Source organism: Ipomoea nil, unplaced genomic scaffold (assembly GCF_001879475.1).
Source record: "Ipomoea nil cultivar Tokyo-kokei standard unplaced genomic scaffold, Asagao_1.1 scaffold1259, whole genome shotgun sequence".
In the NCBI taxonomy this organism is placed as follows: domain Eukaryota; kingdom Viridiplantae; phylum Streptophyta; class Magnoliopsida; order Solanales; family Convolvulaceae; genus Ipomoea; species Ipomoea nil.
In genome coordinates, this window is record NW_017617687.1 from 530,596 (window position 1) to 601,744 (window position 71,149).

The following is a 71,149-nucleotide window of genomic DNA, read 5'->3' on the forward strand; positions in this document are numbered from 1 at the left end:
TTGTATTTCACTTAGGGTCCGTTTGGAAAGCAGAAAATGACTTCTGGAAAATGTTTTATGGAAAATGAGTTATTTTCCAGAAAACATTTTCCTTTTCGGTGTTTGATTGCATTTTGAAAAACTGTCTTGGTGTGTTTGGTTCATTTTCTGGAAAATGAGTATAATTGTGTAAATAAACATTTTAATTATTATATTTAGAATATTAAAATATTAAAATATTTAGAATAATAATAAACTAATTTTAAATACAATCCTATAATTAAAAAATCAAGCTATATAATTAAAAAAAAAAAAAAGAATCTTTCATCGGTTTCCAGCGGAAACCATGGTTTCCGTGGTTTCTGCCGGAAACCAAATCTGGTTTCCGATCTGGTTTCCGCGCGGAAACAAGATTGGTTGTTTTCAGCCGGAAATATGGAGTTTCTGTATTTTTCCGACGGACCAAATTGCCAAAAGATGAAGAAGTTCTGTTGAGGATGAAGACGAAGCAGCCCAGATCTGATATGATACCAGATGGGTTGTTTTCCGCCGAAAATCTTGGATTTCCATCTCGTTTCCGGCGGACCAAAAGATTGTGCTGAAGATGAAGAAGTTCATGTTGAATATGAAGACTGAAATGTTGAAGCTCACTGTTCACTCGGAAAATGACTTCCCCTCAAAAAAAGGGAAGTTGTTTCCAAAAAATTAGGCTCATTTTCCTTTGACCAAGCCTTATTTTCCGTTGACTCAAGTTTTACTTTGCTTACCAAACACAAGAAACCCGGAAAATGATTTCCAGAAATCATTTTTCGGGTTTCCAAACACACCCTTAATTTTTCTAGGACTTCATCATGTGAAGAGATAAACTTGGATAACCACTTCATCAACTAAGAGTTGATGGCTCTTGTTATCAAGATGTAAACATGCAATATACATCTCACCCAAACCGAGTCCCAAAAGGCCGGCATCAACGGGGGAGCCACCGACGCAGCATCTCCTGCGTAAGTCTCTAGGAATCGGGCATAATCAGCATCCGACAGTTGTTCGGTGGACGACTCGGTAGGATCATACAATGGGATCGAAAAAGTCATCTCAAAGGACAGCTGTTCGGGAACAGCCACCTCCACAAAGGTCCCGTCCTCGGCAGTAACCCGAGCAGTGGTTGGACGGGTTGGGTCGGCCGGCCGAAAGGGGTTGACGCGGGGAGGTGGAGCCTCCTCCGTCATACGGACCCCGATGAAGTAGAACCCGAGGAATGCTTACGAGAAGCAGTTCTACGAGCCTTTTTCTTCCCTTTGTCTAGCCTCGACCGCTTGGTCGACGGAGGGGCGACCCGAAGTCAATTTTCTTCCCGCTGATGGGAGGACGACCCATGATAAGAGTAAAAGGAGAATGAGATGAAGATAAGAGAGTAAAAAGGGGGTCCATTTATAGGCTGGGAAGGTAATCAAGAATTAAAATGGAATCAAGAAGAATCACTGATGATTCGTCCATAAATGGGTCATTAAAGAAAGGGCGAGGATCGAGGAGTAACCGAAGCAATTTCGCATAAAGAAGGTGGATACTTTCCAATATTCGAGTAAGGGAGGCGGACCCTCTATGTAGTTGTCTATCTAGGGCGATCGATCTACATCTTTCCCCATAGCCCTGGTAATACTGGAAAGTGAGGACTAGTTGATGGGGGTACGGACCCAATAGGCCTAGGGCCCAAGAAGAGAGGAAGATGAAAGGAAAAAGAGATACGGCCCAAAAAGGAGAAAAGCCCAAAGATAGGCAAGGACGAGTCCAAGGAGTCGGCGCGAGTCGATGGTCGATGCGAGTACAGAGTCAACATGGGCAGGGGGGTCGGCATGACAAGATAGCCGTTGGCATTTAAGAGGCTCTTTGAAAGCCGGTCAAGCAGGCCGTTGGGAGGCCCAATAACGACAGCCCAACGGCCCCTAGAATTAATGAGCCAATTTATGGTCTTTTAATGTAAAGCATTCAAAATACCGAAGAGATGACCGACTATAAAATGGGCTCATCGAAAAGGTAGAGGGGCAGACCAACAAATATACAAGAGACTACCCAATTTTCTGAGAAGATTATTTTAACCCTATTTTAAAAGGTGAATTCACCAATCACGGTTGTGTTGGATCTCCTTGGGCCTAAGTACCCAAAAACCAACAATTAGTAATCTTAAAAATTTGAAAGTTTTTTTTTTTTTTTTGTTTTTGTAAAATAGAAATAATGATTATTAAAATGATGCCACAAAAAGAAAAAAAAAAAAAAAGGAGAAAAAAGAAATGGCTTGAAAAAGATTCTTTAAAGCAGACGGTGTAAAGAGAATCCAGATCTAGTGAAGTAGCGAGCGAGAGACGAGAGTCCACAAAAGATGAATAATCTCCTTTCCCCGCTCGCTCGCTCGCTCTCTCTCAGGTGAAAACAAAACACATTTCCCTCCTTCCCTCAATCCATCCTCATCAATGCCTCCACCCCTTCCCTGTCCGACTGTGCAAACTCCTCCTGATTGATTGATTTATGATTTTGGTTTCTTTTAGCCTTCCTTGTTATCAGCATCTCAATATATCCCTCCCCCACCCACCCCCACCACCTGTACCCTCCCTCCCCTCCTTATCCACCCACCCTCTCTCCCTCTCTGCAAAATTTCAGAAATCTGAATCTTCCCATTTTATATATTGCATGGTATGATGCAATGAGTGTGTATAGATCCACATTCTCTCTCTAAAGAATCCAGGTTCCTGAATTCTACACCAAAAAAAAAAAAAATAAGAAAAAGTTTTCATCTTTTGTTTCTTCCGTCATCATTCTTGCCTTTCTCAATTCTTCTTATCCTCTCCCTCTGTTTATATATAATACATTTTTACATGTACGTTTATGTATGGTTTAATCAAGATCTGGATTTTCCCTGCAGAATGAGAGAGAATTCGATTTTTTTCTTTAATTTCGGTGAAAAATATGGTTACCCTTTGATGGATGTGTAGCTTTTCAGACTTAAATCCTTGTTAAAGATCCAATCTTTACCACCCCATTTCTGGTTTTAATATAATGTGTACACTAGCATTCCCCGGGGCGATGGGATTTTAGTCTGGATCTCGAATTTGTAGACTAGGGTTTGATGAGAGCTAATTTGGTTTGTATTGTTGCATCTGTTACTATTTGAGGAGCCAAAGGAAAGAAAAAGGAAAGAGAAATGTGGAAAAATCTACTGAGTAAGCTACCCAAAAAATCCCTGAAATCTGATTCAGTGGATTCTCCTAGGAGCAATTCAGACTCGAATGCTGGTTCGGGGCGGGCAGCCGGGTCATGTAGCACTCCGAGGAGGACATCCTCGGCCGTGTTTCCGGCCAGTGTGATAGCAGGCATTGAACCCCTGGTGTCTTTCAAGGATGTCCCCAGCTCCGAAAAGCTGAATCTTTTCATCAGTAAGTTGAGCCTCTGCTGTGTAGTTTTCGATTTCACTGACCCGACTAAGAACACAGCTGAAAAGGAGCTAAAAAGGAACACAATGATTGAGCTTTTGGATTTTCTTTGTTCTAATCCACCTAAGTTCTCAGAGCCTGCTATTCATGCAATGTGTAAAACTTGTGCTGTTAACTTATTTCGTGTTTTTCCACCCAACTATCGGTCCAATAGTGCCCGTGGGAATGAAAATGATGACGATGAGCCAACATTTGACCCTGCCTGGCCTCACTTGCAAATTATGTATGATTTGTTGCTTAGGTTTGTTACTTCCCCTTCGCTAGAAGCAAAGGTTGCAAAGAAGTACATAAATCACTCTTTCATTCTCAGATTGATTGATTTGTTTGATTCCGAAGATCCAAGGGAAAGGGAGTGCTTGAAAGCTATTTTGCATAGAATTTATGGGAAGTTCATGGTCCACAGGCCCTTTATTAGAAAGAGCATAAGTAATGTGTTTTACCAATTTGTGTTTGAGACCGAGAAGCATAATGGAATTGCCGAATTGTTGGAAATTTTTGGCAGTGTCATTACTGGGTTCGCATTACCCTTGAAGGAGGAGCATAAGATCTTTCTGTGGAAGGCTCTAATTCCTATGCACAAGCCAAAATCTTTGGCCGTTTACTTTCAGCAGTTATCATACTGTGTTATTCAGTTCATAGAGAAGGATCCCAAGCTAGCAAGCACTGTGATTAGGGGTTTGTTGGACTACTGGCCAATCACAAATAGCCAGAAGGAGGTCATGTTCTTGGGTGAGCTCGAAGAAATTCTGGAAGTTATTACCATGGATGAGTTCCAAAAAGTTATGGTTCCATTATTCTGGCGGATTGGATGCTGTGTCAACAGTTACCATTTTCAGGTAATACGTGTATTACTAACTTCAAAATCTTCCTTCGGGGTCCTGTATATCCCATTCACTATTTTTTATTTGGGGCTAAATATTTTGCTGCATACAACTATTTCATGTTCTAGGTTCTAAAAATCAGGAACAAATTGAGGGTTTATTTTATTATTAGCTTTTTCTTTGGGGATTTTATCATAGAATCATAGTTCATAAGATTATATATCAGTGTTCCGAAACTAAGAACATAAGAACATATCTGAATGTGATAATGCAGTCTATATCCGATGTGCGGACAGGTCACCAAGTTACAGCTTCCATTTATCAAATATTGTTAATCGGAGTAAAACATGTTGTTAATTGCAGTTCTATATATTGGGTTTCCCCTCCCTTTCCATTACCTTATTTAATCGAACACTAGAGGCCTGTTTACTTCAAGAAACTGTTTTCTATTTTCGAAATTTTCAGTTTTCATTCTCTGTTTTCTGTTTAGAAAACTTGTTTACTAACGCCCATTTTTTGAAATTTATTATTTTAGACTAACGTTAAGTGTAATTTCAAGTGATTTTTAGACCTTATATGTAAAATTATCTTATTTAAGCAAACACTAGGGTGTTTGGTTCAGGTTATCTCACATTCTCACATAACTTCATGAATGTAAATATTGTTATATTACATTCCCTTGTTTGGTTCAAGGGATGTGAGGTTACTATAGAGAATGTCATATTTCCAAACATTGTTTTTAGTTAATTTTTGGTAACATTGATGGAAATTGCATTCCCACCCGTCATCTTTAGGGTATGTGAGATTCCTAGGAATGTTATATTTCCTAAAAAACTTCCCTAAACACCCCGTAAATGGTACCCCTCCCGGGCCACTTCTTTTATTCTCCAGTCCGATCAAGAGCAGGCGTTATGCCTCCATCTGGTGAGTGGTTCGATAATCACGCAACTTTTGCTGCCTGAATATCGAATTGTTCTTAAACAGGATTTGTTATGTCTCTAATTCTATATGCTTTTGGAATGAAGCCACTGAAGTGAGGTTCTTGATTCTTGATATCATGCAAATACAAAAGGCGAAGGTGTCAGACTTATGTTGTTAGTGTTACAAAAAACTTCTTATCCTTCTTTTCTCTTTACCCTTTTCCCATATTCTTTTCCTTCTTGGGATTCCTTTTTGTTAATGTGAAATGTTTGTACAAACAGCACTGCAGCCTCTAAGGTTTGAAAGAGGCTAGTCTTAACGGGCCAATTTTTGCAGGTATCCGAAAGGGCACTCTTCCTATGGAATAACGATCAAATTGTGAATCTAATTGCACATAACCGACATGCGATACTGCCCATCCTGTTCCCGGCTCTGGATAACAATTCTCATTCCCACTGGAACCAGGCGGTGCAGAGTTTGACTCTGAACGTAAGGAAGATGTTTGTGGAGATGGACGATGAGCTATTCCGGGTTTGCCAATCGCAGTACAAGGAAGAGCGGGAGAAGCTAGCCTTGGCAGCTACAAAGCGCAAGGAAGAATGGGAGCGCCTCGAGAATCTCGCCCAACTACTACCAATAGCCGGAAACACTGCTGTTTTGGTAACTCCTTTACCAACTAAAATGACTTGTTAAAGAACGCTTACCACTCGAGGGCCCCGCTCTCCCGTCCGTTTGCATACCCGCTCTATCTGTACGCTGCAGAACCAGATTGCATCAGGCGGAAAATGGCCGCCCGCTCATGTCTTCTGCATTACCCATCATTAGCCTTGCCCTTTTGTGTTGTAACTTACTGTCACCTTTTGTTGTTTCATCTACTCTGCCCCCCAAGAATCTGTATGGTAAGTAACTTGCAGTGGGTATGTAAAGTCATAAACTAACATCTTTCCTTAGTTTTTTTTTTTTTTTTTTTTTTTTTTTTTCCCTTTTTTAGAATTATTTTGCTGTTGGGTTTAGATGTTAAGGAGCATTTTTCTGTTGTTACTTGTCAATGTACTGATTAATATTATATTGTCCCTGGTGTAAGAGTACATGTCAATTTTGTCTAAATAGAAATCCAACTGTCTATTTTCTTTAGTCTTCCTTTTATGCTTCATACTCTATTTTAAACGCCATTTTTTGTGAACTATTGATATACCTGTATATTTTTAGTGTACTGTATAAAAAAAGAATTTTTAAGTACTTTCTGCATAAAGAGTCAATATTTATAACTACTTTCTCAACCTACTGAAGTACAAAGAGTCAATACCGTTGCGTTCAAACCCATGATCCCTTATTTAGAAAAGTCACTTCATGCCACTAGACCACGAGGTCATTGACAGTGGGTGGTCAAGATTATTATAATAGTATGTAGCTTATGTTTACTTGGCCTATACTATTTAAAGAAGAACTATATTAGTTTAGAAATTTATCTAGCCTCTTTCTTGTGTCTCATTATTACTTTGAGTATGATGTGTAAGTTCCAATCCCTATTCCGGGTGCACGGAGATGGGGATTGACGTGATGTGTTAACCAATCTTTGGAGACGAAGCCGTTGTTGTGAGTCTGCATCAGTAGTAGCGAATTCGGTTCTATGATAGTGGTTATACTACGACACAACATTCCTTAATTTTACATTATCGTCCTTTACTTAGACATTCTTGCAAGCAACCCCGAAGAAAATAAACATCTTCGACGACAAAAATGACTTCTCTAGTAAGGAAGACCTCAATTGCCCGGTTATCCACATTTCGAAGGGGGAAAATGCATGTAAGATTACGATTACTCTCGAAGAAAACCTTAATCTTGAAAGTTTAGGGTAGAACAATAAACTAGAATTACCTACTACGGCGTCTAAGAATGATATAGAAACCTAAAGCAATCAGGAAGTTGATTGCGGTCATGGTTGTAAAATCGTGCCTAGGCATCGACTGACCGTCAAGATTATCACCGTAATCGGTGTTCTAGGCGGCCTAAGTGCCGAACTAGGCGGCCTAGTCGGCTGATTAACTATTGTTTTTTTTTTTTTTTAAATGTGTTATTTAACTCAAGACGACGTCTTTTTGAGCGAAATAACCCTAAATCGTGTAATAGATCAATATGTTCTTTATACAATTTACAATTCTAGATGTTTTTCTAGGATAATATTTAATATTCTAGTATTAACCATTAAAGTATTAAATAGTTTATAATTATCAAGTCTTAAAATTTTTTTTGAGAAAATTACACTTTTGGTCCTATAACTATTGTGGTCTTGTTAATTTTAGTACTCAACATTAACAACTAACAATTTAGTCCGTAACTATGCATTTTTTAACACATTTGGTCCACTGGCCAAATGTCGCCGGAAAAAAGTAAATGTTTTCAAATTTTTTATTAATGGGGTCAAAACTGTCATTTTACATTTAAAAAAAAAAAAAAAAGAGAGAGAAAGTTATTTGCTTCCTTCTTCTTCTAGTACACAATTCATCTGGCTGCAGGAAGGGGAAAGCAGCGACTGTTTCGCCGGGAAAAAAAAATTGCTTCATCTTGCTGCCTGAAGGGGGAGGGGAAGAAGTGACGGTTTCGCTGGGAAGCCAAGCCCGCCTACGCAGTGCTTGAACGGTTTGAACTCTATTCTTTTTCATCTTTTTGAGTTTTCATTATTCTAGGCGTGCTGCAAGTCCAGCATCCTTTATTTGTTTTACGAATAAAAATTCGACTTTTGCACTCTGGAATCTCGATTTCTGCCTCTCTATGCTATGGACCTTATGAATGTATGCGCTTTTGATTAAGTGTTTAATTGTGTTATTATTCCAACCAACAGGAAGATTTTTGGATGATGATGAATTTGTTTACTTTTAGTTAGTTATATTTGCATAATCACGCTATTGAAAACTGTTTTGCGGAGAGGTCCCATATACATATATTTTCACCTGCACCATAACTGCTTCAAGTTAACTTCATGCATCATCATCCCATTCACATATATTTTAAGACCTTAAGAAAAGATCAGAGACAGTTAAAATTAAAGAAGAGTAGGTGTATTGTACGTGATGAAGCTAGCTAAGGAATGAAAGAAGTGTCATGCATGTTAAAACTTGGGAGGAGTCAAGAAGTGGGACGATTATGGTCGTATTGATCGAAGGAGGGTTGGGTTGAAGGATTCCACCATTGTTGCAGCAGCTTGCCAAAGATGAGAGGCGGGTTTTTGTTCGGCGGGCGGCGCCGCCTGAGGTAGAGGAGGAGAATCCTTGAGGAGAGAACCGCATTGTCTAGGTTGTGTTTGCTAGAAAACCTTTGACACCACAAGCTCGCCTTCTTTCTTATCCTCGTCGTCTCCGAGGTGGTACTGGTGCATCACCCAGTTGGTTTTCTCCGGTTTCCTTTGCTTCCCGTAGTTGGTGTACAGCACTAGTATTTTCTTGTACTCTTTCACCCTGCCTTTCGCCACCATCAGCCTCGTCTTCCCGGTGAAGCAAATTTTTTAATTTTCCCGGCGAAACAGTCGCTGTTTTTCCCTTCAGGCAGCGAGATAAACTGTGTACGCGAAGGAGAAGGAAGCAAATAGCCCAATAACTTTCACTTATATATATATATATATATATATATATATATATAATGACCGCTTTTCCCCTATGAATAAAAAATTTAAAAAGATTTACGTTTTTCTGACGACATTTGGCCGGTGATTTGGCTGAGTAGGCCAAATATGTTTAAAAAATTGCATAGTTATAAGACTAAATTGTTAATTTTTAAAATCAAGTACTTCTGATCTAACAATGGGAAATGCATATATCGTGTAATGTATGTGTATGACATTGTTATTACAGGTAGTGATCAAGATGGTGTATCTAAATTGAAAAAGTACCTCTTCAGTCAATTCCAAACCAAGGATTTGGGCAAGTGAAAGTATTTTCTTGGAATTGAAGTGACCCAGTCTAGCAGTGGTATAATCATCTCACAAAGAAAGTATGCCTTGGATATTTTAGAAGAAACTGATATGTTGGATTGTAAACTTGTGGATAATCCAATGGATTCGAATGTTAAACTTCTACCAGGACAAGGGAAGCCATTGCCTGACCAAGAACGATACAGGAGATTAATTGAAAAATTGAACTACCTTACAATCACATGATCAAATATCTCCTTTAGTCCTTTGTAGTGAGTGTATTAAGTTAGTTTCTTGAGAACCCTTGTGATACTTATTGGGGTGTTGTTGTTAAGGTTCTAAGGGATATCAAGAGAGCACCAGGGTAATGTTTTACTATATGAATATAGAGGACATGCTCAAGTTGTTGGGTATTCTTATGCAAATTGGGCCGATTGTTCGTTTGGCAGGTGCTCTACTTCAAGTTATTATGTACTCATTGGTGGTAATCTTATATGTTGAAAGAGTAAGAAGCATGACATGGTTGCCAGGTCTAGTGCTAAAGCTGAATATTAGGTTTTGGCCCTTGCCACGTTTGATCTCACGTGGTTGAAGCACTTACTTCAAGAGTTGTAGTGTGACGATGTTGCTCAAATGACAATAATATGTGACAACCAAGCAGTTCTACACATCGCTTCGCCTCAAATGCAATTTATCATGAGAGGACCATCACGTCGAGGTTGATTACCACTTCATCTAGGAGAAGATCGTGTCAGGGTGTATTAGAACCAGCTTTATCAATTCTACAAATCAATTAATTGATATCTTGACTAAATCCCTTAGAGCTCCTAAAATTGGTTGTATATATATATTTGTAACAAGCTTGGAGCATATGATTTATAATCTCCAACTTAAGGAAAGTGTTGAAACCCTAAGCCTTCCTTGTAGGAATGAGACAATTAGATTTACACTTGTATAAATAATATATCTCTATACAGTTCTATTTTGATAATACAATGAATCTCTTTTATTCTTTCACATCATTCAACACATAGGTCCTGACTGAAGATTCACACATGATGTTATAATCATGGACAAAAGTAGACATAACGTAAGCATATATTTTGATTTAATATCAAATACATTTTTGTTGAATAAAAAGATCACAGGATCAATCAAGTATATTGCAATAAAGAGATAAAAATCAGAGTTGGAACAGTTTTACACAAGGAGCTCATATAGCTCCTCCTTCAAGACCACAGTAACTAAGCTATCTGGTGCTGTTAAATTCCTGCTTTAACTACACAAGCCTCCTCCTAACTACAGTCCAACAACATTCTGTCAGACATAATTCAATCTGGTTTCCATGTTTCAGGAAACACTAATGTTGTACCACCAGAATTGTTTTAACAGAGGAAAATACAGTTGCTGTTGGAGTTTGGGGAATGAACAAATGAATGAGATCTGCTCTTCTAGATTGTAAGAGACAGTAATAGCATGAGTTCTGCTACTTCTGGAACAGAGATTCTACTGCTTTTGGTGAAGTTAGAGTTGCCACACACTTGAACTGTAGATTCAAGAAACAGTTTTTGATAAGACAAGACAATCCATACAAGGTTGTCTGAATTCCATTTTACTAAATAGATATAACAGTGTTATGGTATGTTGTTACCTTGGGCTGCTTATACTTTTCGCGAATGGCATTAAGGGGACACCCCTTAGTGTTGAGCTGTAAGTCTTGCAAAGCGGAAACTGTAGTTTCCAGATCCGATGCCTTGTACCTGGTGTAATGCTCCAATGTTGGATTCTGAAAAAACGACAATCATAGATCAAACGGTTGTTCTCAAAAGTACAAAAAAAAACAAAAAAAAAAACAAAAAAAAAAAACAAAGAGTCTAGGCGGAAAGTATGCGAACCCATGGATGTTTAGTTTGATCAAGCATCCATCTGGCGAGAAATACAGCAGATGCAGCCACAACAGATGGAAGTAACTTAAGGAAACTATATTCAGCAAGAGTCAACTCCGCCAAATAATTCGCCATGAATTCCAATTCAACCGAAGGAACCTGAAAATTCGAGCAATCCATCTCTTAGCTTCTTCTACAACATCATTCAGACAAGAAATGGATGCTAATTTTTTTATTTTTTATTTTTAAATGTTTATTATTTATTACCTCATAACAAGCTTGTGCTGCTTGAATGAATCTCCTAAGGAATTTCTTGGTGGTTGGAACACTAAGTCGGAAGCCCAAAACGTTGAGAACTTGACTTTCCATTTTTACAACCTGCCATGTAAATGAGCCTTTAGACACCCTTTTATCGATTATACCTTTCTAACTAAGAAATTAGCAAAGCAGACAAGAGAAGTAGTAATTAAAATAGATTTTATAGGAGTATACCTCTTCTTTCGAGTATGTATTGTCTGTAATAAAACAAAACTCTTCGACATGTGGAGCACAAATTTCCTCGTACTTGCTTCAAGAATAAATTTTTTAATGTAAGTACTATAGAAAAAGACTGTAAAGATAATGCGAGTGTGCAACACTACAACAGATTGTGAAGGTCATTATATTCTTGCATAATTAGCATTATGTAGTTGAATTCAGGAGGGTTTTACCAGGAAATAACCTTGTCCCTAAATATATTGATGGCCGCAAGCAAGAGAAAGAACTTACGAGGCGATTAGCATGCATGTGACGCCAAGCAGTTGCAGTTTTCGTTTCTCGATGTAGTTTTCTGAGAGGAATCGATCAATAAGATTCACTGTCAGATAAAGAGTGTCTGGAGCCAGCCTATATTCTTCGCAAACCTGAAAGAATTTACAAACTCACGTCAACATACATCATAAAACATTGATACCACAAATGATTACACCAATACTGACATCGATCATTTTCAAATCAAAAGACTATGACTTCACAAAGTAAACAACTAACAGTCTATAAATAATGAGAATATATTACTGTATCTATAAACAACTTACCTCCACAAGCCAATCAATCAGAATACCCCGCATACCCTCAGTAATGTCTCGCTGCAGCCTTTCCATGTAATCAGCAGACACCTTCTGGTCAAGCTGAAGCAAGGAGGCAGAGAGAGAGAGAGGGGAGATCAATAGAAATGCTAGAACTAAGTTAATATAGAAAGGATTCAATCCTTTTAACAGATAAAAGTAGTCTTTTGGTTTTACAGATAAAGAGGAAAGAAAATGACCACTGATCTTGCCTTGAAATATTAAATAGCAATGTGAGTAAATTTTATTGCAACATGAAGTATCCAAGAAATGGCAATATTTGAAGAACAATTCTGGTAAGAGTTTCAAAATATGAATGTGATACAGACCTCCTTAGCATGCAGGTTTGTATATATATCAGGAGCATACAAAGTGCACATTTGTGGATCGCTGTGCTTTGAATCAATATCTGTAACACCCAGACTCTCCAACTCATCTCTCTTTGGGCAAAGTTTGCCTTCATCTGCAATAAACAACTGGAACAGAATTAGCAATTGCACAAAAAGATATGGAATAAGAGAATTAATAAATGTCTTACCTCTTTGTGATGTATTGTGGTCAGGAACAGTCTTGAAGTTGCATTTTATCAATGGCAAAAGACCAAATACACTGCTTTGCTTTATGGTGCCACACTTAATTTGCTCTGCAAATATATTCTCTTTCGAGATACACTCTGATTCTTCAATCTTCACTTTGTTGACCTCTTCAGTTTTGTGTTCCTTCCTATCTTCCACATGATTCGGCTTTTTATGAACTAAAACACCAGGCATCACCTTTGCAATTTTCTTGTCAGTGAGTTTTTTATCCTATCACCATCACAACACACTTATTCACAATCACATACAAAAGAACTACTGATTATGGTTATTCTAATAGAGGTAGAAACTGCAAAAAACAACAGTACCTGAATTACTTTAGTTCCAGTCATACAGTTCAAGTATGAACTTTCACAGACAACATTAGTGACATTCCTAAGAACAGCTCTTTTCTTAGGTTGTACACAAGAAGAGGTCGATTTGTTCTCATCTGATGCTGCTCTTTTGGAACTTGCTCGTCGAACCTGCTTCCCGTCCTGTAGTGTAGCAGAAGGATGTAAAGGAGGTAGCCCCTGAGAAGAAGTTAAAGTTCTAGCTCGAGATCGCGTGATTCGCATTGAGTGTCCTTCCATATTTGAAGATACATTCTGCATATTTGCACGCCTCATTTCACTATGTTTCTTCTGTCAGATCTGCAATGGCATTACAACAAACCTTATAAACATAATTGAAAAGATTGGCAGGTGAAGAATATTTTTTTAAAAAATGACTGTATAAACTATAAAGATCCTATATATTTATAAGAAACCTACTAAGAATAGGACTAAGGTTTCTTATAACAAGAACTACATTAAAAAAGTCGAATCAATGGTGTCAAACCTTTGTAAAAACAAACACGTAGGAAAACAAAAACTCGTCTGTTTTTGGGTTTATAATATGAAACCAAAGCTTTGAATTAGAAGTAATATCCAAAGCCAAAACCAGATTTAAAGGCATACTCACTCGTATGTCTGAAAATCCATTAAAAATTATTCGAAGATAGTGAGAGACTGAGAGTGCAGCGCCGCCGCCACCGCCGCCGACAGATTTCGTTTAATCAAATATAAAATTAAAAAATAATAAATAAAATTACGTCATGAAAACATGTTCTTTTTTAATTCCAGACGAAAATTGTGAACCTAAACCCTGTCCTTGCGAATAAAGAATATCCCGACCATACACCTTATCCAGGCAAGAACAAATTAAAAAACAAAAAAAAAAAAAATCCAAAAAAGACACGAATTATCCGCAACAAAAATCATTACAATACAATCTTAAACAAATTACAGACACACAAAAAAAAAAAAAAAAAAAAAAAAATCTTTCCGAAATTTAATAAAGAAAAATATTAAAAATAATACTCCTATCAACTTAAACACCTACATATTTCAAAATAAAATTGCGAATTTTTGAATGAATAACTCCAAACAAATAGGAAATTCCAGAAAAAAGAGCCAATCACACAGATCCGAATGCAAAACATCGTGGATTTCAGGGGAGAAGCTCAAATTCTGAGCGCAGTTATACCAAATACGATAATGCATGTATGGACTAAAGCTAACCTTTGGGACTCATGTGTATACATACACATGATTTAGAACGGTATGTATATATATGAACAGAACTTACTCTGCGTTACAGGCTGGTGAGCTCCAAGAAATTTCAATGGCGGAGCTTAGAGCATCGTTCGGATCAAGCATAGAATGAGGTAGACGCGGACAGAGAGAGTGAGCAAGGGAGAATGTGATATCTGAAAGGAACACTGTACATATAGAGCTGCATATCGGGGTGGGGTGGGGTGGGTGGGTGTGGGAGGGGGTGGGGATGAGGAGGAGGGGAGCGTGAGAGCGGGATTGATGTATGGTTCAAAAACTTGTGGAAAAATCCTTAAGCATAATTTCACTCGGATCCTTATGTTTCTGATAATAGCATTTCTATCCTTGCAGTTTTCAAGTATTACAATTAAGCCCCTAAGTCCTTTTTTTTTTTTTAGATCACAAAATGTCCTGAGTATGCCATAATTATAGGAGACACCTCTAAACTTGTATCATACTCAAACTAATCTTTATTCGCATTAGGCTGACCTAATAAGAGACAAAGTGCCGACCAAATTGATTTTTCTATACGAGAGGGGATTCGAACACAATGAAATTAACTCAAATTAAAAGCTCAAATCCAATCAATGCTAAATTAATCAAATAATGGAAATTATGATCCAAATTAAAAAGACCAATTTGAGAAAATACATGAAAATTCAATCTAACCTTGTAGTGATTAGAGAGACACTTTGTAGTTTACCCTAACTTATAGTGATTAACCTCAATTGAAATTTATTAAGCTTAAAATTTAAAGAAAAATGTTACTGATTACAAAATTTGTATCACTAATTTGTTTATGCCATTATTTATATTTATTTACCATTTATAAATTGATCACTCTTTCAGTATCATAAAATGAAATTCAATCAAATGATACAAAAAAAAAAAATAAAAATAAAAATTAGCAACACTCATACTTTGCATTAGACAATAGAAATTCTAAGGAGTTACTAAGTCACAATGATTTAATTCCTCCACGTCCTTGAAGGATCGGAGTGTGGAGGCAGAGATTTCTCCTTTTGCACCCAAAACAATATAAATGCTTTTGAGAGTAACAAATACAACATAAATAAATATATCATTTCAGTTTCAAACAAATTTAATAAAATTGACTGTAAATATTCTATTTGGCATGCACAAAAGTTAATTATAAAGTTGAACTTTAGCTTTGAAAATAACTTGAATATCAACCAAACAAATAGGTATTAAACTCCAATTATTACTCCTTAATTATTGAATTAATTGAATCTTAGAATGGTTTTTCTCTTAATATAGGTGCATGATGATTATTGATGAATCATAAATGTTGGAATTCAATAATGGGCATTAATCAAATAATCTTTTTTTTTCTTGCCCAATAATCATTGGATATTCAAGTTTTCCCCTTTTTTGCTTTTTGTCCTGTTAGTTGGTATGTTTGTGTGTGTATATATATATATGTATACATGGACAGGGGGTGGGTGGGGAGACATTTCACATCCAAAAGTGATGTAACATCTCCATGATATGTGAAACCGTGTAAGAATTAGGCCATTTGGGCAAAACTTAAAAAGCATTCAAAATTCAAATGCAAATCTGAATTTTAGCACCATATTAGGATGTTTAGCATATTAGCATGCATGGAATGTTTAAAGTGGTGACAATAAATTTGAAATGCGAATATCAAGTCTAGTATATAATGGTTAATGATATTTATATTATAATATGAATTTTGTGAATAAAGTTTATTAATTTAAAAAAGTTGTACTCAAAAAAATTATAAAAAAGTTGTTTTGAATTTTGATTCACCGACTAATTTTCTTTTTAGTATAAATTTTAAGAGTTATAAGTCATCTGACATTATTTTTTAAAAAAAAAATGTTCAACAAGCTAAGGATCAATAACCTTTTAAGACTTTAATAAGAAAAGTTATGTTTTTACAAATAGAGGAGAGAACTCTCCGTAAGAGCACCCACATCAGGGAAGAAATGTCAAATGAGAGATAATGTCAGATCATTTAACTTGAGTAGAGTTATTAATAAGTGTGGAGAAAAATTAATTGGCAAAATATTTGGCCTGCAAAGGGTTGGGAGCATGTCAAAAAAAAAAAAAAAAGAGGGAAGGGACTGCGCGTTCGCGCACAGCCAATGACCACACGGGCGCGTGCACTACATGCAGCGCGCCTGACGCACTTTTTTTTTTTTTTTTAGTTTTTTAATTTTAGTTTTTAAAATTCAGTTTTCTCTCTTTTTTTTTTTTCTCCACCCTTCCACATTTTCTTTCATAACCACTCTTACAATAACCGTCATAATATCCCCAACTGATAATGATGCTCTAAAGAGATGATAATTTTTCTAGATTTCGTAAAATTAAATAAATAAAAAATAAGTTTTGTGTCAGGAGTGTTTTATAAAAATACATAGTACTTTTTAATTAAAATGTAATATTTTAACTGACTTATAAAAAAATATTATCTTTTATTTTAGTTAAATAGTATTATATATTTAATGCGGAGTATAAGAGAGTCTTACATAAGATTTATTCATAAATAATTATTAACATTTATTAGAGTGCTAATTCCATTGCTCCAAATACCTTGTTAAACTGGGAAATAACTATACGTGCTAAATTAAAATTTTAAAATTAAAAATTAAAGCTTTCTCATTATTTACTTGGGTTTAGAAAAAAAATAATAGTTGTGGATAATTGGGGAAGGTAAAGAGAATGAAAATTATATTTAAAATAAGTCAATCACAAGCCCACTAATGCATTAAGTCATCGTTGAATTATATGACAGAAAAGTTTTTTTTTTTTTTTTTATAATTTTTTTTAATTTTTTTTTTTAGAACCAATTGAATTGGTGCAAGTGACATATTGTGACATTTTAAAGTATTGTTTGACTGATTATATTTTTTAAAATTTTAACAAACAACATCCCAACATAAACAAAAAGGTCCAAAAAACATGCCAACTACTCTGTATTATTTATTACGCATCACACTTGCGTATCCTACGGTAAAATACAGTCAACTTCAAAATAACACAACATTTTACTGTGTAAGCTAGATGCCTACACATGAAGAATAACCATCAAATGCATATTTTTGAAACTCAGTGCATTGGGTATATATTATCACATTTCTTAGTTAGAGATTTATATAGTGATGTTTAAATAATATAATATTTAAGGTGTTGTAGTGTGGTAAATATTATTTTAAATTTTTTGGTAAAAATTTATTTATAGAGGTGTACTCAATCATGACATTTGAAAACTTTTAAAATGATCCGGAGTAGATTTTAATAAACTTTTATAGCACATTTGGTTTGCAGAATAGACCTGAAATGAAATGACATTCCAGAGAACAGACATATTCTATTGTTTGTTAATGCATTTTGTTCCCATTGAGCTATTCCCTTGCAAGGAGAATAGCTATTTTCAAGGACTCCTTTGGTATTAGGTTATTCCTAAGTTCTCAGAAATATCTATGACCTGTTTACTATCGGGAAATTTTCTCCAATTTTTTGAAAAATTAGAGAATTGAAGAACAAAAAAAGAAAACATGTTTACTAGCACAGTTTTCTATTTTGAAAACAATAAACTATTTTCCAGTTTTCTAAAAATTGGAAAACTATTAAAAGCTGTTTTCTAAATACAAAACAGAATCATCTATCAGCTATTATTTGACTATATGTCACTATGACCACATTTTCATCATTATCTACTTACATATTTATTCATTACTATGATTACATTTATTATCATCTTCTTTTACTTATCACCATCTTCTATCTATTATACTTGCATTACTTACTTAAACATGACTTATTTGCTTATACTTAAAGTTAGACGTTATTTACATTATCAAAATTAAAAATTGAACTCTATACTAAGTTTTATATTTTGATTGAACTCAATTGATTTCAGAAATTTTTAGTTATGTTATATCGTAACACATGTTTGGTCCGGATATTGGATATTGAAATTTCACATATATTACTATATTAGAATTCAAAATAAAAATTAAGGAGTATATATTTATATACATCTCATTCCAAATGAATATATCCAAAAATAATTTAAATTTTAACTCAAAAAATATTAATATTATCTAAACTAAATTTTAGGTGAACTTAATAAGTCATTGGTTCAGATATATTTGTAGTTATGTTATATACGAATATAAATTTGGTTCGGATATCAAATGTAAAAATCTAAATTACATATATTGGAGATAAAAGTAAAATTATATTTATTCTATTTAAACAAAATATACTTTAAAATATTTTAAATATAAGGTCTAAAAATCACTCAAAATTAAACTTGTGTTAATTTTATAACATTAATCTATAAAAAAAATTGAAAAAATAAATGTTAGTAAACAAGTTTTCTAAACAAAAAAGATATTAGTAAACAAGTTTTATAAACAGAACACAGAGAATGAAAATTAAAAATTAGAAAACAGAAAACAGTTTCCGTTAGTAAATGGGCCACTAACTTTTTATTTCCTACTTTACCCTTAATTCAACCTAAAAAAGTTAAGATTTTTTTTCTCCCTATCACAATTTTTATATATTTTTTCTATTTATTTGATTTTATGATGAATGTATCAGAGTGTTTATGTCTTTAAAAAATAGAATTAATTTGGTTTCACGACTTTTGAGATCTTATCACTTTTGATGCACAACTTTAAATTTTTTCAATTTTGGTGCCTAACTTTTTTATTATTATTATTATTATTATTATTATTATTATTATTATTATTATTATTATTATTATTATTATTATTATTATTATTATTATTATTATTATTATTATTATTATTATTATTATTATTATTATTATTATTATTATTATTATTATTATTATTATTATTATTATTATTTTATTATTTTATTATTATTATTATTATTATTATTATTATTATTATTTATTATTATTATTATTATTATTATTATTATTATTATTATTATTATTATTATTATTATTATTATTATTATTATTATTATTTATTATTATTATTATTATTATTATTATTATTATTATTATTATTATTATTATTATTATTATTATTATTATTATTATTATTATTATTATTATTATTATTATTATTATTATTTATTATTATTATTATTATTATTATTATTATTATTATTATTATTATTATTATTATTATTTATTATTATTATTATTATTATTATTATTATTATTATTATTATTATTTTATTATTATTATTATTATTATTATTATTATTATTATTATTATTATTATTATTATTATTATTATTATTATTATTATTATTATTATTATTATTATTATTATTATTATTATTATTATTATTATTATTATTATTATTATTATTATTATTATTATTATTATTATTATTATTATTATTATTATTATTATTATTTATTATTATTATTATTATTATTATTATTATTATTATTATTATTATTATTATTATTATTATTATTATTATTATTATTATTATTATTATTATTATTATTATTATTATTATTATTATTATTATTATTATTATTATTATTATTATTATTATTATTTATTATTATTATTATTATTATTATTATTATTATTATTATTATTATTATTATTATTATTATTATTATTATTATTATTATTATTATTATTATTATTATTATTATTATTATTATTATTATTATTATTATTATTATTATTATTTATTATTATTATTATTATTATTATTATTATTATTATTATTTTATTATTATTATTATTATTATTATTATTATTATTATTATTATTTATTATTATTATTATTATTATTATTATTATTATTATTATTATTATTATTATTATTTATTATTATTATTATTATTATTATTATTATTATTATTATTATTATTATTATTATTATTATTATTATTATTATTATTATTATTATTATTATTATTACTATTATTACTATTATTACTATTATTATTATTATTATTATCAATTTTGGTCCTTCCAGCCAAACTGATCGCGAAATGTTGCGGGATTTTATATTTTACGGGCAAAATTATCTCCCCAAAGAAATATCTTCAATATCTAAAGAAAAGGAAAATCATATTAAGAGAAAAAAAAAGAGTTTGCCAATCGTTGACGCTATAAATTCTATAAATTTGTGTCTAGTTTCTGTCCGTCTTCCCCATTATTCACATTGATCAAACACCTATAGATATGATTTTACATTGATTTTGTTTAGATATTGAAGATGTTTCCTTGGGATGAAGATTTTATCCCAAAAAAATATAAAATCCAGCAACATTTTACAGTCAATTTGGCCGAAAAGACTAAAACTGATAAAAAAAAAACAAAGTTAGGCACCAAAATTGAAAAAAAAAATTAAAGTTGTGTACCAAAAGTAATAGAACCACAAAAGTCGTGGGACCAAAAGTGAAATTAATTCTTTAAAAATATATTGCATTTTTATAATTTAAACCAACCAAACACTTGAATAACATTCATAGACATTTATTAACTTTTACGAACTTTTTTATTTTAAAAAGTCTATAAAAGTTATTACAATTCTAAATTAAATAAATCCTTACAAACTTTCAATGACTTTGATTCTTATTATTTATAATTTTCTAACAAAATAATGTTGTAATATATCATCAAAGTCTTCTTCTAATTCTTCCTCTACATGCATAAACATTCACAACTTCATGATTTGTATCTATAGTACGATGCGACATTATATGTTAATCACTTATATATATAGTATTAATTTAATATGTGTCGTCTAAACTCTAAACACAAGATGAGAAGTGTAATAATTGTATTAAATAAGATAATATCAAAGAGTACGGACAATGAGAATATATATAAGGAAGAGTTAGAGGATGACTGGGATACGGAGTTATAAACTGACTCAAATACATAGAGTCATAATACTCCCCCTCAAGCACATGGTATACTAGTAACATGTAGCTTGTCTCTAAGGAATGAAAATCTAGGGCCAGATAGAGCTTTCATAAATATATCTGCAAGTTGATCTTTGGTTGAGATGAAGTTGACTTGAATATCTCTAGAAGCCAATCTATCTCGTACAAAGTGATAATCGATTTCTACGTGCTTGGTGCGTGCATGAAAGATTGGATTGGCACACATATAGGTAGCACCTAGATTGTCACACCATAGCTTTGGAACAGAAATACCTGGCACCTTTATTTCGCGTAGCCACGAAATAATCCATAATACCTCTGCACAGACATCTGCTAGGGCTTTGTATTCTGCCTCAATGGAAGACCTATGAACAGTTCTTTGCTTCTTACGGACCCAGTGGCGGAGCCAGAAAATAATGTGAGTGGGGGCGTACTTAAACTTGAGATCTCACTTCTAAGAAAAAATTGCATCTTTCACAATTTTGTTTGAAGAATTTGCTTAAACAAGAAGCTAAAACATATAAAATGCTACAAGTGAATTTTGAACCTTGAACACTCCATCTTTATATTCAAGATTCAACCCATTAATCTACTAAACACTTTAGTGATTTTTCTATGTACTTATATATTAGTAGAGAGGGTTGAGGGGGGGCAGTGGGGGTGGCTCCGCCACTGTACGGACCCAAGATATAAAATTAGTCCCCAAAAAAATAACAAAATCACTAGTGGACTTACAATCTACGGGACAACCAGTCCAATCAGAATCAGGAAAAACATGAATTTTCTTTGACATTGATCTCCGTATACACAACCCAAAACCAATTGTTCCCTTAACATACATCAAGACAAAACTATTTCATATGAAAATTTATAACAATATTGAATTGAATAAAAATATTTATAGTACCAAAATTGTTCAAATAAAATATTTAAAAATATACTTATTAGTTGATAAGAATAAAAAAATTAAAAATTAAAAATTAAAAAGAAGAAGAGCAAAATTAAAAATAAATTGTAAGCGTACAAAGAATAAAACACAATGTACAAGTTATATATATTTTACTTGAGTAATGTTATATATCCCTCCTTATTTTTCCCTTCAATCCATCCGTCATGATGTGAAATCATTTTCCTTTTATTTATATTTAGTTAATATAATATTTATTATATTTTAAGAAAAGAAATGATATTTAAGAATGAGAGTAAAATAAACTAGAAAATCTTAATAATTCAGTACCTAATGAAGAAAAAAAGTAAATATTTTGAAGAGATACAATAAACCATAGTATACAAAATGAAAAAGGCTTTGAGTTTACAATAAATGTTAGGGATTATAATTCTACGAAAAAAAGATTATATCCGAATAACAAGCACAAAAAGTAAATATGATACCCACCACACTACTTCACTCAATACTGGAAATTATAAAATTCTCAACCACCTGAAAGTAATTTTAAATCAATTCGAAAGTAAAACGTGGTCGAAAATAGCAATAAAAGTTTTTCCGGATACCAAAAGTGGTCAGAACAAGGCTTTCGATTTGATTTAAGATCACTTTCAGGTGGTCGGAAATTCCATAATTTTCAGCAGTGACTATCCTTGAAATGCAAAAGAGAACCTTTATGCTATACAATTTGAATTATTTTTAAAAGGTTCTTGTATATATAGTGATGCAAATCATCTTCTTTTTTCGATGTGGGACAAGTGCTTTTTACAAGCATTTCACCTCTATTTTCCAATTCAAATGGATTTACTTTGATAATCAATTTCTCCTCACTCATTATCCGTTTTCAGCTACTATATATCGATCTCTTCTTCTCACTACAAATAACCCGAATTCGTGTTGACCCGACCCAAATCAAAAGTGTACCTACATATATTTGTACCATAAAATAGCTACTTACAGTGCTATATATTTTTGCTATTTTTCTAACAATAAATCTAAGCATAGAAAATCCTAATAATTCTAAAATGTCGAGCAACATGCTTATTGCATTCGATGTAACTCCAAAGTGAATAAGAAATATTTTGAGTTTGTTAAGATTACTATATGAATATTTCCAGCCAGAGACGGAGCCATTATGGGGGCAACTCCTCCCACCCCACCCCTTTATATATATATAAATGTATGTGTATATATATATATATATATATATATATATATATATATATATAGCATTAAATGTTATATAAAACTTATATTTATATTTAAATTGTTAATAGTTTAAGTAGCTTAGTTGGTTGAACTCCAAACTTAATGCTCTTTTATTCTACTTTTTATGAATTATTTAATTAATGTAATATACAAGTTTATATTATAATTCATTGTATTCGAATTAATTTAGAAAAACTTAAAATTGATCTAACTAAAAGAAGTTAAAATTAAAAAGTATTTATGAATATAGTGTAATTCAAATTATTTTGTCTAATTAATTATGTTTCAATTCATATTTTGTCATAAATATTTTGACATTTTCACCTACTCAAGTATATTTTTTGCTCCGACCTTAACTATTGGGTAATCTATCAAAAATATTCTATTTTAATTTATAATGTATTTTATATTTTAACCTTGTTATGATTGTTTGATATTTGTTAAGTCATTTAAATTTTGTCCCCACTCAAATGATTTTCTGAATCCGTCTCTGTTTCCACCACAAATCTAAAGCCTTCCACAACGTTTAAACTTGTACTCAAACACTCGGCAAGCGGCACCGTAAACCTTTACTTTTGCAGAGATACAATAAATTATAGTATCAAAAATGAAAAGAAAAAGGCAGAAAGGTTAGAAGAACAAACCATGAATACTGTTGTTAGTGAATTTGAAACTTTATGAGAGAACTTTGCTTGTTTGATAAGTCAACAATAAATAGCTGTCGTGCACCCTGACGGATCTAACATATTTGATCTCTCATTATTGTTATAAGTATATATGTTTGAAAACTTTTGGGCATCGCATGGCGGGTTGTTAATCTCTTGTACATTTGACAACTTTGAGAAATCAGATTCAAAATCATTCTTTTGTAACAGCAGATGACGGTCTTGTTTGTTCATTAGTTAGTGTTTGAAATTCTCATTTAAAACACTTTCTTATAAAGTATTAAATTTTATTATTTATTTAATTTAAATTGATATATTTTTACTTTGGGTGAAGTGTCAAATAGCACCCTGAACCAACAATAAAATGTCATCCCGCACCCTAATCTTATATAAGTGATTATTTGATTCATAAACCAAAAAAAATTGTTCGCCTAGCCTTTTTAACAGGTAACCTTCAAGTTAAAGGTTATAAGTTGGTGATGTGGCAATGACTTGGCTGCGACGTGTCATGTTTTGTAGATGTGGCATCCATTAACTATTTACTGTAATAACAACTTCGAAATCAACTCTAATTTCTGCGTATTTCAAATCAAATCCCTATCAAAGTTTGAAGAAACCTAAATCCCAAATCCCTATCGCGACTTGAAGAATCTCATTCCCAAATCCATAATCTCAAACCCATCCCTAATCTCTAGCTTAAGCCCTAAGCCCTAATCTGTAATTGTAGTTCGAAACCCTAAATCCCTAAACCGAAAAGACTGGAAAGAAGACTGGAAAGAAGGCTCAAACCTCAAACCGAGTAAGGTATGTAGAATAATATCTGAGTATCCTTGCGAATATATGCTTTTAATATGTAATTTTGTATCGATTGTGATGTAGTGGGGTCATGCTATATTGTCTATAAATTGAATATATGTTTAGCTTTTCGTAGTGGGGATTGAATATGTTTAAATCCTATATATGTTTAAATTGAATATACTGTCTTTAAATGTAGTGGGGACCTACTGCTTTAGCTTTTGTTTAATTTTGTATTGATTGTGATGCAGTGGGGTCCTGGGTTTAAGTTGTTTTTGTCTGTATATACTGTGGTCCTGCTCCAGTTAGGCTGTTTTTTTGGTCTTGCTGCTCTACTTTGTTAAGTGTAGAAATGTGCTTTATATATACTATATGATGTTGCTGCTCTAGTTTGCTGCTCTGTATAAACTGCATGATGTTGCTTTAATGTTAAAATGTGCATTGTATTTTTTTGTGTCAGGATGACTAATAGGGTGGATTTAATAATTCATCATGGTGGTAATTTTGTCAAATCCCCTGCGTTAAAATATTTGAATGGTGAAACAGAGGTACTGGATGTGGACCCTGACTTAATATGTTATCCCCACTTAATGAAATATATATCAGCCCAAAGATATGGGAAAATAGTTTCACTTACCTATAAGTTGACCTCTGAACCCTTTACAGCTTTAAAACTCTTACATAATGATGCTAGTAGTCTACATTTAGCTAAGATTGCTCGTGAAAATCAAAAGTGTGAGATATATGTTGAGCATGGGGTAGATGAGCCTGAGGTGGTTGGTTTATGTTTGCCTGGGCCTAAGGATGATGGGAATGAAGCTGGATTAGTGGGTGAGGAAGAGGTGGCAGAAGCTGATATATTGGGTGAGAGATTAGGGGTAGAAGATGAAGTATTGGGTGAGGAAGGGGGGGCAGAAACTTCAGAAGATGAGCATGGTGGCAGTGAGGGTGAGGAAGAAGGGAGTGAAGTAGATGCTGATTATAGTGGCAGTGAGCATATAAGTAGTGACAGTGAAGGTGAGGAGACTACAAATAGGACTAAGAGGAAAAGGAAAATAGGAGTACAAGCTGAACCTATACCACAATCTGTGCCCACATCTGAAAATCCTTTAGTAGATGAGGCAGATTCTGTGTACTATGATTCACAAAATCCACCAACTGTTGAAGAAGACTTGGAGAATGAGGATGGGAATGAGGTTCAATCAAGGTACAATGATAAGTACCCTAAATATAACTCTAAATCTGATCCACCCTTTCTTGAATTAGGCATGTATTTTGATGATAATGTGCAGTTCAAACTTGCCATGATAAGTTATGCTATACACACCAAGAGGGATTTATTTTGGAAGAAGAATGGTTTAAAGTATGTTAGAGTGGAATGTCTTGGAAAGGGGTGTGGATTTCATGTGAGTGCAGGGTGGGAGGAAAGAACAAAGTGTTTTCAATTGAAAGCTATTCATTTAGATCATAAATGCAACAGTCAATTCACCTTAGGCATTGTTAGTAAAAAATGGTTAGAATGGAAATATGAAGACAAGGTTAGGCAGAATCCAACTATTGGGTATTCTGAGTTGAGCAAAGATATAAAGTCTGAGTTGAACCTCAATGTCACTGTTAGTATGTGCAGAAGGGCAATTACTGGGATTCTGAAGAAGCTTGACATAGGGTATGAGAGCCAGTTCAAAAGGATTAGGGATTATGCACAAGAATGCTTGAATTCTAACCCAGGCTCTACTGTGAAGATTCACACAACTAGCACTGTTCCTAATTCACCCTTGGTATTTCAGAGGATATATGTGTGTTTTAATGCAATGAAGAAGGGTTTTCTAGGGGTTGTAGGAAGTTTATTGGTCTAGATGGCTGCTTTCTGAAAGGTAAATTGAAAGGTGAGATCCTCTCAGCTGTGGGCAGAGATGGGAACAATCAAATGTACCCAATTGCCTGGGCTGTGGTAGAGATTGAGAATAACTCGTCATGGAGCTGGTTTTTGAATCTTTTGAAGACTGACTTGGAGATTGAGGACAGCACTCAATGGACTTTAATGAGTGATCAACAGAAGGTAAATCTGTTTCTACATTCAATATGTTTCTGTTTCTGTTTTCTATAATCTGTTTGTGTTTCTGTTTACTATAATCTGTTTCTTGTTTCTACAGGGGTTATCTACTGTAATTCAGGAACTATTCCCTGGTGTTGAGCACAGAAATTGTGCTAGGCATGTCCATGCCAATTGGAGTAAGACTCACAGAGGGATGGTTCTAAAGGGACTGTTTTGGCAGATTGCAAAGACCCCTAATCAAGCACTACTTACAGATAAGGTAAAAGCTTTACAGAAGGTAGATGCTGCAGCTCTTCATGATCTCAATAAGTATCCTATGAAATTTTGGTGCAAAGCTTTTTTCAAAGAGGAAGTGCGATGTGACATGACAGACAATAATTTGAGTGAAGCATTCAATAAGACATTGTTGGATGCAAGGAGTAAGAATATCATTCCAATGCTAGAGGACATAAGAGTTGCAATGATGAAGAGGGTTGCAAAGAAGAAAGCACTTGGTGAAAGATGGAATGGGAATTATGGCACTATTATTATGAAGAAGTTGAATGAAAACATTATTGGGAGTAAAGATTGGGAGGTGGTTTTCAATGGAGTTGATGGATATGAGGTGAAAAAGGGAAGGTTTCAATTCAAGGTCAATTTAGATTTGAGGACTTGTTCTTGTAGAATGTGGCAATTAACTGGTTTGCCATGTCCTCATTCCATTTGTGCAATATTTCACAAGGGGGATCAGCCAGATCAGTACATACATATATGTTACAGTAAAGAGATGTACATGAAGACCTATGAGCATGTACTACAGCCCATAAATGGAGAACAATTTTGGCCAAGGGCTGAAGGTGGTGAGTTACATGCTCCAGTTCCAAGGAAGATGACCGGCAGACCCAAGAAAAAAAGAAAGCTTGAACATGATGAAAAGAACAAGGATAAAAACAAAATAAGTGAAGAGGTTAGAAAGTTGTCAAGGAAGGGAAGGGTAATGACCTGTCAGCTATGCAAGGGGAAGGGGCACAACAAAAGATATTGTCCTACCCAACAAGGACAAGCTGGTGATTGACTGTTTTGGCAGTGACTTTTGGCAACATAAACCTGAATGACTGTTATGACTGTTTTGGCTTATGTATTCTATGTAAATCTGACTTATTCACTTGTGTAATGTACAATGTAGTATGACTTATGTACATATGGCTTATTGCCTTAATGCTTAATGATTTTTGGCACTTGTTTGGCAGTAACTTTTGGCAACATAATGCTTATTCACTTGTTTATGGCTTACTGATGTTTTGTATTGGTTTACTGTATTAGCCAGAAAACTGAATTTTGTATTGGTTTACTGTATTTTTTTTTAAACATCAATCTCATCTGCATCAACCTGCAAGAAATGGCTTCATCTCTAAAGTTGTAGATCCACCAAACAAATATCTGCACAGCAGGTCAGCTCAATAGAGCCTCATCCCTGCTGCCAGTACCACAACAAGCTGTAGACCCTCAGAGATTGTCCAGCAAACAATCCATCATTGGGTATTCATTCATTTCTCAATTGGGCAGAACAAGTCTCAGCTAAATCGACTTCATGGACTAGTTCCCCCGAACTTATTTCATACTGGCAATAGGAACTCCTTTTATCACCCTCAGCATACTGGCCATATGCATCATGGGGTGATATAAGGTGTCTCTTAGCTTTAACCACCCTCAAGGTGCTTGCAGAGGACTAAGCAGACTGGGGTGATATAAGGTGTCTCTTAGCTTTAACCACCCTCAAGGTGCTTGCAGAGGACTAAGCAGACAATTTGAATTAGTCTGCAATAATCAATTACTAAGCAGACAATTTGAATTAGTCTGCAATAATCAATTATTGCAGACTAGACTAAGTAGACTGCCAGGCAGATTAGAAGCTTACAGATTGTGTATTGCTTAGAAGCTTACAGATTGTGTATTGCTTAGAAGCTTAAAACTAGCAAGAAGCTACTAAATGGATATATAACACCTTCACTGAGGCTCGAACTCATAACTTTCCAAATGGAAGTCCAACTCGAGTACCATTAGACTACATAATCTTGATGGTATTTCATATCCACTTAGTAGCTTAAAATCATCACATTATTCTGCAAAATTGGGCAGAACTGGTCTCAGCAACAGCTTCCTAGACCAGTACTCCCATGATTGCTTTTAGAGCTTAAGACAGCTTCATCAGCTTGGTTACATGTATTGGTTTACTGTATTGGTTCCCCAATTTAGGTGGTTTGAGTTGCTTTAAGATTACAATTGGTTTACATGTTATGCACTACTGATTGTGGTCTGGAAATCAACAAGTTTGCCCAAGAATAGAATGGACTGGAATTCAGCAATTATGGCAACTATTCAAAATTGCAGAAATTTAAAATGGATTGGAAAATATGACAACAATTCAATGCAAGCTGGACTGGAATTCTGCAATTATGGCAGAAATAAAAAATTGCTTCATTGAACAATTATGGCAACAATGACAGTGCAGACTGGAATTCAATGCAAGCTGGAAATTGAAAGTGCAAACTGGATATTAAATTGCAAACTATCAATTTTTCATTACAATGCCAAACCATTACAATTTCTAACTACAAAGTTTTGCTAGAAGCACCACAATTACAATTAGGAGAACAACACACTTGATCCTCAACACTTCCTTTTCTTTTTTCATACCACAATACTCATTTACAATTAATTCTTTAACAACTTCGATTTCATTCCTCAAAGATACCACCATCTTCTTTAGATCTTCATGCTCACCTTCAATCCTCCTTGCACTATGATCATTCCAAAGGAAGAAGCCACAACCATTGCCATCCTATACATACAACTCAATTAACAAAATTACCCATAAAAAAAGTAAAAAATTACCACAATAAAAAAACCAATTAAAATGCCCCAAAAACGAACCCTAGCTTTAACTTTAATACAATTGAAAAATCAAAATTCATACAAAATTTCAATAAATACATACCTTCCATCTTTGACACCCAAAGAATTTCTTTCCCGATTCTCTACTTGTGCACATTGGAGCTTTCAATCCACAATTATAATAAACACTAGGCTCATACTCCATGTTTACTTTAACCCGTGATGAAGTTGAGGAAGATGACATCTTGGAGAGTGTGGCTTCGACGGAGGGAATGGAAACTGAAACTGAAATTGGGTCGTCGCCGACGGAGGAAACGGAAAACCCAGGCAGTCGTCTTCGTCTTCGTCTACAATACGTTTTTGAGATATGCAGAAAATGAATATTTTTTAAATAACCCAAATTCGTAGGAAACTGTTACATTTTAACGTCAAATAAGAGAATTTCGTACCTTTTATTTCCACGTCAGATTTTAACCGGAGCCACGTCATCTAAGCAACAGGGAAACCTGTTAAAAAGGCTAGGCGAACAATTTTTTTTGGTTTATGAATCAAATAATCACTTATATAAGATTAGGGTGCGGGATGACATTTCGTTGTTGGTTCAGGGTGCTATTTGACACTTCACCCTTTTACTTTTTACAACATTTATGAGAATGGTAGCAATTGAGTATATTGTTGAGTGCGTATTGAATTGGCCAATTGGTAATCGTCCTATCAAACAAAATATACACAAATTAAGAGACAATATATCGATTGAGGTTCAAATTTGCGACCTCCTATTGGGGAGAGTCACAGAAATAACATTGAACTACAAGCTACTTGACCACAAATTAAGTACATAATTAAACTAATTAAGTAAAACTTTTTAAACTTTTTCTAGTTTTCGTTTTTCAAATAGAAAACATTGTATTTTCTCTCTCTAAACCCTAGAGAGCCTTTTCCTCCCTAGGATTTTTGGGGCCTGTTTATTGTATTTGTGTTCTACGCTTTGCTCTCTGCTCAGTCTTAATCGTTCAGGATGGAGGACCTCACACAAATAGGCTACTATAACTTTGGAGAGTGAAGAAGAGGACATCTGCCCTTATGCCGAGGGAGTTGACTGCGGTCTTTGGGGCTCACCAACAAGCTTCACGGGTGATCGTGGACATATTTCTAACGGATAAGGCGATTAAATTTGATATCATGCGCAATGTTCTGGCTTTAGTTTTGCATCTGCTTATGGGGATCCAAGTTTCAAATGTGCAGAACAATCTTTTTCTGTTTGAATTTTTTGATAAGTCTAATGCTCAATGTACCTTGGACGAGGGACCTTGGGCTTTCAAGAATCGTTCTTTTGTGTCTAAACTTCTAGAGTTGAGCGATGTTTCAGATCTCATAGTGTTGAACTTATTGGATTATTGGTGTAAGTTTTTGATCTACCTCATGGGTATACGAATCGATTTCAAATGAAGGCACAAAGTGCTAATGTAGGATCGAAGGGGTAACCGTTTGGGGGAGGGGGGTCGATGCGAGCCGAATCGAGAAGGGGTGTGCGGGCAATAGGAGCACCATGGCTTGTTAAGGGGTTACATGCGAGGGGAATCAGACTGGCGAGTAAGGAGACATTCGATCGGGGGAAAGAGGACGTTATGTGAGGGGCGAGGATGGAGGCTATGGGGGTTTTAACATGCCCTAAACAAAGAAGCGAGGGGAGGGCAAAGGAAGGTGTGGAGATGGAGGAAGGGTAAAAAAACTTGATTTTGAAGGGTATTGGTTTCTAGAGTCGCCCATCCCAATGAGCGTTTTAAGTTAGAATTGTCATGGCTTGGATAATCCACATACAGTTTGTGAAGTACAGAGCTTGGTGTTTGCAAAGAAACCCGACATGATTATTTTGGAGACTAAAGTAGAGTGTGTTCATTCTAAAAAGCACTAGGTGAAGATGGGGTATGAGCGGGTTGTTTTACGTGAATGGCATCGGAATTGGGGGGTGCGGGGTATTGGCTTTTTGTGCTTCAGTAGGTTGTAAAAGTAGCTATGAACAGATACTACATTGTAACAGAGTCAGTAGTACTGAAAAAACGGATGATGTTGGTCTCGGTGGGGGTTAGAGTACAAGTTGGGGGGGGGGGGGGGGGGGGTTGAGTAGACTTGTTAAAATTTAAAAAATTGTTACGAATTGTTAAAGAACTCAAGAGGTAACTTTAACCTTTCGATGAGTATGCACAATAGAAATTATGTCAACCCCTTTTTAAAATTATTTGCACATAATTTGTTCTTGTGAAATGTTAGGTTTGTGATAATATGCAATGAAAGCAGTAAGTCAAGTAAAGAGAGAAGAGAGAACGATTTTATAGTTGTTCGGCCAACACAGCCTACTCCACTCTTCTCCTTGGAACTCATAGGAAGATTGCACTACCCCTTAGTACAATATTAGACGTTCAAGCCTTGAACACCAAGCTGGCCTTGAACTCCACCAGGTTTTCAACTCCTCACTGAGTTTACTCCGTCTCTTTCTACTTATACCGACTATCGAGTAGAGAATACAAATTTAAAGAAAATAATTCTTTCTCCAAACAATATGGAAGCAATTTCATCTTCTATCCTTGAAATCTTGCGCAGAGTAGCAACCAGATTGTCTTCAGTTGTAGCGACTACAGCTTGAAGAGGGGCAATTGAATTCTGAAGACTTGTAAGAGTAGACTGATAGTAATCAGCTTGTTGATAGAGAGAGACCAATTCTAGAGGATTGGATAGTCCTGATGCAAGTGCAGAGGCAGTGTCTACTGGAGCAGAGGAGGATCCTGAAGCAATTGGCTTTAGAGGAGGTACCGGAGTTGGTGGAGGTACTGACACCAGTAATGCTTTATCATCAAAGTGCTTGCCTAATATAGCTGAGAATCCATTGTGTATTTGCTTTGAATAGCATGAACAGGTTCATTCTCATAAGGTTAAAATCCATGGGCTTTTAACACCTCAAATATTAGACAAGGGAAGGGCAAGTGGATTTTGACATCCTTTTTGTTTGCGAAGCTCATGATGTGAGAGAAGATAATAGATCCTAGATCAAAATCCATTTGATGGCGTACTTTGTAGAGTATAGAAGCCATTTTCTTATAGACATAGTGCAAAGACACATTCGGTAGCCAGTTGCAAGAGGCCTGACGAAATAACATAACATAAACAGTTGTTAACAAATTGGAGGGAACATCATCCTTAGGCCAGACAGACAGCTGTGAGTGGGTCAGTGTTGATGCCAGCAAATCCAAAGCAAGATCAAAGGGTTCCTCAAGTGCTGTCCTGTGAAAATAGGAATTGATAATAAATGGACTGAAGTCATACCATTTATTCTAGACAAACACTTGGTGAAAATGAGGCGATGACTCCATGGTTGAATCAGTAATAAGGTTGGCATAGAATTCTGGAGTAAGCCACTCAGAATAGGAACCAACATCACGGACAGTTTGAAGAAGATTTTAATCCCAAAGAAGAGATACAACATTGCATTGAGCAACAAGATTATCCACGTCAATATCATTCTCCAATAACAGGTCGCGCTTTGAATGAATCTTCCATGTCTCCATAAGATTAAGGCTTTGTAAAATAGGTCTAAAAGGCTTGGTTTTTGAGGACTTTGGGGCAGACACTGGAGCAGGGGTAGGTGACTTTTTCGGCTGAACAACAGGTGATGATACACCAGTTCTGGAACGGGTTAGACAGACAGAATGAGTAGGGACAGATTTCTTTTGCTGTCTTGACTCAAAGAGAAAAATTACATCATCAAAATCATCAATGTTTCTCTTGGATGGAACAGAGGCAGGTTCTTCTAGAACATACATTTTTTCTTTTCCCTTTCGGGAAGACCTAGCATATGGAACCTGATAACAAGAACAGACTGACCAGAGTAAGGAACATTTGGCAATTTGGCTATAAGATCAGATAGTAGCTTTGCCTCAGATACTGGAATAGGCTGAATAAGGTAAAACAAAAAAATATGGGATGCAACTTGTCTTATAGAAAATCCAGTAGAGGATAAGCCAGAGACTGTAACTGGGGTAGAGGGTTCTGGACAAGTTCCAGACTGGGTGACAGACACTGATTTAGTTTGTGAAAGTTTTGATTTATCAGGCAGAGGACCAGAGTAAACGATAGTAGATAATGGAGATATGCAAACAACATCAGAATAACACATAGATGACATATTTAATGGAGCAAATAATGATCCCTTGAAGGGAATATGCGATTGAAGAAAAGAAGCATGCAAATTTATTGAGAAATTAGGGCTCCTAGACATGGATAGTGAGGTGTTGTTATCATTGCTCCAGAGGAGATTTTTGCAGCTTCAATTTTGGAATAAATTTGGGTTTCATCCTCTAATTCTGCGTCCATCACTGATAGTGGTTCGATTGTGATGTGCATCGCCATGATTAGGAGCTGTCGTGACTCCTTTGCCATAAGATCATCCATCAGAAAAGTGCTTTGCTTGAGAGTTGCTAGAGCCCCTTCCTCACTCGAATATATAAGAGGCGTTGTACCTTTAAGGATTTGACGGAATAACTCGATCCTCTCATCGGCGGTGACATAAAAGATGGAACGCAAAGAGAAAGCTACAAACAACACTTTTAGTGATGCTGAGCCTACTATAAAAAACTCTACTACGTTTAAGGAAACTAACGGCGGGTACTCAGGAAGTACAGAGACAAATCATAATAGAGGCAAAGAGACTTTTGAGGTGATACAGATAGGGGTAGAGAAATGGCAAGTAATGGAGGCATTTAATGCACAGCATGGGGGAAGTTATTATCCAATGGGCAATGCTCCATTACTCCTTAGAGGTGTGATTAGGAAAGAGAAAATGGGATGAAAGATGAAAAAACAAAACAATGCTGAAATTTTTAAAAAATCTGATTAGTGTGATTAACGCGCCCAGTTGGCGCATGCAGTGCACGTGCCAGGCTGGACGCGACTTTGGTCTTCACGCGGCATTGAATGCCCAGTCAATTAAAATGCTGGGACCCACAAAATTGCAAAAACCCAATGCCTTGCAGGATGTCTTTTTTTCTCTCTCCACATTCTCACTCTTCCACATCACATTACATTTCTTAAAAATCGTGTAAACACTTTGCAAAATCTACTAATCTAGATGCCTTTATTCCCTTGTCACGTACTTTGGAAATACAGGAGGTGCCCATAATTCAAAATTACAGCTCAATAACCAGACTTCAAAAGGGCTTGGGCAAAGTGAGGAAGACTTTGATGGGTCGGATCAGAAGAGAAAGAGAAAGGAGAGAAGTAATGTTGACCAGGCGCAATTGAGGGAAATGGAATATGAAGAGGATATCTCGGAGATTTCAAAAAACTTGCTAGCAGCGGGTAATGCGGCGTAGGCCCGCCTAACCCAATGAGTTTCATATCTTGGAACTGTCGGGGACTCAACAATCCCGCATTCAAGTCTTGGTAGATTCCACACTAAGAAGCCACTTTTTTTAATGGAAACTAAGCTTTGTTCAGACAGGTTGGAGGATATCAAAAAAAGATTGGGCTTGGATTTATTGTTCATAGTGGATAGCGTAGGATTCAGTGCTAGACTAACCCTCATTTGGAAAAGAGAGTTGGAGGTTAATATTATGGGCCACTCTACTAACCACATCGACACTATTGTAAAATAATCGGCGGAGTCCCCTACGTGGCACTTCACCAGCTTCTATGGTAATCCCGAAAGTCATCAACGGAGGGTGACCAGGGAGCTCCTAAAGGATCTATCTACCAACAATTCACTCCTTTAGATGCTGATGGGAGATTTCAATGATGTTCTTAGTTTGGAAGAGAAGCTCTGTGGTGCTCAACAACCCTTTTGGCTCATGCAAGGTTTCAAGGATGCGATCAAATTTAGTGGATTGAGGAATTTTGACTTCAAAGGGTACCAATACACTTGGGAACGAGGTAGAGGTATCGCTAATTGGATTAGAGATATACTTGACCGATTCTTATCAATGATGGTTGGCTGGATTGCTTTGTGGAAGCTTCTGTTGAATCTTTCGAGGCTCCCTTAAGCAACCATATTCCACTTGTTGTCTGGCCAGCACCTATACATCAGACTAGAAGAAGAAGAAAATTCATGTTTAAAAACTATAATATGGAAATGGGGCAAAGAAATTAATCGGAATTTACAACCACAAATTGCGGCACTCAAAAGACATATGGGCATCCTTCGTTGTAGAACAGACAGTCAAGGTGCGTGGGAATTCTCAAATGCTCATCAACAATTTCTCAATCTTTGGACAAGCAGAATATGTAATGGAAACAAAGGGCCAAGTTATTCTGGTTTCAAGGAGAAGACAACAACACCAAATTTTTCCACAATGCGATGAAGCAGAGGAGAAGAAATAATGACTTTCAAAAACTCAGAAATCACACAGGAAGTGGATCACTCAGGGACCAGAACTAAATTCATTGGTAAGGAATTACTTTACTATGATTTTCTCCAGTAATGCATGTGATTACAATCATGTCCTTAATTTTGTTAATCATAAGGCTTTAGCTAACAGGCTGAAACTCTTACTGAATGACAATGTCTCGGATAACCAAATTGGTTTTGTTCCGGGTAGGCTAATAACTGATAACATAATGATTGCATTTGAAATGTAACATTATTTGAAAAGAAAAACTCAAGGGAAGGAAGGCTATGCAACTCTCAAGTTGGATATTAGCAAAGCTTATGACATATTGGAGTGGTCCTTATTGCGCAACATCATGATCAAATGGGCTATAATATAATGAAAAATGTGTTGGTCTTGTGATGGAGTGTGTGTCTTTGGTGGAGTATTTTGTGTTAGACCAAGGGGAAGAAATTGGGCATATTAAACCGGAGAGGGGGCTGAGGCAAAGTGACCCAATTTCCTCATACTTGTTTATCATTGTGACAAAGGGGTTCAATGCGATGATAAGAGACTATGAGAGGAGTGGTAAACTTCATGGTATCTCAGTTGCAAGGAATGCCCAGTTGATTAGCCATCTTTTCTTCGCAGATGACATCTTTATTTTCTTCAAGGCTAATGTAGAGGAAGCAAAAGATTTGAGACACCTCCTCCAAGTGTATGAGAAGGCAACTGGACAGTGTATGAATATGGAAAAATCTACTCTTGCATCCAGTGGTAATACAACTTTGGATATGAGGAATAGGTTGGGGACTATACTGCGGATTCAACAAGGGAGTGGTATGGGTAATTATCTAGGTCTTCCCTTGATGGTTGGTCGAAACAAGAAAGAGACAGTAAGCTTCATAAAATAGTGGATAATCAACTGTATCAATAATTAGAACCACAAATTTATCTCTAAAGCAGGCAGGGAGATATTAATGAAAACTGTCCTCCAAGCACAACCCACGTATGCCAGAGGGGTTTTCTTAATGCCCAAAGTTCTTGTTAAGGAGGTAGAGAATGTTATGAATTCATATTGGTGGAAAGGTGGTGGAGGCAACAATAGAGGCATCAATCGGAAGCCAGGGAAACATTTATACATACCCAAAAAATGGGGAGGTCTTGGCGTTAGGAATCTCTATGAATTCAACCTCGCTCTTCTTTACAAACAGGCTTTGAGACTTTATCAGAATCCTGATTCTCTAGTTTCTAAAGCTAGGGGGTTGTTTACTAAAGTGGAAAATTGGAGAATTTTTCAGAAAAATAGAAAAATGGGGAAGTGGAAAAATGGAAAATGAAAAACTTGTTTACTAAATTTCTTTCTCCCATTTTGTTTTCTATCTCCAGTTCTTTCGTAAATGGAAATAGGTCGGTGAATAGTGTTATCTTTGTTTGAGGTCTCAAGGTCAAATCATGCAATCATTATTGTGTGGATCAAGGTCCACACAAATTGCGTGGACCATATTTTGTCTACTGTAAAATAATGTACATTCAATACAAAAATAATGTATATTCAGTACAAAAATAATGTACATTATATTCAGGGGATGTACATTATTTTTGTTCTGAGTGTACATTATATTATATAGTGTACATTCAGTACAAAAATAATGTATATTTAGTATATTAAAAATGTACCTTTTGTTATAGTTCACGTAACATTGTGTGGATCATGGTCCATACAATAATTTACCCAAATCATGTAGGTAATTTCTTCTTTCATTGTTGTTTGTTCCCCATTCTTCTCTCTCTCCTTTTTTTTTTTTTTTCCTTTTTTCCTTTTTTCCCCCTTATCTTTTGCTTATTATTATTACTAGTAGGTGCACCCGCGCGATGCGCGGCTATATATATAGTATGATATATATACAGTATAGAATATAGTTATTTGAACCTGTAAAAATGTGAAATGAAAAGTTGTGATTTTATTACACATTGATGAATATAGTAGTTTTATTATACATTAAGGGAAACTACCTATATAGTACATAGAATATTACGTATAATATAATAAGAATAAGAAACATAATAGGAAACGTATTATTTTGCACAAATCCTAAATTTTAAATAATAAATTCTTGAATGTTATTATACATTATTGAAGACTTCTTTGTACACAACATTTTTAGTCGTACTAAGACATGGTACACTTTCCCCGCAAATCAAAATTTTCAAACCCCTGGGGTTACTAACTCTTGAAACAGCTACGTATAGTTGTCCATGGTTAAAGACCGGTTTTTTCAACAACAACCCAACTTTAGCAAGCGTTTGTCCTTGACTTTTGTTGATTGTCATGGCATAAGATAGCATCAAAGGAAATTGCTTTCGTTGAAATTTGAAAGGCAATCTTGGATCTGACGGTGTAAGTGACATCCGAGGAATCAATACTTTGGTTCCTACATTTGTACCGCACATGATTTTGCCTTCCAACACATGGTCAGCCAACCTTGTAACAATCAACCTTGTACCGTTGCATAATCCTAATGTGTGATCAATATTTCGCAATAGCATAACAGGTGATCCAACTTTCAATGTCAATGCATGATTTGGTACTCCAGAACATCTCAAGGCATTCAAGAATTCGGGAGTGTGCAAATCCGCTAACATGTCAACATTGGCATCTGACTTACACACAGAATCACAACTCAAGGATTATGATCATTCATGTATTGGTTAACGGCATCTACCACATCCAATGTTGGAGCTAAAATTGCACTATGATTAAGATATGACAAATCGGCAATTCCCAGTCGGAAATTGGGGAAAGTGCTATCAACAATTGTAGCAATAGGGTCATCTTCGCACTTCAACAACAAATCTTCTGGAACAGTAATCTCTGACTCCCCCTCAAGTTGACACCCAATAATTCCATCACCTATATTAGCTATCCATTTTGCAAATTCCTCGATGTCCTTGCACTCGGTTTCGGATTGAAAACTCTTCAAACGTAGATTCTTAGTCAGCCTTAGTACTTTACAGGATTTCCATAGGTAGGATGAGCTAATGCTCGCTCTAACTATATCCGGTCTAGTACCCTTTGGAATGACTGGTAAAATTTGCCTGAAATCGCCCCCCAAAACAACTGTCTTACCACCGAATGTCATATCTGAACTCATTGGATTTATGAAGCGCATCAAATCCCGCATAGTTCGATCCAGGGCTTCAAAGCAGAATTTATGCATCATGGGGGCTTCGTCCCATATTATCAACTTTGTTTGCACAAGAAGTTCCGCCAGTTCACTGCCGGTACGTATGTTACATGTTGAATCTTCATTAACAGAAATCGGAATTGCAAACCGAGAATGTGCGGTCCTGCCACCGGGCAATAAAAGCGAAGCTATGCCACTCGAAGCTACATTTAACACTATTTGACTCTTAGACCTTAATGCGGAAGAAAGTGCTCGCCACAAGAAAGTCTTACCTGTCCCTCCATAACCATAAACGAAGAATAACCCCCCTTCCTGGCGATCCACGCCAGTTAACACTTCATTGTATATTGCGTTTTGTTCGTCTGTTAACTGTCTTACCAATTCTTGATTCCCTTTCTCCTGTTCGGCACAATCGTATGCTAATTCTTCTTGAATAAATCTGTTTGCAATAACATTTAAGGCACCAAAATTTGCAGTTGGCATCTCAGGATAGTCCTTCAAACTCTTACCATGATTAGATAATAGCTTCTCAATCTCTACTAAAGCAAAGTTCATTTTGTGCGAATCGGTCAACACAAAATCTGCATAAATATATATAAAAATTTGATGTTATAACATGAGTACGTTAAACTTGACTTAATATTTTTAATAAAATGTACGATTACCTTTGTTCTGCAGTTGTCTACGGACGTTGAATTGTGCATCGTCTGATAGATGTTGCCAAACGGCATGCCAAACTATTTCCGGTTTCCCCATGCAACTGCTCATTAGCAATGTCACAAACAATCTCCTCAATTGATCTGCTGACGCCCAATGACTGGCTTCATCTATTGCATCAACATATTCGTTGTCATCATCAACTAAACCCCTTGCATAACACGCATATCGGAATGAGTCATATTGCACCCCATTTACAGTCATAATATCTTCATAACTTTTCGGGCCGCGGACTTTGTTCAGCAAACACCTCAAATAGAAAATTTCACCAGTAGCTGGTGGGACATAGAATATACGTCCTATTGAGAACCCTTTCTTTCGTGGCTGCCATTTTCTAAGGTCTTTCTTCCAAACGAATCTTGTTGGCATCTCAACATAAGTAAGCTCTCTCGCCTCGGAGTATGTTTTATTAGCTTCGAACCATTCTAAAAACATGCTCTGTGCTATCGTAGGTCTATTCACAATGTTCTCAACAGCATCATCATATGCAAATATCACACTCTGTTGATTAGGAAGGTGAAAGCTTAACCTTTCCACCGAAGGCGCCCGAAGTTGTATATCAAAACCAAACAGACGCCAGACCGCTTCACACGGGGATATGTACCTACAGTCATAGTACATGTTTATCTCATCTATTGCTTTGCCATTCTCGTCATCATTGCCTGTTTTGTAAAACTCGGCGGTTACTCGATCATGACCCTTGTTAACATACTTGAAGAGGTACTTGATTGACCGTGACTGGTTGCACCACTCGACATTTATATGAGCCTTGTACTTGAGCAATAAATATCTATTGTGCGATACCACATACCTGTTGTCCAAGGCGATACCGTTCTTTGTAACTACACTGCCATTGTCTTTCCTTCTATATACCGGGTAACCATCATCATCAAATGTAGAACTACCAACAAATCTCTTAGGAAAATGTTTAGAGCATCGCCCATTTACAGTATAGAATATAGTTATTTGAACCTCACAAAATGTGAAATGAAAAACTTGTGATTTTATTACACATTGATGAATATAGTAATTTTATTAGACATTGTTGAAGACTTCATTGTTGAAACAATGTGATGCATGGCTACCTATATAGTACATAGAATATTACGTATAATATAATAATAATAAGAAACCTAGTATTTAAAAAAAATACTAAATTTTAAATAATAAATTCTGGAATGTTATTATACATTATTGAAGACTTCTTTGTACACAACATTTTTAGTCGTACTAAGACATGGTACACTTTCCCCGCAAATCAAAATTTTCAAACCCCTGGGGTTACTAACTCTTGAAACAGCTACGTACAGTTGTCCATGGTTAAAGACAGGTTTTTTCAACAACAACCCCACTTTAGCAAGCGTTTGTCCTTGACATTTGTTGATTGTCATGGCATAGGATAGCATCAAAGGAAATTGCTTTCGTTGAAATTTGAAAGGCAATCTTGGATCTGACGGTGTAAGTGACATCCTAGGAATCAATACTCTGGTTCCTGCATTTGTACCGCACATGATCTAGCCTTCCAACACATGGTCACGGATTTTATTCAGCAAACACCTCAAATAGAAAAGTTCTCCAGTAGCTGGCGGGACATAGAATATACGTCCGATTGAGAACCCTTTTTTCCGTGGCTACTATTTTCTAAGGTCTTTCTTCCAAACGAATCGTGTTGGCATCTAAACATAAGTAAGTTCTCTTGCATCGAGGTATGTTTTATTTGCCTCAAACCATTCCAAAAACATGTTCTGTGCTATAGTAGGTCTATTAACAATGTTCTCAACAGCATCATCATTTGCAAATATCACACTCTGTTGATTAGGAAGGTGAAAGCTTAACCTTTCCACTGAAGGCGCCTTAAGCTGTATATCAAAACCAAACAGACGCCAAACCGCTTCAGTATATTTTTACATCAAATTATTTCCATCTCCAATCCATTACACCAATGTTATTTTATAATTTTTACTAAACAAATATACTAAATATAATAAATTCTTGGGTCAAACTTTATTTCTTTCATTTTTTTCTTCTAAATAATCTGACCCAAAACTAATCCAATAATGTAGCACATAACCCGAACCCAATAAAACAATTAATAAAATGTTTTCTCCTAACCCTAAAACTATCTCTAGGCAAATTATTGTGTGAACCATGGTCCACATAGTGCTGTATGGACCATAAAAGAAAGTACATTTTTAATATATTAAAACGTACATTATTTTTGTACCGAATGTACATTATAAAAATAATATATTTGTAGTATTCAAATAATGTAATTTCTCTAAATACAAAGTACATTTTTAATATTCTAAAAGTACATTATTTTTGCACTAAGTATACATTATTTTATAACATACAAAATATGATCCACATAGCTTCTGTGGACCATAGTCCACACAATAACGATTGCCATCTCTAAGTCTCTTCACCAAATTTTACACCATAAGGAATATTCCTTGTATATTCTTATATCATTTTTTTTTCTATCTCCAACCCATTACACCAAATTTTATTTCTTTACTAAAACAATTTATTTTTTCATAAATTAAGACTTTGTATTAAAAGTACTTTTAATATTTTAATATAAAATATGATTATAATGTAAATACTATTTTACTCCACAACAATAAATCATAGAACATCCATTAAACCATTCAAGATTATTACCTCTTCGTTATTGTTAATCTATTAAGTTTAATTTAACAAATTGTCAAAAGTTATTCTTAAAACCAAGAGTTATTTTGGCTAAGCCTCCTCAGAATCTGCAACCAAGTGTGTGAATAGCATTTAATACGATTGTAATTGTCTTATGGCTCTAAACGGTAGCTTTTTATTTGGGGGGAAATTGATTTGCAAGAAGTTGTTGCTTTATTATAGAGCTAGTAGTTGCACCCGTGTGATGCACAGCTATATATATATATATATATATATATATATATATATATATATATATATATATATATATATATATATATATATATATATATATAGAATATTTCGTATAATATAATAAGATGAAAAAATATACAATTTTAAAACTAATAAATTTGAAATGATCAACTATGAAATTTTATTACACATTGTTAGAAAACTTCTTTTGGACATAACATTTTTTAGCGGTACTTAGACATGGTACATGTTCGCCACAAATCAAAAATTTTAAACTTATTGGATTACTAACACTTGAAACAGCTACGTACAATGTAGACTTTCTATTTAACAAAAGGGTTTAAATGATTATGTTCCTTAAATCATTATTTTACTATGCCTTTTGAATCACATTTTTTTTTCTATTTTTTAACTTTGGTGGTATGTACTTAGTATTTTGCTTTCTCATATGGAGCATAATTAGTATTTTTCTAGATATTGTCTTGTGCGATGCACGGGGTAAATACAATTTTAATAAAAATAAAGTGTTATTGTGCAAAAAAGTAAAAATATTATTGGCAGAAAAAATTAAATTACAAATTATAAAAATCCTCTTTATAAACTACATCAGTAAGTACAATTATTTTATGTTTCGCCACAAATTAATATCTTAAGACCGTCTGAGTTACTTAATCTGAATACAGCATCATATAACTGTCCATAAACAAATACGGGTTCATTTTCTACAAACACAATCAAATAAAATTTTTAAAAAATTGAAATAGTACAAACTATATATTATATAAAAATCTCTAATATAAACACTATCTATTAATTAATCTCTATAATTTTTTTATATATTTCTATATACAAATATATATATATATATATATATATATATATATATATATGTGTGTGTGTGTGTGTGTGTGTGTGTGTGTGTGTGTGTGTGTGTGTGTGTGTAATATATAATATAGATTATATATATAAATAATATATGCATTACACCTCAAATGTCAAATTTATTATGCAGGTTACACGTGCACACACATCATTTCAATATATATATATATATATATATATATATATATATATATATTATATATATATATATATATATATATATATATAAAACAAAAATGAAGGGTCAGGAAGCTTTGTGTTCATTTCTTACCCGGAATATCTCACACAGACATTTCTCTTCCTCACCATCGCTCTCTCTCTCTGCATCTATCTATCTATTACCTCTATGTCTCTATATTACTTGATTTTCCAGATTTGTGATGCAATCATTGTTCAAGCATCACAAATTTGGCAATCATACTACCATAAATCTAAGCTAACAGTGAAGACGAAGGCTGCTACCATCATCGTTGTAAGTATAATCCTTCTATGCAATCTATCTAATTCGTTTAATTTAGCCAAGCATTTGTAGATTATGTTTATGAATTTCTTCAATTTAAAGTCTAAGAAGACATAATCTATGAAGATTTTACCCGATTTGTGCATTAGGTTCACTTAATTGTCTGTCTAGGGTTTTTTTTTTTTTCTTTAAATTTTGCAATGCATGCGTTGTTAGGCTAATCTATTTAACTTTTCCAGTACTTGGGTGGGGATTAAATGTGTTGATTGTTGTTGATGGTGGATTTTTTTTAAATTTTTTTTTGCAGAATGAGTAGCTTCATACATTCGAGCATGAAGAAAGCTAAGTATCTTCTACATTGATTTGTTTAATTTCAGCCTAGATTTCATATACATGTTGTGTACTGATACAAACAAACAAACAAAAAAAAAAAAAGATCTATTGAAAAATAGTCATTAAGTACTATTGAAAACTAATAATTGCTATGGCTTATTAATGTCCGACTACTGTTTTGTAACAGTATATTTCCAGGGACCAAATGGCTTATTTGAAGGAGGTTCAAATGGCTTGGCACTTGAAATGTCAAGTAAGTGTTCTTAAACTTTAAATTAAGTAATACTTATTTTTAATATTATGCTTTTTTTCATACTTAAATTTTAAATTAAGTATGACTTATATTAAGCTCTCTTGTCCCTTGGACTTATATTAAGTTCTCTTATTTTTATTGGATTAAAGATTCTACTTTAATTTTATAGTAAAAAGTAATTGTGTTACTTAATATGATATCTTAATTATATTTACAGGTTATGCTCTACAGTGTTAAGTTTATGCAATCCATCCTCAGTTACGAAAGTAAGTTTTCCTAACCTGCTCATTATTCATTTTCTTTTAAGACCTAGGACAGTATGTAACTTGTAGAACTCTCAATGCATTGATAATTTTTTTTTTGTTTTGTTTTAGCTATGCAATAGTTATCTATGTGTATGAATTTTTACACAAATCTGTTGAGTATATACATTAATTTTGACTGTTTAAGTTGTACTGACAGTATGTAACTGGTATAATTCTCAATGCATGATTAGTTGTACTACAATATTTCTTGTATTAGGCTTAAAATAGACTTTGTTGTTTGTAATGAAAAAAAATACTCTTTATTTCTTCAAATAAAAAAAAATTACAGCATTCTAATTAGTATGCTTCCATCTTTCAGTCAATTCGTTTAGGGTTTCTTATGCATGACTGTTGTCCAATTCGAAATTGATCAATTTTTCATACTGTAATCTCTTATCCTTAGTAAGAATAGTTAAGCATGCAGATCGATTCTCATAGATAAAATCTCTTAATTTCAGATTTGTATGATTCACCGCAATTAGGGTTATAAATTGTGTTCTTTTTAATGCTGCTCTAAAAACACCAGATTGAGAAGTTACGGTTAAGTGCGTTTTTTTCATGTGCTAAATGCTATAAATATATTATTATTCACACAAACACTCACCTATAATCTACTTTTTGAGGAGTAATCTCTAATCTATTTTTCATACTGTAATCTCTAATCTATTTTTTTTTATGGACATACTGGAGTTATTGGAGGAGATGGAGAGCATAAACAGAATCGAAAAGCAATAGGGATGCAAAAATGAAGCTTCATTTAAAGTATGAAAAAAGATAAGTTTCGAACTTACCTTTATTTTGCTCACTTGGTTTCCTTTTGATGCCTATAATTGTTGACTTAGTAATCTTCTTCATTGCACTGTCTATTGTGTGTACTTGCAACTGCTAATGTCAATTGTCTCTCTGGCTGAGGTCTCAAACTGGAAAACTATTTTTGTAGTTAGATGGGGCAGCTATCAGTAGATTGGTTCATTGTAGCAAATTTATATTTTTTCAATGATTTTGCGATTCGAAGTGGAACTGAAGGGTTTTCTCTTAATAGTAATGATAGCTGGCCATCAATTATATTTAATATCTAAAGAATGTTTTACTTTCCCTAAGAATGATTAGTTTTTACTTCACAGCCCAATAATTCCATTTTATTCACATTCTGTATATAAGTTTGTAGAATATTGAACACATTGCTTCTTTGCTTCTAATTGTCTAAAAATCTTTTTTGTGCCAGTGTATCCTTTCCTTTTGGTGTTGTTCTTTAATATTGGACACACAATTTCTAACCTGTTTTTATTTTTTTCTTATTTTGTTGAGGATGGAATAACCAAAGCTCTGGATACATTGAAGAGAATGAAGCCGAAAATAAGACATCAATCAAAGAAACTAAAAGCAGCATGGTGATCTAAGCAAATAGGTTAACATTTTACATTTATTTTCCTGACTTTAGATTAGTTTTTAACAAATTGTTCTCAATTTTAGACCCAGTTTATATACATCAACTCGGACCTTTATTTGATTGTTAGATGAATATACCATTAATCCAAAACTTTTTGGAATTCTTTGTTTCAGCTATCAGTCTTCTAGTAACTTAAAGTATCCAATTTGCATTAGTTAGTGTATTTAATTGTTGTATATAAGTCATTATATAGAACAATTAAGGATAAGTTAACATTAAATTTTATTGTATCCTTCCCTTTATAAATATCTCTAAAAATGTTTTTTGTGCCAGTGTATCCTTTCCTTTTGGTGTTGTTCTTTAATACAGTGATACAATTTCTAACCTGTTTTTTTTTTTTCTTTGTCTTATTTTGTTGAGGATGGAATAACCCAAGCTCTGGTGGAATTGTAGAGAATCAAGCAGAAAATAAGACATCAATCAAAGAAACTAAAAGCAGCATGGGGATCTAAGCAAATAGGTTAAGATTTTATATTTTTTTTCCTGTTCTTTAGATTAGTTTGTATGCATATAATTGCATAGTTTGTAAGTTTGTTCATTTTAGTTTGCAAGGCAATAGAAACTTTTAATTAAACAGAATTTTGTTAACAAATTGTCCTCAATTTTAGACCCAATTCATATACTTCAAATTGGCCATTTCTTTGATTGTTGGATGAATATACCATTAATCCAATACTTTTTGGAATTCTTTGTTTCAGCTATCAGTCTTCTAGTGTATATGTATAAGTCATTCTATAGAACAATTAAGAGCTTTGGTAGAGTAATGAAACTATTTAGATACATAAATAATTCCTGAAGCTTAACCTAAGAGCAGTACTTACTGTATTATTTAAATTGCACCACATTTAAAAATATTTCAAAAGTTAAGGATGTTTTCCAAATTTTTTTGACTTAGATTTTTTTTAAAAATTTGCTTTTTTTTTTTATTCTATATCACAGCAGATTAAAGTTAGGTGTAGTATCAAAGTATTTCTTCTAATTTAAGGATATTCTAACAGATTGGGTGTTTCTATGCTACTGTGCTTTATTGGAACCAATAGATTTGGTAGATTAAGAATCAGGCACTACCCTATGATTAGTAGTTTGTTTCTCAATATGGATTCTTTGAAAGCTTAACCTAAGATTAGTACTTAGATTCTGAAGTTGAACAATTTTATTGTTAATTTTAGTTAACTTTATTTTGTATTACAAAGATTTCACTTAAGTGATGTGTATTAATTCATTTTCATATGTGCTAGCAGTTTTGGTGGACACCAGCATGGACCAAAATTGGATTTGAGAGTTGCAAACACAGTAAAAGAAGAACTTGCAAATAGGTGAGTAAACCTATCTTTATATTTTAGGCACAAGTTATTTAGTTCTAAGAGGTTATACTTGTATTAGAAAGTTTTAAAAAGTTCTTGCCATTCAATGTTCTTAGTATCTTTACACAGTTTTATAGGAGAAGTTTAATATCTAATGGAACCTATACAAAACTACATCTACAAAGTATAAGTTCCTTGCCAAATTTTGTCCCATGTTTCTGCATTTTAAAACCTTGAACCTTGATCATCCTTCCCAATCACCTGAAATGGAAGTTAGAAAATTTGCAAAACAGGTTATAATAGTAGCAGTAGAGGCACCAATATATGGTAACAATGAGTTAGGCAATATGGTAACAATGAGTTAGGCAATCTCATCAAGACAGTAAACCATAATTAGAAAATATCCCAAAAATAACCTTTAAAAATGAGGGATCAACAGGATTAGAACTAAAAATATTGTTTAGAGATCATCAGGATTAAATAAACCATAATAAGAACAAAAAAATCAGTCTTTAAGTCTAGATAGGGCAGGTCCACAACAATCAGTTTCAACCAAGGTCACAATTACATTTTTTCCTTTTTAATTTGTGCTTCCTTCAACTTCTTCCTACTTTTGGATGATGAAAACTCATCCAAAAGTGACCTTTTAATATCTCCTGAGTTGTCAGCATTGTCATCTACTTCCTTTTGTGAGGCTTGAATAGAGGCAGGACTATTAACTTCCACTCCAATAGAGGCTTCCTATTATTAACAAAATCAGTAAACCAATTTAGCCACCATCATAAAAAAAAAAAAAAAAAAAAAAAAAAAAAAAAAAAAAAATTCTAGAGCAGAGATTGCATCACTGTTTGTTTCCTCCTCAACCACCCTTCCAATCACATCTGCCAATTTAACAAAATATTAGAAAACACTACTAAAAATAGATTAAGGAAGATATTAGTAGTTAAAAAAGTAAAGATAGTACCAATCAATTCCTTGTCATTCACATCAGCAGGATCTTTCAAAGCCAAAAAACTCTTTAGCCGAAACATTTTGCAAGGAAAGCCATTAGAATGTATCTCCTTCACTTGTGTTCTATAGTTGAATTTGATTAGGAAGTCATGTTCCGTAATCTTGTAGACATAGTAGTTTGTAGAAGCCATGAAGTTCTTGATTTCAAATACTTTCCCTTCTTTGATTATATCTCTATACTTTCCAATGTCCTTTTAATAATACTGGCATGAATGTAGTCTCCCTGCGAATAAAATAGACAAAAAATTTTACACAGCAAAAGATCATTAGGTTAGTAGATAGCATATCATGAATGTAGTCTCCCCGGCAAAAACCTAAAAAAAATTTATACACATTTATAGACCATTAGATTTGTAGATAGCATGAATATGATTTTTTGAAAATAAAGAACACTACCTCTTCATCATGGAAAAATACTTCCATGCTCTTACTGGCCTGCCCTTCTCCCCTTTTCTCAGGCACTTCATAGACCCTTACTGCTCTCACCCGGATTGCCCTAAGCTGGTGTTTCGGCTTGATATTCTTGACAGCAATGAACATGCTTGGCATCTTGACAGACCAATACTATTTCGAAAAGGAAGTAAACTGAACTTAATGTGTGAAGGATTTTTGCCATGAAGAACCGGGGTATTTATACAGGTTCATAATTCAAATTTACCATTGATTTTGAGCAGCAGCCAATGTTTTGGAATTCGCACATCTCATTGAATGTGTATTTGCATATTGCAACTCTGCATATTCCGTGTAATATATATAATATTCTCTTGTTATTTACTTGCATGTATCTTCGAAATTGTAGGCCCGATGCCTTTCTAATATTTATTTTGGTTAAACTTCCAAGAGTTCTACATTAATTGAACTCCTTGGGAACCAAGGAGTGTATGCTAAGTTAATACGAATAGTTGCCTTTTGAAAACGGCTGTGCGTACTACCAATGCATAATCACATAACACGCGCAGAACAAATAACCTCTTAGATGGATAAATATTAATAAACCAAAACTGCGTCGTTTTCATTGGGCGGGAAACAATGATTGACAAAACTTCTTGCTTTATTATAGAGTTAGATTAGATTATTATTATTATTATTATTATTATTATTATTATTATTATTATTATTGTTGTTGTTGTTGTTGTTGTTGTTGTTGTTATTGTTATTATTATTATTATTATTATTATTATTATTATTATTATTATTATTATTATTATTATTATTAACTTTGTTGTAGAAATGTATAAATGCTATATGAGATGATTGTATTTAATAAAATAAAAAAAAATTAGAGAAATGAAAAACTGGAGGAATGGAGAATGAAAATTAGAAAACTGGAGAAATGGACAAATGGAAAATTGGAAATGAAAAAAATAAAGAAATGAAGTAAACGACCCCTAAGTATTTCCCAGATTCTTCGTTCATGGAAGCCAAACCAGGAGCCAACCCATCCTTCATATGGAGTAGTTTGATTGCAACTCAGGATATTATTCGCAAGCATACGAGGTGGAGAATTGGAGATGGTAACCAGATTTGCATTTGGGGGGATAATTGGCAACCGGATAAGTCTAACTCAAATGTAATATTTTTTTCCCTTCCCGTTCATGGAGCACTCTAAAGTTGCAGACTTAATAGTTCCCACAACTCACAACTAGGATAAAGGCATCATTAAAGACATATTCACTCACAGAGATGTTGAGCTCATCATGAACATCCCTCTTCCTAGACAGCTGATTCAAGATAAGTAAATTTGGGGACTAGAAGAAGACAACAGATTCTCTGTTAAGAGTGTTGTGCAACGAGTGTGAAATGTCATAGTATTGACTACTTTAATTTGGGCTGGAAGGAAAAAGGACTCGGAGTAAGCTAAATCGGAGCTCTCACCGGCTTGTTGACGGAAGACGGCCGGAGGGATTAAATCGACTAAAAACAGTTATTTTCAGGGACCAAATCGATGAATAAACGATTGACGGGACTACATTGACAATTCACTAATAATTCAAAGACCAAATCGTTGATTTTCTCATTATATTAAACAATATTTATTTTAACTTATAGTGATTATCCTTTACTTATTTTCTTTAGTTTAACACATTGATCATTAGTAAAAAATCACGAGTTTTTTTTTATACACTAATTTAATTGTTATAATTATAATATAAAAACAAAATTAGTGTTGTTGTTGTTATTATTATTATTAAAAGATTAAAATATTAGGAAATATTTTGCAATGACTCGGTTAAGAATAATAAAATGTTAAAAAAATATTTCGTTTCTAATGTTTGTATATAAAGGGAAAAGCTAAAAAGGAAAAATGATAAATTTAGAAATATCTTTGCATTGTGCAAAGAAGAAAAAATCAAAATATTCAAGTTATCAATGCACTTGATTACATTTTGTGTTTAATAATACTTTTAATGTAATTTTTAAATATATAAATTTTGTATACTAATACTAAACTTAATATTATAAAAAACTAAATTGAAAATAACTGGCAATTTATATCTTACACCACAACGCGCGTTGCACTTTGCGCCCAGATACAAAACGACGTCGTTTTAATTTTTTTAATTTTTTTTTTTTTTAGAAATTTCGCGCCCTAGTGAATGGCAGTAATTTTTTCTTTAAAAAAAACCCGTTGTTCAAAAATGTACATAATGTTATACTAGAATACACATAATTGTATACATGAATATACATAATTATATAACAAAATATACATACTCTTTTTAAAAGACAATACACATAATCTAACAGAACAAATTACACTTTGGGTCCTGTGAGTATTAGGGTACTGGCAATTTGAGTACAGGACTTTCAAAACTCTCAATTTAAACCTTTATCTATTCATTTTTTGGCAGTTTTGGTCCTCCGGACCAAATTGTCGGCCAAAATTGGCCGGAAAATTATTTAATCGTTCGAATTGTTTTTGGGTGAGGGTAAAAACGTCATTTGTTATTTGCAGGACTTTCAAAACTCATCTTCCATTCATACGCATCTCGTTTCTTTCTTTCTGTTCAGTTCGTATTTGCAGTACGTGATTCAACTTCTACAAGTGCGGAACTTGCCTGCAGAGATCGATCGAGCTTATTTATGCTTGGGAGTAGTATTGGGGAGATTAGTTAATTAAGTTGTTGAAGATCGAATATTACGAATGAGTGCGAGGATGAGAAACTCGACGGCGGCGGCGGCGGCGGCGTCTTCGTCGGTGGCGGGGGAGGTGATGATGGAGATAGAGGCGAGCAAGCCGCAAGGGAATGGGATTGTGGTTGGGGGGTTGAGTCCTCTCAGCGAGACGCTGTGGAAGGAGAAAACTAACACGGAGTTCATGGGAGACGTCTCCGCCAGGCTGGCATGGAAGGATTTAACGGTTATGGTTACTCTCGGCAATGGAGAAACCCAGAATGTTCTGGAAGGTCTCGTCGGGTATGCAGAGCCTGGAACCTTTACCGCCCTCATGGGACCTTCCGGCTCCGGCAAATCTACTCTCCTCGACGCCCTCTCCGGCCGCCTCGCCGCCAACGCTTTCCTCTCCGGCAGAATCGCCCTCAACGGCCACAAAGCCAAGCTCTCCTTCGGAACTGCGGTGAGTAAACCGCTACTCTACTCTACTCCATCAAAATCTCCATTCCTTTTCCAAACTCTTTTTATCAATTTCCTCTCTCAAACCTTTCCACAGGCATACGTAACGCAAGACGACAACCTGATCGGAACTCTGACCGTCCGGGAAACGATCTCCTACTCTGCTCAGCTCCGGCTGCCGGATAGGATGCCGAGGACGGAGAAGCGCGCGCTGGTGGAGAGCACCATCATAGAAATGGGGCTTCAGAATTGCGCAGATACGGTGATTGGGAATTGGCACTTGCGAGGAATCAGCGGAGGAGAGAAGCGGAGAGTGAGCATCGCCGTCGAGATCTTGATGCGGCCCAGATTGCTCTTTCTCGATGAACCCACCAGCGGCCTAGACAGGTTAATCCAAATCCCGGATATATATCAATTTTCAGATCTCAAGAAACTAAAATAATACTATAATCTATACTCTAAACCTGACAATTTTGTATCTCCGTGATCTATCTGCGACAGTGCCTCCGTGATCTATCTGCGACAGTGCCTCAGTGCCTCAGCGTTCTTCGTCCAGTACTGCAAATAACAAATGACATTTTTACCCTCACCCAAAAACAATTCGAACGATTAAATAATTTTCCGGCCAATTTTGGCCGGCAATTTGGTCCGGAGGACCAAAACTGCCAAAAAATGAATAGATAAAGGTTTAAATTGAGAGTTTTGAAAGTCCTGTACTCAAATTGCCAGTACCCTAATACTCACAGGACCCAAAGTGTAATTTGTTCTAATCTAACATAATACATAATAAACATAAACTTTTAACATAATACACATCAACTCTTAACATAATACACACAAATTTTTTGATTCGGATGTACATAATTGTATAAAAGAATGTACATAATTGTATAAAGAATGTACATAACTGTATGAACAAATACACATAATTGTGTGAACAAATACACATAATCACAGGAACTTCCTACAGCGCCTCCCAAAACGACCCCAAAACGACGTCGTTTTGGGAGGCGCGCGGCGCACAGTGCTACACGCGCCGTGGTGTAGGGTATAACGATTGAAAATAACTTCAGTCAAGCCTCGTTAACCGAATCAGACACAAAAAATGGAACGGAGGGAGTATAAAATTATAATTTTTTTAATATAAACTTTATACATCAATTATTTCAAATCAAGAACCTGAGCACAGAACCAGTGGCTGTAGTTTCAATGGAGGTTGGGGTTGTGGAAGATTTGGTGCTTACTTATCTGCCAAACCAAGAAAGTGCACCTTGAACTATTAGGACATGACTGCAGAAGATCAAGAGTTCACATCCTTGAGGTTGAATTATAAGATGGTAATACTCTTGAACCTAATCAGTATTCCTAGTCGAAATCTTCGAGCAAGAGCTGTTCGGACAAAAGAACATCTTCCAGTTCCTTGCTAAAGTCATCGTTGTTGTCTTCCTGCAATTCGCCCGCTTCCTCTAAGTTTCTATCAACTTGCATCGGTTCTTCCTGTTGTAGAGATTCTACAGCCAACTGACGACCACATCCTGTTTGTTGATAGAATGCATCCTTCTGTGCATTCCAATCTGCAACTTTCAGCTGAATTGTTTCTCCAATCAATCTCTTATTCTCCGATATGTGTTTTATGTTTTCAATATCTCCAATCTTGCTAGCCTCTTCAGAAAGGAAACAGGAACAATCAGTGAGATCAAACGAAGTTTAAAGGAGGAGCATTTCCTTAAATTATATCATAAGACACAGATATATTAGACATTAAAAAGAATCAGTTGAAGTTAAGAAGAATAAAAGAGTAAGCAAAGATCATAATGTAATCAGTTGAAATCAGCAGGGAGGGCTTCATTAAGAAATAGACCCCCCCGAGTAGAAGAGAAGTTTCAGGTATTTCAGAGACTTTAGAAACAACTTCGAGTTCAAGCCAGTGGCAAACTAGAACAAATTAATACACGGTTTTCCAAAAGCTAAACAAAAAATTATTTGGGAAATATTACATGTAGTTGGGCAAAGTCTAACCACAGGTACAAAAATGCATTATCTTCAAGAAAGATATAATTCCAACAGAACATCCACTCTACTTATTTGACTTGAAAATGGGAATAGTAGAAGAAACGTAAAGATATTGAAACAGTTACGTACCTTCAATGGCTCGTTTCTTGGCCATTGCATATTCTGTTGATCTTTGCTTGATCAAATCCGCATCAAGTTCCATTCCCTAGACCAATTTTTTAAAGAAATACCATTTTGAAAACACCATGACAAACATGTCACACAAGGCATTGATAAATGACCATGTAAAAAGTGATTATGAGTTATGACAGCCAATAATTAGCAAAATTTCTTTCATTGGTCAAACTGACCACATTGTACAAATCTGCATATCAGTATAACCCATGGGATATGTGCACATACATAATAATCTGTCATGTGCATAAGTAAAGCAACTTTCCAAGAAAGAATTTGACCAAACTAATGGCACACAAGTTTTACTTGTCCAATAGCTCTAAAAGTTTATTTTAGAAGCTATTTACACTCTTGACCCTCTACACACTTGATAATCACATCTTTATTCTATTTCTCCATCTGAAGTGTTGCTAGCAATACTTATGCAACATATGCCTATTTGGAAATACACATAGGTGTTGTGGAGCTTACCATGTCCAAATGGGTGAAGTGCTCAATTTTTGTGTTTGCAAACAACCTATACAGCAAAAATGGTTATGGTCACTTGGCCAGTTGCAACAAAGAAACCAAAGATCAAATGGAAGGGAATCCCTTATGTTAATGTGGGGTTTTATAAAATTTAGTCCTTACTTCGCATATGCTGTCTGGACTCTAGCATTCTGTATTTCTGTAAGCTCATTTACTCTCTCTGTTGCAGAGCCTTCGTTTATATCCACAAACCCAAAGAGAAACATGTTTTTATCCAGCATTCTTTTGACTAAAGCACAGACAACATTTATATTGTTGGCTTTTGCATCTGCAACAAGGTTTTGCAGCCTCTTCAATTCTCCTGTAAAAGAGTTAGTACGCACCATCACATCAATGGTCATAGCATTTCAGCAACTGGAATCAGTTTTGAAATGGGTACACATCCATTCATTTCTTAGTAAACAATTTGACCTATCAGACCAAATAATGAACAAGGTGACAAGACATTTTTGTCCAATACTGACATTTTGACAACCAACAGCTGGTCTGTTAGTGTATCATTACCTATAATTGTGAGTTCTAAAGACAATTTAATGGAATATTTGCATAACCAAGAATTCAATTGTTCAAATTTAAATCTCAGTGGTTAAACCAATAAAAAGAATTAATACCAAACATCAGAACAGACAGACAGACAGTAGCTTCAACATCTTATAGTGGCCAATATAAAACCCAAGCTTGAAAATCTAGTACATAACCTTTGCAAAAAGAAGGATGATAATCAGTGACTAATCAAATACATTATACATTAGCTTTGTGGATTCTCTGGTCTCAGGTCACTAGAAGATCAGTCAGAGAAAGAAAACATAACAACCTGCAATTTAATCTACTATATTAGAAAAAGTTTTTAGTCATACATACCAAGAGATAGATATATCTTAAAAAGAGGCTTGAATGGCTGAGTCTCGAAAAGGCAATATAAGCAATAAATGCCACCCAGTCTATGTGATAAAGAACGAGTAGATACTGCATAGCCTAAGACCAAAAAGACAAAAAACAAAGAGTCAAAAAAGTAAATTCAGTACCAAACAGCAAGAATGTTATTTGAGGACAAGAGGATGGCAGTTTAAATTCCTAGAGGTCATCGATAAAAGAAAATAATATCTAAGACCGAGGAGAATATAATACCTACATAGCTCATTCACATTCAATAATCTCTACGTTTAGTCCAGTCCTAGTCCCTTCATTTCAGAAGTTCAGAGTTTAAAATGAATATTAGGTCACCAAACATACTTTTACCAGAGTTAGATCAAGTAATCTTTAAGAACTGAATAGCATTAAACATATTTTCTCAGTGCTATCCATAGATGTTAAATAATCCAAGAAAAAAAAAAAAAAAACACAAAAGTGAGAACCAAAAAGGGAGTATGAATGGCAAACATAATATGATAAGAATAACAAGGATAAAACCATAAACCATACAACTAGAAGGGGCACTGCCAATGCAAGAAATAACATATTATGGTGTCCAAGAACTATAATAATAACCAACTGTGGGAAAGAAACATTAAACTCTGAAGTCAAGTTAAAATGTTAATTCTTTCAGAATTTTAAGACAGAAAGCTATTAGCTCTTGCAACATTAAGAATTAGATACAACTATTATATGCAACATTCATTAATTAGTGAAGAATTATCTACTTGTAACAAATAGCATATTCTCACTACACCTACCAGAAAATAAATATTTTATATAACGGAAACAAATCATATGGCCAAATTCATGTTGATGCTGAGGGAAACTAAGAAAGATTTAAGTGATTGTGGGGACAAAAACTGGTTGAGTTACATAGGTTTTATCTGCAATAAGAATAGGACTTCCTAGCACTTAAGGGGTAGACTGTGGACACATTGTTGACTGGCAATTTTCTACTATCATAATAAGCAGTCACTCAATCTAGATGATCAAGCTCAAGCACCTCAGATTGGGTTACAAAGCACTAAAGTTAAAAACATCAAATGAAGCACATTAAGAACATACCAACGGAATAAGCAAAGAGTGATTGCATAAAGCATGCCTGATTTGTAGAAGGACTTGCCTCAAAAATAAAGGAGAATTTTTTTGAAAGCCATACTTTCTTCATCTCAGCGAGAGTAGTTGATCCACCCTGTACACCAACAAGATTGCTACTTACCAAAAGAAGCAGGAAGAATTGAAAACACTAGAAAAAAAATTAAGTGATACCACTCAACAGCTCTATGGTTGAGGATCATACTAAGGAAGCACAAAATTGTTCATACCTCAGCGAATTCACTTATAAGCTCATCTATGTCTAGTTTAAATGGTTTAAGATCCATGACAGTAATCAGTAAATAGCCCCCTCCAAAAAAATCTGCAGCAGAAATAGACATGTGAAGCAAGATGAAATACATGTGTTTTGTATACTAAGACGAAACTAGGGATGGCAAAGGTAGGGTACCCACCCATTTAGCCATTCCCAAATCCAAACTAATTTACACTTATGACTACCCGAACCCGTCCCCAACCCAACTAAATATTACCATCCCATACCTGTTTGACAATACCAGTAAGGTACTCGAACCCATCATCCATTTAATTTTTTATTTTTTTTAAAATGTAGATAATTTGCCATGAAGTCTTTACACTGAGAAAAAAGTAATGAAACACTCACCATCTTGTTTATATCTAAACCAAAATGTATTCACCCCACACTACCAATATGGATAACCATACAAGAATGACAACAACAACAACAACAACAACAACAAAAAATCTATAGCCAAGGAGTCTAGCATACATTAACCATCATAAACCCAGATCCCACATTAACCATTCTAGTCAAATATTCATTTCAGCCAAGCCATGTTGAGCATAGGTTCATAATTAAATAATTAGGAATACTTTATGAAACAATCATTTACACTTGACCTAATGAATTCTATAGGTATTTAAGATGTAGTTGTTTAATCCATAGGTAAATCTATAGTTATTTCAACTTTTCTTATAATGAATTTCATGCAAAAAAGGGCAATGGGATAGTCAATTGGACAAAGGAAGGCCTACTTTACAAGATCACTACCCTCAAGTTTTCCTAAGAATCAATCTAATTCCCAGTGACCTCAACTTATTTTTTAATCAACTGAATGGTGTTGTTTTTAAACAGGATACGATGTAAAGTTTCTTCCTTATTTGGTACATTTGGGAGGGTGGGAGGGAAGGGTATTGAAGTCAAGATTTTCTAAATAGAATCTGAAGTTTTGTCCAAGAACTTGATTTACTTAATGGACCAGTTTGAGATCATGGAAAACTTATCAGTAGAAATTAGCCCTATTAATCTTCCTAAAGCTCAGTCTTCAATTCAGGTTATTTTAAGCTTGCTCTGCCCTCAGAGCATCAAAGAACTAATTTTTACCAAGTGACAACCATAGTATTATGGAAGTACCATTGTTATGTTCCCAGTTCCAATGGTTTTAGAAAATATTCCATGCACTCTCAGTAACATGTGAGAGGATCTTTCATTTCCCAGCGGAAGACAACTCAGTGACATGTCAGATTCAAATAATAGCCATATTAATTTCTTGCACAGCATGCCGTTTGACAGGTTAGAGCCTTAATGGGACCTCAATACATTTGAGGTATATCAAACAAGGAAAATATATGCTTTCGTAATCAATTCATCTTTAAAAAAAAAAAAAAAAAAAAAAAAAAAAAAAAAAAAAAAAAAACTCTATATCCTAGGCAAAACTGCCCAAGGTCATTAGCCAGAAACGTTTCATACACTAGATCCAGGGAAGCACTATGTCCTATGTGTATGTCTGTATTCCAACTGGAACAACCAATATTGGGATCTAAACTACCTCCTGAGTCCTGATTAAGCCACATGTCACATGGAGAAGAGCGGAGGAAGGGGGTGGGGGTGGGGGTGGGGGGGGAGGGGGGGAGAGAGAGAGAGAAATAGATTGATACATGAAGACACAACAACAAAATCAGGGTAACTATGGAAACTTATACACTAAGCAAGTAAAACGTTATGAATTCTAAATTGTGAAAATCCCAGAAATCAACAGTTAACAAAAAGTATAAAGTTATTATTGGAAATGCTAGAAAATATATGTCTTAGGCAGCCCTTTCTGCAGCCCTATTTACTCTAGCAGTTAGAGCCTTGAGGAGAGGAGTAGTTTTTCTTGGTCAGTCTAGCTTTTATTATGCCTCTTCCCAGTGCTTTCTTTATGCCTATATATTGTTATGTAATCTAGAGTAATAGAAGTAATAAGAAACATTGTTCTATTCTTCTAAACAGCCTTTTTAAGAGTTATAAACACCAGATGTAACTAAACTTAATACCAATATGGTGGCAAATGAAATAGTTTTTCTTACTAGTTTTAAGTTGATCCCAATTCACTTTGGTCCACACTTTTGTGCCTGAATCAACCTGCCAGACGTGAGAAAGAGAATGGGATTAATTCATGAAGAAAAAAAAAATGAACATTTCTACATTCAGATTTCAGACAGTCAAAGTTGAGCAAAATCAGTCCCTGCAAATTTAATACAAAGGACTAGGCAACAATGAAAAATTCAATTTCCAGACAATTGAATTAAATCTGCATTAAGCATATATTAGCAAAATGTTAATAGTTACTGCTTTAACTTCATTAGCATATATTAGCAGCAACTACTATAAGTTGTTGTTCTTGTTTTAAGGTATTATCATTAAATAAATTGCTCTTTGGCCTGTATAACAAGAATTAGGTTTGCCAGAAGCAACTCCATGTGTACAGATATATGGAAAACAAATGAAGCGTGGAAGAAAAATTGAATTTGAAGATTTAAATCAAAGCAGGAAGCCCTCAACGTTAAATAGCTCACACCATATACATATATACTCTGTTTACCATCAGAGTAGAGCAGCGCAGCACAAAAAAGGGGTAGAGCAGCACAGAAATTAAAAGCGCAACCCTGGTGGGGAAAAAAATAATAATAATAAAGGACGAGTCGAAGATATTACCTTTGGCGATGGGCGAAGCAGAGCAGCAACCTAAGCTGTACACTCCGCGAAGCAGGCGGAGGCGGAACGTGCACTTTCTACTATTGGGAGGGTGATGATATCAAGCCAAGACCATGGGGGGAAGTTTGGCCAAACTTAAATACTACTTCAGAATCTCTTTTTGAAGTGGATGTGAGATTGTATCATTGTTGGCTAATAGGAATGTTCAATCGGTTAATTGTTCGATTAAGTGAATCGTTTTAAAATTTTAACCGTTATCGAACAAAATTTTGTGTTACCAAATTAACTGAATCAGAATTTTTTCAATTAATAGGTCGATTAACCGATTAACCGAACTTTTTTAAACTAAAGTTTAAAATCCTAAAAATACTATCCATAATAATAAATCCAATTAAAATAATACATATAAATATAAATATATAATAATAAATTCATAAGAAAATATACAAAAACAATATCATAACAACATTACAAAATTATAGGGATTTTACATATTAGATTATATATTTACTAGTATTTACCCGTGCAATGCACGGTATGAAAATCTAAGCATATATGTTATAACTAAAGATATATAAGTATTTGCGATGCGCGATACAATGTTGAATGATTATAAGTATTTATATTGTTGATACCAAAAATAAAAGGATGTTAAAAAAAAATTAAACGATTGAATGTTAAATATATTAAGTAGCATTTTATTGTAAAAAATTGAATTGTGTACTAATAAATGTCTGTAATCATTATTCCAAAGTAAAAATACTTAATCAATATTAATGTTAGATAAACAAAATTCAAATTACAAATTATTGAAAACTTCATTGTAAACAACATTAGTTGTTTATTTCGTTTACCAATTAGTCCCTGTATCTATTTGAACCAGTAAATTTGCTTCAATATGTGTCCTGGCAATGGGAAATGATTGGACTAAACATTATTCTTGTCGAGAATTTTGTTAATGTCTAAAACTGAAACAACATCAACATGAATGCTATCTTTAGAATTGTTCTTCCTACAATTAACAAATGAATTATTAGAAAAAGAATTAATATAATAAATATACATTACTACATTAAATCTGATTCTTTCTTCTTCTTTTTTTTTTTATTACAAAAAAAAAATAAAAAAAAAAATCACATACCTTACAGAATCAATACGATTATTAATTTCATTCTCTGTGTAGTGTATGTACACAGTCAAACAAATTTAAGTTGGTTACCATTTGGTGGTCACAAACTTCCAATTGTAACGGACTTAATCCACTATTTTTGTTAAGGATATGTGTGGCTGACATTTTATCTCTTTATATTTGTGGTAGTTATGTTCCTATAGAAAAGGTGTATTGAACAAGTTGTTACAACCTCCTACTATTCTCCCTCTCTTGTACACTATTTATAGCTCATTATTTTACATCAATAAAGCACAGTTTATAATCTTTACATGGTATCAAGAGCCTTGAATCTCCTACGAAGTTTTTTTTCTCTACCCACATGGCTTCCACTATTACAGCCACAAACGATATAATCCAACTAAATGCCCCTACAAACTTTCCCATTAAACTCAATACCACGAATTTCCCAGTGTGGAGATGTCAAGTCCACTCCACACTTATTGGGTTTAATCTTCTGGGTTACATCGATGGTACCACCACGGAACCCGCCAAATTCACTGATACTGCTCAAACTGTCGTTAACCCGACCCATCTAATTTGGTATCGTCAAGACCAAATCATTGTTAGTGCACTTCTCGGTAGTTGTACTGACACCATACAGCTCCTCATCTCCTCGGCTACGACAGCCCACGATGCGTGGCAACGTCTGATTGCTAGTTACGCCAGTGCCTCTCGAGGACGTATCATATCCCTCAAGGCCAAGCTCACGAAAAATCCGAGAGGGTCTCGGTCCATTACGTCTTACCTGAATGACATGCGAGCCTTAGCTGATGATCTTGCGCTGGCTCAGTGTCCAGTTTCAGATGAAGATCTAATTGTTTATATATTAACTCAGTTAGGGAAGGAGTACAACTCTATTATATCTGCCGTCCGTGTTCATGAAAAAGCCAATTTCCTTTGGTGAATTGGCGGACGTGATGACTGACCATGAACGTCAGCTGAAGGCAGCGGATGAGACGCGACAATCGGTACTGGTTACTGCCAATATGACTCACCATGCTTCGCCACCCCCATGGTCTAACCAGCAGTCAACTTCCAACCGGAGGGCCCACAATAATGTATATAATAATGGCGCCCACCGACAAAATTGGCAACAAGGGGGTAACAATCGCTCCAGTATTATTTGTAAGTTTTGTCATCTTACAGGTCACGAAACCAAGGTATGTCGCAAGCTAGCCAGATTTCTTAAAGAGCATAATGTTGTCCCTATGCAATCGTATATGTCTCCTACAGCTAATGTTGTGACTGGGGCGTCTCCTCCCTGGATGTTTGATAGTGGGGCGTCGCACCATGTGACACCAAGCCTCGCTCCTCTGCAGACTTTCACCGAGTACAGTGGATCGGATGAACTACGCCTGGGTGACGGTAATTCCTTACAAATATCCCACATTGGCTAGTCTGTCATTCCCACTCCTTCTAATGTTCTCACTCTAGATAATGTCTTGCGTGTCCCACAGTTACACACTAATTTAGTTTCTGTTTCCCAGTTATGCAAGACTAATCGTGTGTCTGTTGAATTCTTTGATTCTCATTTTTTGGTTAAAGAACTTCGAACGGGGATTCCGATGCTACGGGGGGCGAACATTAATGGTGTCTATTTTGGACCAGTTGTCTCTCACCCAACAGTTCATGCTACGCAGTTGGGTCGTTTGTCTCAGTGGCACCAACAACTCGGTCACCCGTCGAATAAGGTGTTGCAACGCTGTAATGTTCCAGTCTCCATGTCATCTCTGCGAAATTTTTATTGTTCCTCCTGCAATGTTCATAAAAGCCATAAACTGTCTTTTTCTAAAAATACACTTGTTAGCACTAAACCTTTGCAACTTGTTTATACTGATGTGTGGGGACCTACGGAGTACTCTATTGATGAATTTCGTTATTATGTCATTTTTGTAGACCACTTCTCAAAGTACATTTGGCTGTATCCCATGAAACGTAAATCGGATGTGTTTCCAATATTCATTCAGTTCAAACAGCTAGTGGAAAAATATTTTAGCCTGTCAATTGATTCTGTTTACTTAGATAATGGGGGCGAGTTCATGAGACTTGGGTCGTTTTTTAATACTCACGGTATCTCTCATTTCACTACCCCGCCACACACTCCTGAGCTCAATGGTGTCGCCGAGCGACGGCACAGGCATGTCGTGGAAACTGGCATGTCTCTTCTTCACTCCGCGTCTTTTCCGTCCTCATACTGGACCTACGCCTTTCAGACAGCCGTATATCTTATTAATCGGCTCCCTACTCCGACTTTAGGTAACCAATCCCCGTTTTCTGTCTTGTTTCAACAATTGCCTAATTATGTCAAGTTACAATGCTTTGGTTGCCTATGTTTTCCCTGGTTGCGTCCCTATAACACCAAGAAACTACAACCAAAGTCATGTCCATGTATTTTCCTTGGCTACTCGAACAGCCAATCCGGTTATAAGTGTCTAGATTTTTGTTCGAATCGTATTTATGTATCTAGGCATGTGAGATTTGTGCCCCATGTGTTTCCTTATAACGATTTGCAAAAGTCATCTAACAGCTTACCTTCTGATTCTCATGATTCAGAATCACGCATTATTTTGTGCAAGTTATCTCCTTTGTCTACACAGGTTGAGCCCGTGGGTGTTCCAACACCAGTTCCAACACCAGTCCCAACACCGGTTCCAACTCTAGTTCCAACACCAGTTCCAACACCCGTTCCAACACCAGCTCCAACTCCAGCTCAGAGTCCAGTTCCAACACCATCACCGTCAGATACGTCCAATTCGTCGTCTCCCATTGTCTCAGAAAATGGTCAACCTGCAGCCCAATCCGTGTCTGATTCACAACCTATCTCCACCTCCGACACGTCTCAACCGTTGAATAATGTTCGCCGTTCCACCCGGGAGCGTCGTCCTAATCCTCGATATTCCGATTATGTCATTAATCAAGGCACTTCTCTTCCCTTACCTCCTACTTTAGAACCTTCTACCGTCGCCCAGGCTCTTAAAGACGCTCGATGGAGGAAAGCAATGGATGAGGAGTTCGAAGCGCTGCAACGTAACAACACGTGGCAACTGGTTCCCCGTGGCGCAGCTGTTCTGATTGGCTGCAAATGGGTCTTCCGTGTTAAGCGCAAATCGGATGGGTCAGTTGATCGTTTTAAAGCGCGGCTTGTCGCTAAGGGGTTCTTGCAGACTGCTGGATGGGATTATTTTGAGACATATAGTCCGGTTATGAAACCGGTCACGATCCGTATTGTTCTAACCATTGCTTTGAGCAATCGCTGGGGTCTGCGCCAGTTAGATATCAATAATGCGTTCCTTAATGGAACATTGAACAAGGAGGTGTTTATGGAGCAGCCTCCGGGGTTTGTTGATCCGTCATTTCCATCTCATGTATGCAAACTGACCAAAGCCTTATATGGTCTTAAACAGGCTCCCAGGGCTTGGTACTTAGAACTTTCCCAGTTCTTGTTGCGTTGTGGGTTTTTGAAGTCACAGGCAGATGCGTCTTTGTTTGTTTATTCTGCTAATGATATTATTGTTTATTTCCTGGTGTATGTCGATGATATTATCCTAATAGGAAGCAATGTTGCGTGGCTTGACAAGTTTGTTGGGACTCTGTCAGCTCAGTTTGCTCTTAAGGATCTGGGTCCCTTGCATCATTTCTTGGGTATTGAAGTAGTCTCGACTCTTAATGGCATGTTCCTGTCTCAGAGTCAATATATACAGATCTTCTGGTTCGGTTTAAGATGGATGGTGCAAAGTCTGTTTCGACACCATTGGCTACTACGGGCAAGTTGCTACCTGCGCAGTCTGGTAGTGTTGCGGTGGATGTCACTCAATTTCGGCGTCTCCTTTGAAGTCCACCCGCCAGAAGTCTGTGTCACGCTCGTCGACGGAATCTGAATATCGAGCCTTGGCGAATGCTGCTGCAAAGGTCTTGTGGATAAAGAATCTGCTTCACGAGCTGCGGGTGCAACTAGTGAAACCACCAGTTATGTTCTGTGACAACCTTAGTGCGACATATGTGTGCAGAAATCCGGTTTTTCATTCACGTATGAAGTATCTGGCGCTGGACTACTTCTTTGTTCATGACTTAGTCTTTAATGGTTCACTGGTAGTGCGGCACATTCCTTCGTCGGCTCAGCTAGCTGACTTCCTCACAAAGTCGTTGGGCCGCTCTTTGTTTCTTCTATTCCGTTCCAAGATTGGAGTCTCCGACGGATCCTCAATCTTGCGGGGGCGTGTTAAGGATATGTGTGGCTCACATTTTATCTCTTTATATTTATGGTAGTTATGTTCCTGTAGAATAGGTGTATTGAACAAGTTGTTACAACCTCCTACTATTCTCCCTCTCTTGTACACTATTTATAGCTCATTATTTTACATCAATAAAGCACAGTTTATAATCTTTACAATTTTCAGTGGAGAAGGATAATTTTCTACAAAATATCAAAAAAGTATATACTATAATAGTTAAACTTTTACTAATACAGTGTTTTCTCAAAACTTTAAAAATGCTTTGATTTACGTTGGTGGTACAATATGAAAATAAATAATAATATATATTAAAATTAAAGATAACTATTAATAGTTATTTTATTCATAATATTACAACTATAATAATTATTTTACAATAACATGTAATTACAATTATGATTACTATAATAATCCAATTAAAATAATAGCATATATACACACTCACGAAGTTGGGTCTCACCAACACAAACAAATATACATTTGCATTTTTTTAGATTTTGGATGTCTGCCTCATCTGTACACGCGTGAGATGAGAAGGGCGTCGTAGATTCTGGAAACCACACCTCCTCTCATCCATAATCTTCTCCATTTTTGTGCTTTGCTAAAGTGATATTCGTAGATTGATCGAGCAATCTCAGCTAATCCATTTCTCCGATTTCGAACACGATCATTACATGTGCTACGTTGAAGTCAAAACTTGGGCGATTTTAGTAGATTGACCCAATCAACGCAGCAGTGTATCATATATCTACAAACCCAAAATCAACCCAGAACGACTACAGACGGAAGGCTGGGAGATCTACGAAAAGCCAAGTGTGGTTTAGTGCTTTTCGATTTACTGATTTTCTCGTTTGATCTGACTGAAATTCATTTCTATGCTTTCAGTATTATCTTGTGCCTAATGTATTTCTCTCCTATATTGTTTGTATATGGAAGACCGAACTCATGCATGCCAGATCTTGAGTACAGATTTGCACTATTGAACTGATATGGTCACCTAAAAACGCTAAGGCTGAACTTATCCCTGCAAACATCTCCCACTCTAAAAAATGGGTCCCACTTCCACATCATCCCATTTGCAAATCATCTACTATTCACATTACATCCCTGCAAATCCAATCAACCTTCAAAAGTGGTCCCAATTTCACATCACTTTAAAAAATTAATATTTTTTTCTTAATAAATATTATTTTTTCTTCAACATTATTTATTTTATCAATATATAAATTATATTTAGATATTAAATATAACAAATTTGAAAATAACTAATTACATATGTATGTATTAATGGAAAAACTAAATGTATGTATTAATGAATTAATTTACGTATAGTAATGAATGTATGTATATCAATCTTACAAAAAAAATGTATGTATATCAACATAAATTCTAGACACGTAATTTTAATGAATTTATTTTAAAAAATAATTTAAGAAATTATATGTATTATGTATGGTATATAACCGAGTGCATATTATACCACGTCAAATGAAGCTTACAAATTCAAAGTAATTGAAATCATAAAAATTAACCCAAGTACAAATTACAACTTCGACAACACTGAAATGAAACAAATTACAATTACGAAAACACTCAAAGCATTAAAAATTAAGACATTACAACTAACGGATTACATTGAAAGCAAATACATTTATTCATTAATTTTCTTCTCCACCATATCGATTCCATATCTCCTCAATCAAGTCTCCTCGTAGTTGATGATTTGTTGGCCTATTGTGAATCATTGCATGATTTCGAATATAATCCTCATTTCGAATGAAGTGGCTAGGACTATTTTCAGGTGTATGTAGATACATTACAATTCACACTTTCATTCATATAATTAGAATCAATAGCATATGAATCTCGTTCATCCTCTACAATCATATTGTGAATGATTATACATGCTCTCATAATTTGTCCAAGTGTTTCTTTGGAGCCCATGCGTGTCGGGTTACAAATGATAGCAAATCGTGCTTTGAGCACTCCAAATGCTCTTTTTATATATTTTCTTGCAGCTTCTTGTTTCTTTGCAAATAATTTATGTTTTGCACTTTGAGGTAAGGGGATTGACTTCACAAAGGTTGCCCAACTTGGATATATTCCATCTGCTAAGTAATAACCCAAATGGTAATGGTTACCATTAAAACGAAATTTACCTGAGGTGCTTTACCTTCCAAGACCTCGTGGAAGATTGGAGATTGGTCCAACACATTGATATCATTTAATGTACCTGCAAGACCAAAGAAAGCATGCCATATCTACAAATCTGCAAAAGCAACAGCTTCAAGTATAATGATTGGATAGCCGTGATCTCTGATGCGTAGTATATTTGCAAACAAATAATTCTCGGAGTACGAGTTATCGATCCACAGGGAAGTGGTTGTATCAACCACTAGTTACTAACTTATTCATTAGAGCTAATCCTAACAATTACTTAGATGATTGATTGGCATAAAATAAATAAAATAAAACAGAGGTTCAGGATTTTGAAAACAATTAGAGAGAAGTTGAGATTCATGGGATTCAAGTATTTAATCACCTAGTGCCAATTATCGTTTGCAATATTTAGTTTGGAATTAAGATTTGTGTGGGAATACAAAGTGGAATCGAATTACTCCCGTAATCTCTATTCCTAGTGAATTTCCACTCTCGTGGCTTAAACACCCAATAAGATCAAAGATCAGCATTCAATTATTCATAATTACTACCATCTCCCGATTGGCAACAATCTAGAATAAACTTCCCCTAATAAGTTCCCCTTTCCCAAGGACCAACCATTAGGTGCAATCGTGTGTGCCCTAATTTATGCCCCAACTCCCATTGGTGACACAAACATGGCTATGAAGCTAGTAACTATGGCCATTAATTACAAGCATCAAACAATATTATCACGATTGCAACACAAGTATTAAACCCAAATAATAATATATTAAAGAAACTGAGAGCTCAGGCACATAGGTTCATAAACACTTTTACCCAAGAATATCTAAAGAATTTAGCCAAGCATGACTAAATTATACATAGCAAATATAAATAAAGAATTACAAATCATCAAAAGAGTACAAGAATTAACTAGACGATTTTCCCAAATCTCCCTAGTCTTCTTCTTGCTTTCCAAGACAACTTGTGGCTCTTGATTTCTCTCCTTCTTGTCTCCAAGAATCTCTGAATTCTCTCGGTCTCCGTCTTTGTTCTTAGGGTTGAGGAAGGAGGGATTTTATAGTGGGTACAAAGTTGAGATGAAATAGGAATCTTGTACAAAATTGGACTCAAATTATAATTCCTTTATTTAAATAACTTTGGAAATAGTGCCCTAATGATTAGGAAATCATTGTTCAACCCGCCATGCAGCCCACCATTTGGATTGAATTTCGCCGCGTCATTGTAATTTAACGCTAGCAGCACTTCGCGACTTTCTCGACCGAAAAACTTACTGGAAATTTTCGACGCGTCGAGTGCTCTGGGCCCCGAACTTGTCCAAAATTGCTCCAAACTCATCCTTGAACTTCCCTTGCTCATAGAATTGACCTACAATGGTTCAAAAACACTAACAAACACCGTAAAACATTCAAAACAAGTGTGAACCATAATTAAATGATAATAGCAAGGAAAATATGTATTAAATAAGCAAAATTAAAGAACTTAAATACTGAGATGATTCAAAATAACTATAATAACAAGCAAAGATGTGATAACATCAATCTCCTCTAACATATTGTCCATGCCAGGCAATTGGACATTTTCTCCATTCCCAGTGCATGCAATCAATACTCCCTAGCATACCTGGGAAGCCCCTTTGTTCACCAATTTGCATTAGCCTTTGTACGTCTACAACATTTGGCCTTCTCAAGTACTCTTCCCCAAACACATCATCTATACTTTGAACAAATCTCTTCATACACTTTATTATAGTGGTCTCACCCATTCGTATATTCTCATCAATGGAATTTGCAGAACTCCCATACGCTAACATACGCATTGCTGTTGTACATTTCTGTAGTGGCGAAAAGCTTCGTCTACCGGTAAAATCTATAGTACTTTGGAAATATTGGTCATAATTTGTAACACCTTCAACTATGTGAAGAAATAAATTTCTTCGCATTCGAAACCTTTGCCGAAATAAATCGTTGATGTACGTGATAGGCATATTTTACACTCATATTTTAGGTACATCTTTATAATAATTTTGCATTAGTTATTTAATATTATCTTATAATTAGTTCTTTTTATAATATATAATATATATAATAAATAATATATAAGAATACATACTACGTACTGTACAAGTATATATCTATATATGCATTATAAATATATATATAATGAATCCTTAAATAAGTTAAAGTATTATTTTAAATCATTTGTTGGTCCAAATCATAGGTTCATAGCCTTAAAGATAAAGCAATGAAACATTCATGTTGACTTCTTCTTTTTCGTACAGGATTAGTGGCATAGCGATGAATGAGGATGCGTCATCCACTACGTTTGTAAGGTTTTAATTTGGGAGCCTACGACAGCTCACCAAATTTTGGCGCCGTTGCCGGGGACCGAATCCGGGTCTCCCACTTGACAAGAGGGGATACTCACCACTATACTACAACGACATTACAAGCCTTTTATATCTAAAAATAATGCCTTCACCCAGCTGAATAACTAGTGGAGCAAATTTTGAATTATTCTTGTAATCAGCGTGAGATTGTGAAGAATAAGTGTGGGGGAGATCACTTACTTTTTGAGAGTGAGGCGGGTGTTGCATCTTCGTTGTCAATTTGGTTTTGTCCTTTTATGGAAAAGAAAAAATGAAGGCAGTTTATCATAAAAAAAAAAGTATGGAAATTTGAAAGAATGAAATGGAAAAAAAAATGGAGAATATATGTTTGAAAAAGAAAAATATTGCTGAAAATTTATGAGAAAAATGAGAAAGAATCAGCAATTAGTTTTGAGTTGAACCTACTCATAAATAAATGAAGCAAGGGGAAGTTCTTGTAATAGTGAGGAAGAATTCTATATTTTTAAGAATGATAGTCATGTTGAAACCTCAATAGATTGTGTTTTTGAATGGAAATTGAGGGTGTAGGATTACTTCTATTTATTTGCTCCTCTAGTTTGAAGCTTTTTCTTAAGCTACTTTCCTAAATATTCCCTACCTTGACCTTAGTCCCATTACAACATGTGAAAAGTCCTTATGATTTCTGTCATGCATGACTCTTGTAGTGGTGATTGAGAAGATATGCAAGCCTATGGTAGAGCAATTTTATAGGAATGAACTTGAGTGAAATTAATACCCATCAAACACTTGAGTGATGAGTGATATTCCTGTGAGGGCTTACTTATTTAGTTCTCTCAATTTTCAGACATGGGTGCTAACTTATTAATTGCAGGGTGCTTCAGATTGTTGTTCATGATATGTTATGAGTTTCGGAAATTTTATTTCAATTTACTTCGCAAATAATATTTTTGCTTGGGGACAAGCAAATGTTTTAGTAAAATATTAGTCCCCAAGCAAAAATATTATTTGCGAAGTAAATTGAAATAAAATTTCCGAAACTCATAACATATCATGAACAACAATCTGAAGCACCCTGCAATTAATAAGTTAGCACCCATGTCTGAAAATTGAGAGAACTAAATAAGTAAG

The 71,149-nt window shown here is 34.7% G+C and overlaps 8 protein-coding genes, 1 long non-coding RNA gene and 1 pseudogene across 9 annotated transcripts; 6 read left to right on the forward strand and 4 right to left on the reverse strand.

The window, feature by feature from the left end:
- The first annotated feature begins 2,297 nt into the window (after positions 1–2,297).
- On the forward strand, positions 2,298–6,328 carry LOC109184395 (serine/threonine protein phosphatase 2A 57 kDa regulatory subunit B' iota isoform). The gene is made up of 2 exons (XM_019334396.1): positions 2,298–4,297; positions 5,540–6,328. The coding sequence occupies exons 1-2, from the start codon at positions 3,173–3,175 to the stop codon at positions 5,894–5,896; spliced, it is 1,482 nt and encodes a 493-aa protein (XP_019189941.1). The 5' UTR covers positions 2,298–3,172; the 3' UTR covers positions 5,897–6,328.
- A 3,916-nt stretch (positions 6,329–10,244) lies between these two features.
- On the reverse strand, positions 10,245–14,460 carry LOC109184288 (cyclin-A2-2-like). The gene is made up of 11 exons (XM_019334285.1): positions 14,307–14,460; positions 13,007–13,330; positions 12,641–12,908; positions 12,432–12,565; positions 12,073–12,165; positions 11,765–11,898; positions 11,489–11,564; positions 11,264–11,374; positions 11,006–11,155; positions 10,762–10,896; positions 10,245–10,656 (listed from the first exon to the last, which is right to left on the reverse strand). Exons 2-11 carry the CDS (start codon positions 13,304–13,306, stop codon positions 10,597–10,599), a joined length of 1,461 nt encoding a protein of 486 aa, XP_019189830.1. The 5' UTR covers positions 13,307–13,330; positions 14,307–14,460; the 3' UTR covers positions 10,245–10,596.
- Positions 14,461–24,415: 9,955 nt separating this feature from the next.
- On the forward strand, positions 24,416–26,632 carry LOC109184305. The gene is made up of 2 exons (XM_019334302.1): positions 24,416–24,785; positions 25,237–26,632. The coding sequence occupies exon 2, from the start codon at positions 25,238–25,240 to the stop codon at positions 26,630–26,632; it is 1,395 nt and encodes a 464-aa protein (XP_019189847.1). The 5' UTR covers positions 24,416–24,785; position 25,237.
- Positions 26,633–26,684: 52 nt separating this feature from the next.
- LOC109184348 lies at positions 26,685–27,903 on the forward strand. The gene is made up of 2 exons (XM_019334343.1): positions 26,685–26,835; positions 26,930–27,903. The coding sequence occupies exons 1-2, from the start codon at positions 26,704–26,706 to the stop codon at positions 27,884–27,886; spliced, it is 1,089 nt and encodes a 362-aa protein (XP_019189888.1). The 5' UTR covers positions 26,685–26,703; the 3' UTR covers positions 27,887–27,903.
- Positions 27,904–36,484: 8,581 nt separating this feature from the next.
- LOC109184306 lies at positions 36,485–37,472 on the forward strand. Its single transcript, XM_019334303.1, has 3 exons — positions 36,485–36,908; positions 37,029–37,339; positions 37,452–37,472. Exons 1-3 carry the CDS (start codon positions 36,485–36,487, stop codon positions 37,470–37,472), a joined length of 756 nt encoding a protein of 251 aa, XP_019189848.1.
- Positions 37,473–38,746: 1,274 nt separating this feature from the next.
- LOC109184307 lies at positions 38,747–42,377 on the reverse strand. The gene is made up of 4 exons (XM_019334304.1): positions 42,369–42,377; positions 41,689–41,826; positions 39,916–40,882; positions 38,747–39,831 (listed from the first exon to the last, which is right to left on the reverse strand). Exons 1-4 carry the CDS (start codon positions 42,375–42,377, stop codon positions 38,747–38,749), a joined length of 2,199 nt encoding a protein of 732 aa, XP_019189849.1.
- Positions 42,378–46,379: 4,002 nt separating this feature from the next.
- On the forward strand, positions 46,380–49,516 carry LOC109184346. The gene is made up of 4 exons (XR_002054747.1): positions 46,380–46,494; positions 46,897–46,996; positions 47,778–47,852; positions 49,310–49,516. It is a non-coding gene; the product is annotated as an uncharacterized LOC109184346 (long non-coding RNA).
- Positions 49,517–51,835: 2,319 nt separating this feature from the next.
- On the forward strand, positions 51,836–52,992 carry LOC109184309 (ABC transporter G family member 11-like). The gene is made up of 3 exons (XM_019334305.1): positions 51,836–52,428; positions 52,522–52,811; positions 52,959–52,992. Exons 1-3 carry the CDS (start codon positions 51,997–51,999, stop codon positions 52,990–52,992), a joined length of 756 nt encoding a protein of 251 aa, XP_019189850.1. The 5' UTR covers positions 51,836–51,996.
- Positions 52,993–53,541: 549 nt separating this feature from the next.
- Positions 53,542–60,201, reverse strand: LOC109184283. The gene is made up of 8 exons (XM_019334279.1): positions 60,106–60,201; positions 57,380–57,471; positions 57,120–57,246; positions 56,001–56,114; positions 55,242–55,440; positions 55,083–55,128; positions 54,567–54,642; positions 53,542–54,088 (listed from the first exon to the last, which is right to left on the reverse strand). Exons 2-8 carry the CDS (start codon positions 57,434–57,436, stop codon positions 53,790–53,792), a joined length of 918 nt encoding a protein of 305 aa, XP_019189824.1. The 5' UTR covers positions 57,437–57,471; positions 60,106–60,201; the 3' UTR covers positions 53,542–53,789.
- A 7,104-nt stretch (positions 60,202–67,305) lies between these two features.
- Positions 67,306–71,149, reverse strand: part of LOC109184310 — an 8,038-nt pseudogene continuing 4,194 nt past the window's right edge.

What these genes read in the sequence shown, in the direction of transcription:
- LOC109184309 (XM_019334305.1), top strand. Translation starts at nt 51,997, where the DNA reads ATGAGTGCGAGGATGAGAAACTCGACGGCGGCGGCGGCGGCGGCGTCT. An exon ending in AGCTCTCCTTCGGAACTGCG is followed by an intron (nt 52,429 to 52,521) that starts GTGAGTAAACCG and finishes ACCTTTCCACAG; the next exon opens with GCATACGTAACGCAAGACGA. An exon ending in CCCACCAGCGGCCTAGACAG is followed by an intron (nt 52,812 to 52,958) that starts GTTAATCCAAAT and finishes ACAGTGCCTCAG; the next exon opens with TGCCTCAGCGTTCTTCGTCC.
- LOC109184283 (XM_019334279.1), bottom strand. Translation starts at nt 57,436, where the DNA reads ATGGATCTTAAACCATTTAAACTAGACATAGATGAGCTTATAAGTGAA. An exon ending in ACTCTTTGCTTATTCCGTTG is followed by an intron (nt 56,115 to 57,119) that starts GTATGTTCTTAA and finishes TTTTGGTCTTAG; the next exon opens with GCTATGCAGTATCTACTCGT. An exon ending in ACTTCACCCATTTGGACATG is followed by an intron (nt 54,643 to 55,082) that starts GTAAGCTCCACA and finishes AAATTGGTCTAG; the next exon opens with GGAATGGAACTTGATGCGGA.
- LOC109184306 (XM_019334303.1), top strand. Translation starts at nt 36,485, where the DNA reads ATGGAGTGTGTGTCTTTGGTGGAGTATTTTGTGTTAGACCAAGGGGAA. An exon ending in TCAACAAGGGAGTGGTATGG is followed by an intron (nt 36,909 to 37,028) that starts GTAATTATCTAG and finishes TCTCTAAAGCAG; the next exon opens with GCAGGGAGATATTAATGAAA. An exon ending in CTAGGGGGTTGTTTACTAAA is followed by an intron (nt 37,340 to 37,451) that starts GTGGAAAATTGG and finishes TTCTATCTCCAG; the next exon opens with TTCTTTCGTAAATGGAAATA.
- LOC109184305 (XM_019334302.1), top strand. Translation starts at nt 25,238, where the DNA reads ATGACTAATAGGGTGGATTTAATAATTCATCATGGTGGTAATTTTGTC.
- LOC109184288 (XM_019334285.1), bottom strand. Translation starts at nt 13,306, where the DNA reads ATGAGGCGTGCAAATATGCAGAATGTATCTTCAAATATGGAAGGACAC. An exon ending in CAAACCTGCATGCTAAGGAG is followed by an intron (nt 12,166 to 12,431) that starts GTCTGTATCACA and finishes TCCTTGCTTCAG; the next exon opens with CTTGACCAGAAGGTGTCTGC. An exon ending in AAAAGTATAAGCAGCCCAAG is followed by an intron (nt 10,657 to 10,761) that starts GTAACAACATAC and finishes TTGAATCTACAG; the next exon opens with TTCAAGTGTGTGGCAACTCT.
- LOC109184307 (XM_019334304.1), bottom strand. An exon ending in TGTTTTTGGAATGGTTTGAG is followed by an intron (nt 40,883 to 41,688) that starts GCAAATAAAACA and finishes CATTTTCCTAAG; the next exon opens with AGATTTGTTGGTAGTTCTAC. An exon ending in TAGACAACTGCAGAACAAAG is followed by an intron (nt 39,832 to 39,915) that starts GTAATCGTACAT and finishes ATATTTATGCAG; the next exon opens with ATTTTGTGTTGACCGATTCG.
- LOC109184395 (XM_019334396.1), top strand. Translation starts at nt 3,173, where the DNA reads ATGTGGAAAAATCTACTGAGTAAGCTACCCAAAAAATCCCTGAAATCT. An exon ending in TCAACAGTTACCATTTTCAG is followed by an intron (nt 4,298 to 5,539) that starts GTAATACGTGTA and finishes CAATTTTTGCAG; the next exon opens with GTATCCGAAAGGGCACTCTT.
- LOC109184348 (XM_019334343.1), top strand. Translation starts at nt 26,704, where the DNA reads ATGTACCCAATTGCCTGGGCTGTGGTAGAGATTGAGAATAACTCGTCA. An exon ending in TAATGAGTGATCAACAGAAG is followed by an intron (nt 26,836 to 26,929) that starts GTAAATCTGTTT and finishes TTGTTTCTACAG; the next exon opens with GGGTTATCTACTGTAATTCA.